This window comes from Natator depressus, chromosome 20 (assembly GCF_965152275.1).
Source record: "Natator depressus isolate rNatDep1 chromosome 20, rNatDep2.hap1, whole genome shotgun sequence".
Classification (NCBI taxonomy): domain Eukaryota; kingdom Metazoa; phylum Chordata; order Testudines; family Cheloniidae; genus Natator; species Natator depressus.
This window is the reverse complement of record NC_134253.1, coordinates 21,733,985-21,790,140: the sequence shown is the minus strand read 5'-3', so window position 1 is coordinate 21,790,140 and position 56,156 is coordinate 21,733,985. Positions and strand designations below refer to the sequence as shown.

Sequence of the window (56,156 nt, the reverse complement as noted above, 5' to 3'; positions counted from 1 at the left end):
ACAGGCTCCTGTGTCCCATTCCAGCCCCCCCGCCAGACGGGCGCCCCCTAGAGGAGAAAGGCTCTGTGCTCTATTCCCCACCCCTCTGAGCCAGCCTTGCTTAGCTGCGCCCCCTCTGGATGGACCCAGGGTTACTTCGCCCGGACCCTGAGCCCCTGGTTGTCAGGGTTGGGGGGAGGGCATGGAAGCGCCCCATGACCTCCCCCATCCCCTAAAGGGGCGACCAAGCCTCCACCAATGCCGCTCTGCAGCACCACCAAAGCCAGCTGCAAGCGGGGACATGGGCCAGCTCCCCCGTGCGGGAAGTGGGGTGATGGGGGGCAGCGACTGCGGCGGGATGGAGTCGGCTGCTGGGAGGTAGGGCAGGTTTGGGGGAGGGGGCAGGAAGGGGATAGGGAAGAGTTTGCTGTGGGTCGGGGGGAGGGGACCTGGGGGGGATGAATGCTGGTGGGGGGTGGAGAGGGGGATGGGTGAGCGGTGAGGACTGTTCCTGGGGGTCAGAAAGGCAGGGGTGAGGGGCTGGGCTGGACGGCGGAGTGCCGGGAAACACGCAGGACTCGGAACTCGCCGGCTCCACCTTAAGCGGCCGGGGGAAGGGAGGTTGCGGGCAGCGGCGCCTCCTTAAGCCGCGCGAGGGGCTGCGGGTCCCGGGCGGCGGCGCGTGCGGCGGGGAGGGAGGGGCTCGCGCTGCCTGCCCGGGACCAGCCCGCGCGCCACCGACTCCAGCTGCAGCCGCGGCAGCGCCCGGGGAGCCCGGCCGGGGGATAGCGCCCGGGGAAGGAGGAGCGACTCCGCGCGGGCAGGGGGCGGCGCGCCGAGCCGGTGCAGCCGGGAGCGCCAGCGGCGCCGGGACCGTGCAGCCGCCCGCAGAAGGCCCGCCGAAGGAGCCGGTGCAGCGGGCGCAGCCCCCGGGGGAGGGGAGGCAGAGAAGCGGTAGCGGCCCCGGCCGGGCGAACCAGGAGGCGGCGGCATGGCCGGGCCCCCGCCGCCCCCGCCGGGGCAGGAGGCGCCCCGCTACCAGGAGTGGATCCTGGACACCATCGACTCGCTGCGCTCCCGTAAGGCGCGGCCGGACCTGGAGCGCATCTGCCGCATGGTGCGGCGGAGACACGGGCCGGAGCCCGAGCGCACCCGGGCCGAGCTGGAGAAGCTCATCCAGCAGCGGGCGGTGCTGCGAGTCAGCTACAAAGGCAGCATCTCCTACCGCAACGCCGCCCGCGTCCAGCCGCCCCGCCGGGGGGCCCCGGCGCCGGCCCCGGCCCAGCGCCCCGGGGGCGCCTCCCGCCCGCACCGCGCCTCCCCGCCCGGAGCGTCCCCCGCCGCGCCCCGCTCCACGCGGGCACCGGCTCCCGCCGCGCCCCGCTCCCACCGGGCAGCGCCCCGCGCCGAGCCGCCGCCGCCTCCTCGTAGGACCGGCCGGGAGCGGCCGCCGCCCCCTGCGCCCCCGGCCCCAGAAGAGGAGGCCCCGGAGCGCAGCTCCCCAGTCAGCCTGCGGGAGATCGTGCGCTACCTGGGCGGGGATGGGAGCGCGGCCGGGGGCGGCCGGGTGACCCGCGGCCGAGTCCAGGGGCTGCTGGAGGAGGAAGTGGCCCGCGGGAGGCTGGAAAGGACCCGCTTCGGCAGCATTGCTCTGGCCCGGGCGGAAAGGGGGCCCCAGGGACGCGCCCCCCACGTCAGGGCGCACCGGAGCAAGGTGAGCGCGGGGGAGGACCTGGGGCAGGTGGCAGGAGTGTCGGGGTGGGGGTGAGCGGCGCCCTGGCGCCCGGAGGGACGGGCTGGAGTGGGAGGGTGAGCGGTGACCCGGGGAAAGGAGCAGTGGCGGGGGTTGGGAAGGCTTGGGGCAGGCGGCACGTGAGTACCAGGGTGGGGCGAGGGGGTGCGGTGCCCCGGCCCCGGAGGGGGAGGGGCAGTGCCTGGGGGCGGGGGGAGTGAGCCGTGCCCTGGTGGGGGAGGGGCAATGTCTGGGAAGGGCGGGGCTGTGTCTGGGGGGGAGTGAGCGGTGCTCCGGCCCCTGTGGGGGGAGGGGCAGTGAGCAAGGGGCAGTGCCCTGGGCCACAGGGGAGGTTCAGTTCAGAAAAGGGTTGGCTTAGGGGGTGCTTGGGATAGGACCTGAGCTGGCTGCACAAGAAGGTGATGGCTGGGGGGGGGGTCAGCATCTGGGAGGGGGGATACATAGGAAGGGGCTGCACATGGAGTAAAGGGATCGGGGCTGCTTGGGGCAGGGCTGCCAGGGAGTTAGGGGTCAGGCAGTGATCTGGTGCTTGTTTCCAGGGAAGGTGCTAGTGGCCAGGCCCTGGGGCTGCCTCTTTCGCTCCTGTACAGGCATATGCCCAGAGAGTCACAGGATATGCAAGGTGTCAAGAGGCAGGACTGCCTGGGGTGCCATGGGGCATCTGGGGTGGGAGGGAGGGACCATGGGCAGTGCCAGTCAAAGGGGCTTAGAATGAAAGCGGCCATGGGAATCGAGTTGGGTGAGGTCCAGGATTGTTCCAGTTTAGGGTGCGAGTGCTGCCGTAGTTTCTGATCCGCTGAGGCCTCCTGTCCTGGCAAGGTCCTGGGCGATGATGCCTGCCCTGGCTGTGATGCGTTGGTCTGGACAGTCTGTGTGATGGATGGGTCTGTTCAAACAGCGCTACGCTCACAGCAAAGCATCCAGGAACAACCAACCTGCAAGCAGCTTCCCGGCAACCGTTCGTGGGCGCTGGGCCCCAGCCCTGCCAGACAGCCCCCTGGCAACCAGTGCTGGGCCCAGCACAACCTTATGATAAGAACAGCTTTCCTGGGCCAGCCCAATGGTCCCTCTAGCTCAGTAACCTGTCTTGCAACAGTGACTGTGACCAGAGGGAACGAACAGGACAGGGCAATTAGTGAGTGATCCATCCCTTGTCATCCAGTCCCAACTTCTGGCAGTCAGAGGCTTAGGGACACCCAGAGCATGGGGCTGCCTCCCTGACCATCTTGGCTAATAGCCATTGCTGGATCTATCCCCTATAAACGTATCTCATTCTTTTCTGAGCCCAGTTCCACTTTTGGCCACCACAACACTCCCTGGCCATGAGTTCCACAGGCTGGCTGTGTGTTGTGTGAAGAAGAACTTCTTTGGGTTTGTTTTAAACCTGCTGCCTGTTAACTTCATTGGGCGACCTCTGGTTCTTGTGTTATGTGAAAGGGTCAATAATACTTCTGAATTCACTTTCTCCACACCACTCCTGATTGTATAGACCTCTATCATATCCCCCTGAATGGTCCCAGGTGTTTTAATCTGTCATACAGAAGCTGTTTCATCCCCCTAATCATTTTTGTTGCTTTTCTCCAATGCTAATGTATTTTTTTTGAGATGGGGCAACCAAAACTGCATGCCGTATTCAAGGTGTGGGTGCACCATGGATTCATATAGTGGCATTGTGATATTTCCTCTTTTACTGTCTTTCCCTTTGCTAATGGTTCCTAACATGCTGTTAATTTTTTGATGGCCCTGCACACTGAGTGGAAGTTTTCAGAGAACTATTCACGATGACTCCCAAGATCTTTCTTGAGTGGTAACAGCTAAGTTAGACCCCATCATTTTGTACATATAGTTGGAATTATGTTTTGCAATGTGCGTTACTTTGCATTTATCAACATTGAATTTCATCTGCCATTTTGTTGCCCAATCACCCAGTTTCGTGGGATCCCTTTGTAACTCTTCGCAGTCCGCTTTGGACTAAACTACCATGAGTAATTTTGTATCCTCTGCAAACTTTGCCACCTCACTGTTTGCCCCCTTTTTCAGATAATTTCGGAATATGTTGAACAGAATGGGTCCCAGTACAGATCCCTGGGGGACCCCGCTATTTACCACTTTCCATGGTGAAAACTGATCATCTGATCCTATTCTTTGCTTCCCATCTTTTAACAATCCAGGACCCCTGGTGCAGGCCTGCTGGGCAACCCTACAATCTCTGCCTGTGTTTTGGGGGTGGCTGTGTTCTCTTTACAAAGTGCCCAGCACAGTTCTAACTGGGACCTTTGGGCACTACCATAATATAACTATAATGAGAGCACTCCGCACGGGCCTGGCTGGCAGCCCGGCAATAACAAACCAGGCATCTCCGGCATGGCTTCCTCAGGTAGGCAGTCTGTAGAGGGGAGGCCTCTGACGAAGGGAGAGCCAGCTCTTGCTGAAGAACTTGGACTTTCGCTCTGTTTTTGCTGCGGTGGTTGTAAAAGAACAAAGGGGGGGTATATTTTCTATTTCTATTTTTTTTTAAACCATTTTTGTTCCTTTTAAAAGCAGAAGGGTGCGGGGGTGTAATTATCTTCTAAATCCTAATGAGCTATTTTAACAGGCTCTGTTAAAACTAAATTGGGAGCTCCTGGTTTTGCTTCAGACATTTTTTTTGTTTGAGTTGGATTAGTGCCTAGATGCCCCAGCTGAGATGGGCGGGGGCCCCTTCGGGCTGGGTGCGGCAGGGGCTCCCATCTGAGATTAGGGACCCACCATTGTGCAGAGTGTTGCACAGGCATGTGGCAAGAGAGAGAGTGTTCCTGCCCCAGAGAATTTATAATCTAGACAGACAAAGGAAGGATTATCCCTGTTTTACAGCTGGGGAAACTGAGGCAGAGAGCAGGGCAGTGACTTGCCCAAGGCCGCCCGACAGGCCAGTTTCAGAGTTGGGAATAGAGCCCAGGTCTCCTGACTCCTAGGCTGGTGCCACATACATTGGACCATGCTGCCTCTGACCCATCTCAACATGAGCTTTGGGCGTAAAGTTAAGGTGACCAGATGTCCCGTTTTTAAAGGGACAGTCCCGTTTTTTGGGACTTTTTCTTATATGGGCGCCTACTACCCCCCACCCCGTCCCAATTTTTCACAGTTGCTATCTGGTCACCCTTTGTTTACAACAAACTCTTCCCCAGTCCAGTGCTGCCACAGTCAAAGTGGTCCTGGTACTTCTAGGAATGGGTCCAGCTGGACGTGCGCCCGGTAGTCTGCTCCGGCAAAGGGGTCTCCGTGGCAGCTGGCGCTCTCCAGGAGGAAGTCTCTTCTGATGAGGTAGTTTGGTAGCCCAGCAGCTTCCTGTTTGAGGGTCGATTTTTATGCTGTGACCAACTCGCTGTGGTTAGATGCTGAGCCCTGTGCCCTAAGAGTCACCTAAGACTAGAGCAGGCAGGGTGCTGGAGAAGGGAGTATGGGGACTGGAATAGTGGGGGTGGAGGGCTGCGGGTTGGGATCAAGGGGCACCACCAGAGCTGGGGTGGGGACCCAGATTTGGACTAGCAGGGGGCTCCAGGCAGGATTGAGGGGCATTGGCAGAGCTGATGTGGGCGTGGAGCCCAGGGCTGGGTTAGCAGGGGGTCCCGAGTCAGGGAGAGTGGCTAGATGGGGCCCAATGGTGGGTAAAACCAGGAGCCCCAGCCTTGCCCAGAAGATGCCTTGTGCAGGGCACAGGGGAGCAGCTTTCTGGGGTCTCTAACTCTGGATTCTTGGTGCCCGCAGAAGGCCGGGGAGGAGCCATCGGAGGAGAAGGGGGAGGAGGAAGAGGAGGATGACGAGGCCTCCACCATGTCGGAGGGCTCCGAGGCTCCAGACTACGAGGGGGCGGGCGCCGGGGCTGGGTTGGAGAGTGACGGCAAAGCAGCCCCCGCCGAGCAGAGCCAGATGAACGGGGACTGTAAGGACAGCAGGCGTGGTGGGAAGGACTGTCCCGCGGGGGGTGGCCACACCAGGGACTTGCACCCCCCGGAGGAGCACTCCCCGGACAAGGGCTCCGAGCGCCCCCACCGTGAAGGCAGCGAGAGGTGTCATGCCAAGGCCTGCTCCCCTGGGGAGAGCGCCTGCCAGCAGTTCGGGATGGGCAAGAAGGAAGGGGGCTCCTACGGGCAGCCAGACAGAGCAGGTATCGGAGTGGGGAGACTCCAGGGGCTGAAATTTCTCTTAGGGAAAGGGGGAAAGGGGAAACCAAGGGTCTATGGGCGGAGGGGGGGAAGGGTGAGGCTGGTGAGGTGCAGTGGCTGAGATCACCTGTGAAATGAGTTTGGCAGGTCTCAGCCTTGGGGATGTTGTGAAATTCCGCTGTGCTGGCTGTGTCTGCGTTTGGGGAACAGCTCTGGAACTGGAATATCCAGGGGGCTGCAAGACAGGATTGAGGAGCATTGGAAGAGCTGTGGGAAGGGGGAGCCCAGGGCCGGGATAGCAGAGGCTTGCGGGTCAGCATCGAGGAGCATCAGCAGAACTTTAGGGGCGGGAGGAAAACCAGGACAATGGGACAAGATTGAGGGGTATCAGTCGGGCTGGAGGACATCAGGGGAGCCAGGGGCTGCGGGGGGCTGGTTTCCTCATGTTCCACGGGGAGGTGAAAGCCCTGTCTGTGATTGTGCCGGGCCTGACATCTCTCTCTCGTTCTCTCCTGCTTGCAGTCTCTCCAGCCGTTGCGGGCGCGGATCCCCCTGTGCCCTTGTCCCCCGGGCGGCCGGGCATCCAGGCAGCGGACGGGACACCGTTCAGCTGCGTGTAAGTCCTGCGCTCGTTGACTTCTTGCCTGCCCGTCCCCCTTGCTGCCACCAGGAGGATCTCCCTCTGCCCAGCGCCAGGGCTGGTATTTAGTCTGTGAGCCCCGTGTGAGCAAGTCAGGCTCTAAAATGTCCCCCATCCCCATGGTTATCAACCCACTCTCCCCCCCCCTCACCCCCAGCGGCTGGGTCCTTAAATCTCCACATGTGACATGTTTCCCTGCTGCTTCCCCCAGCGACTCCCGGCTGCACCAGTGCCCCAACCCAGTGGGAGCCTCCAGGGCCTGCCACCCCCATGGCATGGGCGAAGCCCTCCATGCTCTGGCAGCTCCCCCATTCCCTTCCTGCCTCCATTAACCCTTGGCTGCCTGGAGACCCCTGTTGCAGAGAGGGACTGGCTCCCAGCCCCCTCCCCTCGAGATGTCAGGGGACTCCCCCCAGTGTGGGAGGGGATGGGGCAGGAGAGTTCAGACCTGGTGATGAAGGCAGGGTGGGGGCTGTGTCTGCCTGGGAGATGAGGGTTGTGGCCAGGACCCTGATGGCTCTGTTCCCCTTTCCCCCACCCAGCTCGGTGAAGAAGGAGAAGCCCTCGGACCCCGTGGAGTGGACAGTGATGGACGTGGTGGATTATTTCACAGAGGCTGGATTTGCAGAGCAGGCGTTGGCCTTTCAGGAGCAGGTCAGTGCAGGGCTGATGGATCCCTCCTGAAAGTGTGGGGGGGAGGGGCTTGAGGCCCCACCCCCTCTGTGGCCCCACCCCTTCCCCTGAGGACCTGCCCCCCAGCCAAGCCTGGAGGTGGCAGGCCCTGAGAGCAGCCCCCGGCCCATGTCCCAGGGCAGGTGGAGGGTCCGCAGCTCCCCACAGCTGCTCGTGCGGCTTTTACCCTGACCTGGCTCTGGCTACAGTCCTGGCCTGGGGGTGGGGCCTCGGGGGCTGAAGAGCTGCAGCTGGGCCTTGGTAACAGCTCCCTGGGCACAGACCCTCCATTTGCCCTGGGTGGGGGGCTTAAGGGGTGGGGACACGGGTCGGGTGCTGCTCTCGGGGGGGGCCCCCCCCACTCCAGGCAGGTGGAGGGTCTGCAGTTCCCCACAGTTGCCCGGGCTCGCTGGGCTCCAGCTTCTGGCCTGGTCGGGGGGGGGCCGGGCCTGTGGTGAAAAGTGGATGGGCCTTGGCCCCTCCCATTCTGGCGCCCCTGGGTCAGTGCTCAGGGGTGGGGGCAGCTGCCAGCTCGGAGGCAGGGAGCATTGTGTGGAGAGAACCAGTCCCCTAGAGGAGAAAGGCCCCGTGTCCTGTTCCCCAGCCCTGTTAACCCTTCCTCTGTCGTCCCTTGCAGGAGATCGACGGGAAGTCCCTGCTGCTCATGCAGCGCACAGACGTCCTGACCGGGCTGTCCATCCGCCTGGGCCCCGCGCTGAAGATCTACGAGTACCACATCAAGGTGCTGCAGCAGAGCCACTTCGAGGAGGACGAGGTGGATTCCTTCCTGGGCTGAGCAGGGAGACGGGGGGGTCGCAGCTGGGGCCAAGCGGGACTGTGCCAGCAGCTGCCGCCTCCTGCCGGTCCCCTCCCAGCCTGCTGCACCCCTTCCCCGGGTGTCTCGGGAATCAGCCCTCCCAGCATCCCTCTATCTCCATGGAAACGGATGATGGGGGGGTGTCCATCAGCCTGGGGGCTTTTGGTGCAGGGGGGAAGAGAGCCAGGAAAGGACCCTGGCATCCTAGCTGCATCCTCCCTCCTCTCGTGATTAACCCCCAAGTGGCTGGGGAGGGGTAGAAAACCTGCAGTGGGGAGGGAGTGAAGGCGTAGGATTCGGAGGAGGGGTTTACAGGGGTGTTTTTTGGGGGGAGGGGGGAATCCGTGCCCAGCACTGCCCCCCCCCCGCTCCTCCATTGTGTGTTTATTCCCTTGGTTAGTCTCACATCGTAGCATCGTTGGCCATTTCAAGCTGGGGGCAGGTGGGAGAGGTGGATTTTTTCGCTCATTTCATGCCCAGGAGATGTCTGAGGACTTTGGTGGGGGCCTCTTTTAGCTCTCCTCCCCCCCCCCCCCCGACTCAGGACATGGCACTCTGGTTTGATCTCCCCTCACCCCCAACATCTGGTCTCCCTGCTGTCCGGATGGGGTGGGGCAGGGATTTTTTGGGGGTGGGTGGGGCACTGGGGGGTGCCCTGCATCAGGGGAAGGTTTTAACAGGGGATCCTTTTTATTCTCTGGTTGGGCAGGGGGGTAAAATTGTTTTTTTTGTTTTTTTTTGGTTTGTTTTTTTACATATCAATGGATGCTACCCAGAGTCAGTCGCTTTTTAATATCGCACCCTCCCCTCCCCCTCACCTTCCTTTTTTTAAAATAAAAAAATATATCTTAAAAACAAGAGAAACACCAATCGGTTAATATTTCTGGACCCTTTCAGGATGGAAGCGGGAGGGCAGAGCTTAGGACAGCCGAGAGATGAGTTGTGTCTAAAGAGAGGTGCTTTGGGGCGGGGGCTGGGAGTCAGGACTTCTGGGTGCTGTGCCTGGCTCTGGAATGAGAATATGGGCTAGTGGTTGGTTTGTGTGGGGGTCAGGGCTCCTGGGTTCTGTCCCCAGTTGTGGGAGGGGAGTGGAATCTAGTGAGATTATTCCCACTTTAGAGAGGGGATGATCAGTGTTAGATCAGTGGCAGAACTGGGGTTAGAACCCAGGAATCCTGACTTGAATGACTAGACCTCACTTACCCCAGAGGAGGCCGGTTCCTGTGCTTTGGCACCTCCCTCTTCCCCCCCCCCCCCCCTTTGGGGAAGCTGGTTGTTAAGGAAGGAATGCTGGCTTCCTGTTAGCCCAGTACCCAGAGGATGGAGGTGTTTCCTCTTGTGCTGACCCCGTCCCAGGTAAGAGCTTGGGGGCAAAGGGTTTGAATCTCAACTCACCTGGCTTTGCTTGTGGGGGGCAGAGGAAGTGGGCTGGGAAACCCCTTGGGGCCAGGGCCCTTTCTCTCTTCATACCCCTGAGGGCTATTTTGACTTCCCCAACCAGTGCCTGATTGTTGGAGGGGCTCTCTCCTCTTCTTGCTGGGGGCTCAGTAGGGGGCACTCTCCCTTGGCAGTCAGTGTTGGCCCCATTGTCACACCAGGGGGTGCCTTGTTGCAGGGAGCAGGGCGGGAGCTCAACAGGGGGTGCTGCTCCATCCAGTCAGTGCTAGCCCCAATAGACAAAGGCAGGATCATTCCTCCCATTGTATAGGTGGGGAAACTGAGGCCCAGTGCGTTACAGTGACTGTCCCAAGGTCCCAGGTGGAATCTAGCAGAGCTGGGAATTGAACCCTGCTCTCCACAGGCCCCCTTTCATGTCTGATTCCTCTGGGCTCTCCCTCACCCAAAGGGCAGGCGGAGCAGGGCAGAGTTGATCCCTGTGGCTGTGGGAAGAGGGGCCATGGAGCAATGGTGGCTGCTGGGCACAGCAGCCTCTGGCTGCTGAGCTGGGGCTGTCCCCCGGTGGAGGTGGTGGCCAGGTGATTCTCTCTCCCCGGTGAAGAGTGGGGAAGGTTGTGCCTCTTCAGCTGCCCCCCATAGCAACTGCCTGCTGGTGGGAACATAAAAATCACCAGCCAGGGCATGTGCCCCCCTGCTCCACCAAGCCCCGTATCCCTGTGGTGGGAGCGCCCACCAGCTACTGCCGAGAAAGGTGGAAGGACCTGGTGGATCTCATTCTGGGCGCTGGGGGAGAGTGGTTGAAATGAGGCATAATATCTCTGCCAAAGGAGAATTACAATTCTTTAAACATCCAAGTCAGAGCTTGTTGACCCTGGTTCCATGGAGGAGGAGGAGGACAGGACTAGTGGGAGGGGACTTAAAAGAGCAAGAAAGCAAAACTCTGCAGCAGAAGGGATCTAGGCCCAGATCCTCACAGGTGCCTAGCTCCCCTTGATAGCAATGACTTCCTGTTGATTTCAAAGGGAGCTAGCTGCCTAAATCCCTCTGGCCATCCAATTTATCCAGCAATATCCGCTAGGAAACAATAATCCTTAGCTCTCCCCTAGCACCCTTTACAATATCCCTACTTTATAGCTGGGGACACTGAGGCACAGAGCAAGGATGGGACCCCGCAGAGTCCCAGGACAGCATCAGGACAGGTCACCCTGTAGAGGTGGGACTAGAATCCAGGTCTGATGCCCTGTCTAGCGCTTTGTCCCTGGGAAAAGACTTGGAGATCTTTAGCTGCTTTGGCAAGACTTGTGCTGCCCCCCCCCCTTTTTTTTTAAGTGCCCATCTTAAGATGCTTCTGGGGCCTTACTCAGTGAGGGGATGCTCATACTTTCTGAAACCAGACCCTCCCCTCCCCCCATCCCCCTCTGCTGCCTCTTTAAGGCCCTGTTGATTAAATCCCCATGCCAGCTGTGGGCCACCCAAACCGCCTGTGCAACAAGAAAGAGATGGGAGATCATCTCTGCTCTTGGGGGTGGGGGGAAATGGAAGAGCCAGTGCAGGTTTGGGAAGCATCAAAGGTTGAAAATTTTATGACAGTTTTGAAGGACTTTGCTTAGGGCCACCCTCCCTCTGTCTCCTCCCTAAAGTCTAGGGTGGGGTTGTGGCTGTATTGTATTCACTGTAACCAAGGAGGGTTAGGAGATTCTTTGATTGGGAATTAAGGGGTCATCCCCAACCTACAGAGCAGCAGCAGCCCTGCTCTAGTGCAATTCTACAAACCCAGGGGCTTCCCATTCAGCAGAGTGGGACTCCAGGGACGCAGGGGGTTAGAGCAGGAGTCTAAGGCTATGGGGCGGGAGGTCAGGTTGCTGCAGCTCAGCTGCCAGGGGGTGTGGCCCTGGGTGAGTTGCAGCAGCCCAGCTAGTGCAGGTGTATTTAGCTTCTAAGCTAGTTTGAGAGAAAGCTTAGCATCAGTGTGGACAGTTCTCTGAAAACATCAGCTCACTGCAGCAGTGGTCAGAAAGGTTGTTAGGACCTAGTAGGACAAGGACAGAAAATCCCACAAGCCTATGCTATAAACCCATGGGCATCCCCCCAGCCCCTTGAGCACTGTGTGTGGTTCTAGCTGCCCCATCTCAAAAAGGATCTAGGGAACCCGGAAAAGGTTCACAGAAGGGCAACAAGGATGATCAGGGGTTGGGAATGGCTTCTGCCCAAGGAGAGACTAAAGCAATTTGGGCTTAGATGGGTAAGGAGGGGGTATGATAGAGGTCTAAAATCATGACTGGCAGAAGTGTGTTACTTCCCCTTTTCCACAATACAAAAGTGTGGGGGGAGGGGTCAGCTGATGAGATTAATAAGAAGCAGGTTTAATACAAAGACAAGGAATGTAAAATAATGGTCTCAGAAAGAGTTCTTGGGCAAGGGATCAAAGAAAGCCAACATCGTGGGATGTATTAGCAGGTGTGCTGTAAACAAAACACAAGAATTCTTCTGTGCTGATTAGGCCTCAACTGGAGTCGTGTGTCCAGTTCTGGGCACCACCTTTCAGGAAAGATGTGGACAAATTGAAGAAAGTCCAGAGAACAGCAACAAAAATGATTAAAGGTCTAGAAAACGTGACCTATGTGGGAAGATTGAAAACACTGGGTTTGTTTAGTCTGGAGAAGAGAAGACTGAGGGGGGTGGGAACATAATAGTTTATGTACATAAAAGGTTGTAACAAAGAGGCGGGTGAAGAATTGTTCTTAACCGCTGAGGATAGGACAAGAAACAATGGGCTTAAATTGCAGTGAGGGTGGTTTAGGTTGGACAGTAGGAAGATCTTCCTAACTGTCAGGGTGGTTAAGTCCCAGAATAAATTGCCATGGGGAGTTGTGGAATCTCCATCATTGAAGGATTTTAAGAAGCAGTTCGACAGTCAGGGATAGTAGAGTTATTACTTAGTCCTGCTTTGGATGCAGAGGACTAGACTAGACGCCCAACTGAGGTCTGTTCCAGTTCTGTGAAGTCTTTTTTCCACACAATTAACCTGTGGAACTTATTGCCAGGGTGATAGCCCAAAGTATAACTGAGTTAAAGAAGAACTAGATTAGTTCATGGAGAACAGGGCCAGCACTGGCTCTTGGCCAGGGATGTAACCCTCTGCTTGCATGGATGTTAAACCTCTGACTGCCAGCAGCCAAAGCCAATGTCAAATCACCTTTGCCCTGCTCTGTACACGCTCCCTGAGGCTCAGTCTCCAGCAGTGGCTAATCCCAGGCTAGTGGGCAAGATGGACCATTGGGCTGACAGCTGCAGCTTAAGACCCTCATGTGTCAGTAAAGTGGGAAACAATAGCACTTTGCAGAGGTTGTGATACATGCTTGGATACCATCAGGCCAGGGGCAATGTCAGTTCACTAGGGCATAGGACCACCACACTGAGGCAATGGGACTGTGTATTGGCCTAGACCAGTGATGCTGTCCTGCGAAAACAGCAAGGGGCTGGTGCTTGAAAGGCCAGAGGACTAAGAGTGATCACAAGAAGCATTTTCCATATGCCCAGCCTGAGCCTCGGGCCTTCCCTCCCTCAAGACAGCACTTGGACAAAGAGGATTATTTGATGGAGACTAAGAGCCAGTTATTACTAAAGGCTGCTGCTTGTTTGCAAAGTCTCAACTTCCTGTGGTTGAGTTCAGGCCCAACCTTTCAGTAACATGCTGTAAGATGGTTCCCAAGGAGGTGGATTATCCCATCACTGCACCTTCCTTAGGCACCTGTGAGTAGGAGGCAGTTCTCAGGTCAAGCATGGCTCCTGTTTTCACCTCAATCATGTAAAATCATCTACCATAGCTACTACTAGCCTCTGGTGAAGACAGTGACCTGGCTGGACCCTGCTACCTTCTCAGAGAAGCTGCAATGGTGCATACAGCCCATGCATCCTCCCCCCCTGCTCAGAGCACAGGTTCAAGAGCTCTGGAAGCAGAGAGAGCCTGCAAGTCAGGACACTGCCTTCTCATGCAAGCTTCAGCCAGTCTTTTTCCCCTCTCTGTGCCTCAGTTTTTCCTCCCACCCTTCTTACGGTGTAAGCTTTGAGATGGGGCTGGGTGCTGCACATTTAGGCCATCCCCATGGGGCTCCCTTTCAATTGGGGCCTGTTGGGGTTATTGGACTTGGTGAACCAAGGTTTAAAACTCAGATATTGCCAACCGGTGGCACAGAGATCCCCTTTTCCACTCTCCCTCCCACTCCATCCTAGGTCACGAAGGAAGAGCCCAACACCAGAGCATTTAATTCATCTTTATTAAAAACCTAAAGAGTCTCTTAAAAAAAAAAAAGCCACAGCTGTTGTTTAAATGAGTTTCCTGTTCACAGTTTGTCATGTTAAAATGAAACCAGCAGGACACACACTTCATCAAAAAGGCCACTTGCTCCACTACAGTTAGGTTCCCTACAGTTCACGACAACACCGTTACACACATTAGCAGGCTGTGGCTCTAGGGGCGGTAGGCTGAAGAACCACGTCCCTCTCTGCAAGACGCAGCCTAACCACACGGACGCCCATTGACTGGGAATGGCTGAAGAGCTGGGCTCTTCTTCGCCCAGTGCTTTCCCCTTTGAGATCCAGGTGTTGGAGAACACAGGCCTATCCCTTGAAGATGGCCAAGTCCAGCTGGCTGAGGGGCAGGAGGCTGCATAGAGTTGCATGGCTGGCTTGACATCTGGCTCCTCTAAACTTCACTAGTGAGCCATGGCAAGAAGCCTGCTGTCACCTCTCCATGGGCGGAAGTCAGCCAGCAGCCTTGGGGTTCCTCCAGCGAGGAGCTTCCCCGTGGAACTTTATGGAAGATCATCAGAGTTTGGTGCCATCCATGGCTTACCTGAGGACCTTGGTGGGCATGGAGAAGAGACCCTTGCTGTGCTGAAGAGCACCAGAGAGGTCCCCGCCACAGCATCCAGCCCAGCGCCTCCCCTGGAGCCGAGCAGCACAGTAGAGGGAAGCGGGGCTGAGCTGTTGTGGTGGAGATGGCACCATGGGGCCTTCCTCTCTGCCACCAGTAGTCAGGAGGCTGGACCTAGGCAGAGGCTTCTTGTAAGCCAGCGTGCCCATAGACACAAGGGGCGAGCAGCTAGGGACTGCTAGGGTGCAGGGCTGCCACAAAACACACCCCCTTGCCAGAGGCTTGGCTCCTGCAGGAGAGAAATTCCCAGCCCCCGCTCCAAGCCTCTCCACCCCACTCTGCCCATGACCCTCCCCAACCTCCTGCACCCAGCCCCAACCTGAGGATCCAAGCCTTCAATCCACCCCCCACCCATCCATCACCAGGGCTCTTTCGCTACTGGAGTTTTGGCTGGGCAGCGGCAGTCAACAGAGAGAGCAGATCTGTGCATAAAGGCTATACACACAGCAGCAAAAAGCAAAAACAACAACTCCACACCCCCACAATGCAACAGCAGGAACGTCAGCCAACGCCTCTGCTCTCTTCCAATGCAGCAAGCAAATCATGTCAGAAACTACCCCCATGCATGCAGCACAGCCCCCCTGCCCCGGTCCATGAGCCCAGCTCCAAGAGCATGGTGGTGGGGGGGGGGGGGGGGAGAGAATTAGAGAACATTCATTGAAGAGTTAGGTCCAGCTTTAAGGCCATGTCATTCTTCCTCCCCCCATCCTGCCACAGGCTAGACAGATCATGGACCCAACTGACCCACCACAACTCTTCGATGTCTTCGAGGGGGAAGAGCCCCTGGACAAGGAAAGCTCCACCCCCGCCATGGCTTTGATTCTTCCAGCTACACCATGGGTGGTTGGCACTGTTCTCCTGAAGGAATGAGGCCTCTTCTAGCGGCGGGTGGGAAGGAGGTGAAGAGATGGGCTTGACTGTTTGAGAACTGCCAACCCCTCTTCCAGCCTCTGCCAAAGAACCTGTAGATTTTAGATCCCTTATGGAGGCCACCAGGGCTAACGAACTAAAAGGGTCTCTTAAGGGACCAGACTCAGGAGGTATGTGGCGGGCAGGGGCTCTTATGGGCTCACCCCACCTTAGGAAGGGGCTTGCAAAAGAGAGTTTTGCCCATCCTGCTGTTAACCCTTCACCTGCAGGCTCTGGGAGCTCCATGGAGCTGGGGAAGAGGGGACAAGATCAGAATTCAGACATTTGAAACCGAAGTCAAGGACTCGGGGGAAGCAGCTACGTCTCATCCCAGTGCAAGTTCTTCCAGTGGCCGCCTCCGCCTGGTTACTTGGGAAGCCACTTGCTCCACTGTGGGCCAAGAGGTAGAAGGAAAGTTCTGCATGGCTGGATCAGAGGCACTGGCCAACCCACCATGCATGATCCCCCGGAAAAGCCAAGGGAAGGAGAAGAGCAGGTCACAGCAGGGATTTAAGCCACAACAGGAAGAGTCTTAAACTAGAGGAGGTGTGGGGAAGAGGGGGTGAAGCCGGTGTGGGTGGGGGAAGTCAGTGGAAGGTCTCCACCTCCACCACCGTCCAGTCGCCCTGGGGAGACGAGACGTCCTCGGGGGAGAAGCTGGTGACTGAGGTGATGCTGGCCCGAGACTCATCCAATGGTGACAGCAGGTCTGTCCACTTGCCGAGCTCCACCTCACTCATGACAGGGGCCCCTCTGCCCCCCACTGGCATCTCCCCAGTGGTGGAGAAGAGCAGAGTCCGGCTGATCAGCTGCTGCATGACAGTTGCTTGGAGGCTTCCCAGGTGCAGGGGGGCCTTGTCACGGGGGGCAGCGGGCAGGAGCTGGCAGCTCCCATCCTCCTCCTCCTCTTCCGGCACCTGCCCAGGGGTCTCTGCGCCTCCTTCCACCTCGTAGATGGTGGAGAGGATTTCAGGGGGGCAGGGCCCCCAGGAGAAGGGCCCCAGGCCAGCCCCACTCTCACCTACAACAGGGCACAGGAGCACGGGTTGGAGAGAACAGCCCATGGGGAGGGGTGTCAAGACGGACGAAGGAAAGACAGGGGGCACCAACAGGACAGACTGGCACAGGCACACACAGACAGGCAGGAAGGAGAGTCCAGGCAACATCCAGGGTTAGCCCATTCGATACCACCCCACCCAGGCAAGATGCCCAAAGCGGCTTCAACTAGGAACTGGCTCCTACTTCCCCGCCTATGGCCAGATCTTCGGGATGCCTCCATGGCAGCGATACCCAGGCTGCCAGCAGCTGCCCAGGAGGGAGACAAGGTCTTGGGGGCAGTATCCTAAGCAGAGCAGCTAAGGAGAAGGCTAGTGGCACCGTCACTGCTTCCCCCCGAGATGGTCTTTGCTTGGTGGATTTACTGCTGCTGCAGTGAGTTGGCTGATGGATGCAACATTAACTGCATGTCTGGGTCCTGTACTGCAGCTAGGGACCCGGGGTTTAGCACCAAGGAGGACAGAGTCTGGCGGGAGATGCCTAGATTAGGTCCATCTCCTACCAGCCATGAAGCTTCCATTTAAGCACAATGCGCTGGGACCAACCTAGGCACAGCATCCTTTGGCTGTTAAAGTTATCTAGTGTCTCCATGACAACCGCATCACTGAAGCTGGAGCATCTGGAGCTGCCCATAGAACTAGGCCTCGGGTCATGGCAGGGGCCTGGTTTTTCGGCTAGATCTGTCCAAGGGAAGGTACTACAGCATCAGGTGCTCTAGTTCTCAAAACTATGGTCTGTGGACCCAGGAAAGTTCCCTTGGACCAAAACATCCAGGAGATGAGGGCTGATGGGGTCTAGAAGAGTCTGCCCACCACATGGTGGTCCAGGGAAGGCTTGAGACGCTCTCAGCCCCATGAAGAACTTCCATGTGATGGCCAAACTATCTCCTGGAGAACTCGTGGCAACAGAAGGACTATGGCTAAGGCCAGACGTTCTAGTCTACTACTAGGCTACAAACCAAGCAGTTAGACATCAGCCATGATAGATGGCTGCTTCCTAGCCCCCACCCCAAACCTACTTGGCCCTGCTTGCTGCTGCCAATCACACCCCCCACCCCCGCTCCCTCTAATCTCCCCTCCCCAGCCCAAGCTAAGGTAAGAGTCCTGCACAAAAATACAAAGAACAGGCCAGGAGGTCAGATCCAGATAAGTGACTCTTTATTCAACGTACTGAAAGGCTAAAAAGTTTGGCCCCCAATCCTCCACCCAAAAAGGGAAGAACATTAAAACACAGATGTCTTCCCCCTAGGTGCCCATGATCCTGGGGGGAAAGCCTGATCTAGACACAGAATAATGTAGGCTATGAATGAGGGACTGTACAGCAATGTCAGACCCTTCTGGCTAGGTGGGAGATAAACACTGGGAGAGGAAGAGGGGGGACACTGATGGGGCAGGGGGGAGATTCCCTTCAGCAGGGGGCACTATTGCACATGACTGAGTTAAGCTTTAAGGTACCGCGGCGATGGCACTTGGACACACATGGCAGGCTCCTCTATACGTTACCTGCCGCCGGTCCACGGGGAGCAGTGCCATAGGGCTGGGAGGCCGGTTCCTCCTCGTCCGCCAGGCCCATCTGCAGGGGGCGTTCCAGCCGGCAGCCCCAGTCCCTGGGGAGGGAGATTTTGCTGTGCTCTTCTGTCTCGGGGAGGCTGGCCGGCTCGGCGCCCTTGGGGATCTGGTCTCTGGTGTTCTCGGTTGAGTGCTCTTCGCTCTCCAGGGAGGAGAGGCCGGGGCTCTTCCCGCAGCTATCAGTGGAGGGGAGGTGGAAGGCAGCATCGAAGGAGGTGGCCGAGTTGGTGGAGGCCGGCGTCCCAGTGCCAGCATCACCCGAGCCCAGCTCCTCTGACTCCTCCAGGGACGGCTTGCGGGGCGGGGAGGCTGCCCGGCACACCAGGGGCTTGCCCATGACAGGGAAATCAGGCTCCTTCAGGAGGTCTCCATCCAGCTCGCCCTCCTCCTCAGAGGACACTGTGGGCAGGTCACCTAGGAGCTCGTCTGCTGGGAGGGTCTCTGCCTCATCGTCCCCCTTGTCCATGTGGATCCCCAGGTCCTGCTCCCCCGGCAGGTCCTCCAGGGGGCTGCGGGGGAAGGTCTGTTCTAGCTTCTCGTCCGACTTGGACTCCACACCAGAGCTGCTGTCGTAATCCCGCAGCTCCTCCGGGGTGCTGGTCTCACTGCTGCTCTTGCCGGCCAGGTCGGGGCCGCTCAGCGTGCTGGACTTGGAGGAGCGGCTCTTGGACGGCCCCTCCGACTCAGCGCTACTGGACGACAGCTGCCCTGGGTGCGGGGGGCGTTGGGCTGGCTCCTGGGGCAGCTCCAGGCTCTTCAGGGGCAGGCTGTGAGGCTTGTGCATGGTCACCTCAGGGCCCAGCGGTGACCCCTGTTGGGCATGTGGCTCTGGGTCCTCCAGCACATCAGCCCCACCCTTCAGTAAGGGCTCCCCTTCTGCAGACCCCACCTTGGCAACATCTCCAGGAGAACCTAGGTGGGCGTATCCCAGCTCAGCTTCCTCAGGACTTCTCAAGGTGACTCCGGCCAGCTCAGCAGGGAGAGATCCCCCAGCACCAGAGAGGGACATGCTGGGAGGAGAAGCAAGGCTGGGTTGGTCTTCAGAGCCCTTGCTGTCCTCAGGGAGCTGTTCTGTGGGGGGAGCAGCCGCCTCCCCTGGCTCATGCCCTGCACAGACAGGCTCTCTGCTGAGCCCCTCTATCCCCTGGAAAGCAGCCACTGCCTCTGTACTAGTCATTCCTTCAGCATCCAGATCCTCCATCTTTCCAGAGCTCCTGCGAGCACCCTGTGTTCCTCTCTCCAGGGGAAGAGCATCCTGGGTCTCCTGTCCATGCCCTGGCAGGGTCAGAGAGAGACTCCCGTTCCGCTCCTCTCTCAGCTCCACGGCTCCTGGCTCTGCCGCATCTTCCGGGAGAGACCCTCCTGGCCAACCCGAGGCAGCGAGTCCGTCTCGTGCATTGACCACTCTGCCTCTGGCTGGGCCGGCGTGTCTTTCTCCCGCTCCCCCCCTCGCAGAGGCTCTGCCGGGTGCTTCGGTGACATGGATGGAGATTGCCATCCCTCTGTGCTACCCCGAGGGATCTCTTCACTGAGGGGCAGCATCTGGGAGGCCCCGGCTGGGCAGGAGGAATCCAGCTGGGCTGGGGCCAGGCAGGTCATGTCCTGAACCGCTCTTCCTTTGCCTTCCAACCACAAGTCCAGGTGCTCAGCAGGCATCAGGGCCTCCTGGCAGGGCAATGGTTCCCCCTCGGCTGCTAGGCCAGTCTTACAGGGGTCTAGAAGCATAGCTGGGGTGTCCACCAGGCTCTGCTCTGCCTGGGGCGTGAGCATCTCATCAGGGAGCTCTGTACCCGCTGGCTTTGGCCCCCAGGTGCCTGCTGTGGGCAGCATCTCCCTGGGAGGAGAGCCAACCCCTCGTGGTGGGGAGAGACCAGTCAGCTGCTGGTCTCCAGGACAGCTCTCTTGGTGGGACAGAGGCTCAGCTGCCACCAGCTCTGGGCCAGATGAGCCTCCTCCTTCCTGGGGTGCTCCACCTCCAACCACCCCTTCCAGGTCGCTGATGGGTGTTTGCTCCGCTCCCAGCACCTCCAGCCTATAGCTCTCGGGAGCATCCTTGTCTGCAGGGACCGGCTTGAGCAGGACCGGGCCCACCTCTGGCGTTAATCCTTGATCATCCAGAGGCCTCACGCCGCCCTCGGGGGCTGCCCTTTCCATGCCAGGCAGGGCATCAGGAGAGGCCACAAGGACATTGGCAGCAGCTTCCTTGGCCTCTCCCTGCCCTGGGGAAAGCAGCTTTTTCCTGGGCACAAGCACTGGCTCCAGGTTGTAGCTAGCCTCTTTCTTAGGGGGCTTCTTGCCAGGGCTCCCAGCAATCAGCCTCTTTGGGGTGGAGGCCACTGCTCTCTGTGGGGTAGCAGGACGGCTGCCCCCTGCCTTGGGAGAGGTCTTCGGCCCCGGGGGCCCTGGCTTCTCCAGGCCCTTGGGAGCAGCAGGGACTGGGTGGCTCTTGGCCTTGGGCTCCACCGGGAGCTTGGCTTTGGCAGTTTTGACCGGGCCAGCAATCTTGTCAAGGGCAGGGTTTGAGCCAGCCAGCCGGGCCCTGGAGATGGGGGCAGCTCTGACGAGGTCTGTAAGGGACAAGAAAGAAGCCAGGTCTCAGTGCCAGGCTGCAGATTTATAGCCAATTGGAAGTGCCTTCTGGGGTAACAGACCAGGCTAATAGAGGGCACTGTGAGCTGCTGCAGCACCCTGGGAAAGCCACTGGATCCCACTAAAGTGGCCCAAGTACCTCCTCACTCCATGGGGCAAGGATAGAGCAGGCTTTAAGCCACCTTGGTGGTGGTCCTAATGATGGCCCTGCCCACAGAGTCACTGGGAGCAGCCACGGGGCTGCTCCAACTCACGCGCTACTTTAGGAAATGAGAGAACATCCATAGTGCAGTGCACTCCAGCTGCATCCCTAATGCCCAGGCCTGGGAGCTGAGCCCTGGGATCGGCTCCATGCTGGCTGGGGTCCCCATGCCCCCCAGCATGGTGGGTTGGGGAGAGACTCTCAGAGGAGCTGAGCCCTGAGCAGCAAGTAGAAGCACTGGGGCAACAAAGTGGGGGGGGTTGGGGGGTGGAGATCATTCCTTGGACATCCCACCACTGGGCGAGCGAGCGGCAGCAGCCCGCTGCCCTTTGCTGTGGCGGAAGGGCCACCCCCACTCCTGCCCAGGGTCAGGGGCTGCCCGGCAGCCCAAGCAGGCAACAGCCTACGAATACACCTCGCCCTTTGCCCCAGGCACCCTTCCCAAGGGATCCAAGCAGACACTGGATCTCAGACGCCCCGGCTGCCCGCGCGGTGGAGTCACCGTAGCTTGCTGGTGTCAGATCTAAGCCGCCCACCAATGCTTAGTCGCGAGGCGCGTGTACCTTTCTTTGCGGAGGCGGCCGTGTTCTTCTGCTGCTGTGGTACTGCTGAGGCCTGGCCACCAGGTGGCGCCATCTGCTTAGGTTTGGCCGTGGCTGGTTTGTTACTGGTCAGGGCTCTGGTGTACTCCGTCCCTGGAGCAGAGGGTCTGAAACCAGAACAGAGAGGGGTGAAGGGAGAGAGAAGCCAGCAGGTGTTTGTCTCATGCAGTCAATAGAGATGGGTCCATGTCACACCCTGAATACCTGGATGTTCTCTACACTTCTCCCATGCAGAGCTCAAAGCCCTGTTCTCCCCACTCTACATATGGGGAAACTGAGGCACAGGGCAGGGCAGTGACTTGCCCAAGGTTCCCCAGCAGGCCAATGGCAGAGCTAGGAATAGAACCCAGGTCGCCTAAGAGCCAGTCCTGTGCCCTGTCCACCAGAGGGACCAAGTGGTACAGCCCAGGGGATGCCAGAGCAAGCTCCCCCAGTGCATGCACTGCTGCGCCACAAAGGGACTGCCTAGTACCAGTCTGCAGTGGTCTGAGACGGATGTTCCCAACCCTAGTCACTGTAGCATCTGCGCACCTCACCATCTTTACTGCTGTTACTCCAATGTACCCAGGAGGGGAAACTGAGGCAAGGTGGACAAAGTGGTTTGCTCGATCTCACACAGGGAGGCTGTGGTGGTGCTGGGAACTGAACCCAGTGTCTCAAGTCCCCAGCTTTTTAGTGGGACCCAGCGGCTTTCCCAGGGTGCTGCAGCAGCTCACAGCGCCCTCTATTGGCCTGGCCTGTTATCCCAGAGTTCTAGTCATTGGGCCAGCCTTTCCTTTCTGCACCGAGAGGCACTTGGCCACCTACCAAACAAATCCAAGCCATCCAGGGCCCTTTGCCAGCCCAGCAGCTTAGGGGATCTGAATGGAGGCCACGTTCTTGCAAGTAGAGGCTCACCCTCTGGAGAGCTCTGACTGGTGCCCCTCCAACACCCCCTTTGTCTCCCAGCTGCAAGCCCCCTCAGCAGGCAGGACGCATTGCTGTTGCAGCGCCTCTGAACCCAAGTGCTGAATTCATCAGTCTCGGGGTTACAGTAAAACCCCTTCCGAATCACAGCCGATTAGCCCCACCATATCCACACTGAAGGGCAGCTTGCCGGGCCTCCCCAGTGAGCCAGAGCCCTGGCCTCCCCCCAGTGCTGGGATCAGGGTTTTGAGAGAGAAAACGGGAAGAACATTTGAAGTCCCATTCAAAGCAGAGGTTCCCGCTAACCTCCGGGGCGGTGCTGAGAGCCCTCTAACCCCACTAGCACACTGGGGGACGAAACTGACTAGCCGCTCAAGTGAAACTGACAAGCTTGACTTATCTCAGGAGAGTGGAATTGAACAGCCAGCTCTAAGGGCAATGGATGAGGGAGACTCACCTCAGTCACATCTCCGCTTTAATCCCAGCGTAAGTGCCCCCCCTGTGGTCCTTTGCGCCAAAGCAAGAGGGCTGCCAAACTAGAACAGCATCTGGTGTGCATGGCAGTCCAGAGCCTCTTGTTGAGTGTCTCACGGCACTTCCCCCTGCCCTGACCCCCATCCCTAGCCCCACAAAGTTGTGACACCCCCTCATCAACCTCTCTCTGGGGCTGACCAAGATGCCCCTGAATCAGCCCGGGAGGAAGCTGGACAGGGAGGTGCACTGCAACTGTGGGGCCTATTTCCAGCCCCACTGGTACCCTGTCTCCAGGCAGAGTTCCTCTGAGCAGCGGGTGCTGGCCAGGGTTCTCTGCTCAGAATCCCTGTCAGGTGCCCTCATTTTGACACACACACCCCCCTCCCCCACATCCTTGTTTTCACATGTGTTGTCCCAAGTCCTCGGCTGATGGGGTAGGGTGTTAGTTTTGGGTGGGCCTAGCCCCCACCCTTCCCAGAATTCAAACAGGCCAGTCCACATGGGAGCCGGGAACTGGGCACAGTGTTGGCTCAAGCTTTCCCCATTACCTTGAGGCGTTCAGTGAAGGTGTGCTGGTGAGAGCTGGATTTGCCTTTTAGCTATACTTTTTTTTTTTTTTTTTAAGCCATCTAATTGAAGACAAAAGTCCACTTCCCCCAGAAGAACAGGGCTGGAAGGGAGCTCAAGAAGTCATCAAGTCCAGCCCCCCAACACTGGGGCAGGACCAAGTACACCTAGACCATCCCTGACAGCTGTTTGTCCAACCTGTTCTTAAAACCCTCCAGTGACGGGGATTCTACAAACCTCTTTTGGAAGCCTGTTCCAGATCTTTAATCTAATTGTTCAGCGTAGTTAAGTTTTTCCTAATATCTAATCTAAATCTCCCTTGCTGCAGCTTAAGCCCATTACTTCTCATCCTACCTTCAGTGGACATGGAGAACAATTGATCCCAGGCCTCTCTCTAACAGCCCTTCATGTATTTGAAGACCATTGTCTGGTTCCTCCCCCCCAGTTTTCTTTTCTCAGACTAAACATGTCCAGGTTTTTCGCTTTTCTGCACAGGTCAGGTTTTCTAACCCTTTGATCATTTGTGTTGCTCTTCTCTGGACTCTAATTTGTCTACATCTTCCGTAAAGTGCGACGCCCAGAACTGGACACAGGATTCCAGCTGAGGCCTCCCCAGTGCCGAGCAGAGCTGGACAGCTACATACAATGCTCCTGTTAGTACACACCAGAATGGCATTAGCCTTTTTTGCAACACTGTTGACTTGTCCTCTATGCGCCCCGGATCCTTTACAGCAGGATGACCACCTAGCCAGTTATTCTCCATTTTGCAGATGGGCATTTGATTTTTCCTTCCTAAATAAAGTACTTTGCATGTGCCTTTACTGAATTTCATCTTGCTGAATTCAGACCAATCCCCCAATTTGTCACAGTCATTTCGGACTCTAATCCTCTCCCCCAAAGTGCCTGCAACCCCCCGCTTGGTGTCATGTGCACATTTATAAACTTACCCTCCGCTCCATGATCCAAATCATTAATGAAAATACTGACTAGTACCAGACCCAAGACTAACCCCTGCAGGACACCACAGCACTGGAACTACTCTGAGTACGACCAGTTGCGCACCCACCTTTCCCTAGTTCGCTTATGAGAGAGGATCATATGGGACTGTGACAAAAGCCTCACTAAAAATCAAGACACATCATGTCTATGGCTTTCCTGCCACCCACTAGGCCAGAATGGGTGAATGGACTTTAAGTGAGGGTGATGAACCATTGGTACAGTTTCCCAAGGGGCGTGGTGGTTTCTCCATCACTGGATGTCTTTAAGAATAATCAAGCCTGGATGGTTTTGTTTGTTTTTGTTTTTAAGGCCACTCCTTAGTTCAGCCACAGCTCCCGAGTCATGGGACTCCAGTGTTGTGCAGGACATGAGCCCAGGGGTCTCCTCTAGCCTTCCAGGAAGAATAGCAGTAGCTATTTCTTGTCATCTCTTTGGTTTGTTACATAACAGGAAAAAAGCCACCGTTGGGTCCCAGATAAGCCTGTTTCCCAACTATGCACAAAACAGGCCAGGCCTAATCACCTACGGCCTGCTGCTCGGACAGGTTCTGACAGCTCTCAAAACACGGGGGCCAGCAGTCCAAAGGGGATGCTGCCTTGTTCCCATACACTCCAACAAACATAGGCCAGACAAGCCACCTTGGGCTTTGTGCATCAGGCAGGTTCACATCTGTCTGAGCCAACGCATCTCTTGTAGAAAGACATCCAGGCTCAATTTAGAGGGATGGAGAATCCCCCACAGCATTCTCAGGGCTAAAAATTCACACTATTTCTAATCTGAATTTGGCCGGCTTCAACTTCATTGATCTCATTTGGACTTCGGCTGCTAGATTAAAGAGCCGTCTACCACCAGAAGTCTCCTCCCCCCTTTGGGATATATCTGTCTCATGATATGCAGAACCACAGTCCATCTGCAACAGGAAGCATTTACTGAACCACAGAAGCCTCACCTTAACTCGTGTCCCACTTCTGTCTCTGTTGTTTACCAGGGACCACTCCCTGACTGGAATGCTATGCAGCTCAGGGACATCTAGTGGCTGAACAACATACTGCCAGTGAACATCCCACCACACACTAATGAGAGAGAAAATTTGGAAAGGTTTCTAACACGGAGTCTGTTTCCGTCTCATCTCAGGCTCTCCCAAGTGCTGCCTCTGATCTGGGATGGTTTTCCTCTGGAAGTTCCCCTAGATCAGTGACTCCTGCTACCAGCCCTTCTCATGCTGTTATTCGCGTGATTGCGTCTGATCACATTAGATCAGGTAGCACACACACCCTGCACGTGGCTCATGGCATTTGCCTCTGCCTGCTGCTCCAGGTGGGCTGGGGGTCCCAAGGGCAGGGCCTTGCCTGATCAGGAGCCATCCCACATGGAAATCTCATCCAGACCCCATCAGATGCCAGCCTTCCTAGCACCACCATGTGCCCCCTTGCTGGGTATCCTAGGGCAGGCTTTTTACCCAGCCCCTCCCACATCTGTCCCCATAGTATCAAGAGCAGCCAGCAGGCAACTTCATACCATACCTGGAAGGGTTGGCAGATTCCGGTTTCTCAGGCTTCACTGAGGCCGACTTTGGGACTAGAAACAGGGAGAGAGAGAGAGAGACAGACACAGCTTCAGGGCTCGGAGATCTGAGGTTACTGATGAGGCCGCTGTTCCAATATCAATGGACGGGGGGGGGGGTTCACGGAGAGCACAGGCTGCGTTCCAGTTCCACAGGGGTGGACGCGGGTGCAGAGAGCACAGGCTGACAGCTCTGGAGTTTAGCCCTGAAGTCTAGTGTAAGAAGCTGGAGGGGCTGCCCACAGCTCTGGGCAGGTAGGTTAGTGCCAGGGCAACAGGACTCCTGGGTTCTATTCCCAGCGCTGGGATCCAAGAAGTCAGGGCACACAGGAGGGGGCAGCGCCAGGTTCCTCATCAGTGCAGTTGTGCCACCCTCCGTGGAACGGGATTTAGCTTTGGCCCCTCTGGCAGAGGGGCCGAACCCCATGGCAGTGGGAGGACGGGCACCTGGCCCGCTAGGAACGGGGACTATGATCTGCCACACTCGCTGCAAACAGGGGCCTCTCAACCACCCTGGCTATCACTAGTGCAGGGGAAACCAGGGGTTCTATCCCACTCCCCCAAGCCAGGTCACGGTGTGTGGGGGAGGGTGTGAGACTAAGGGGACCCTCCACCGCTAAGCGCTTTACCTATCATGCCATAGCATGGCATTGCCCTGCCCCTGCAGTGGGACAGGATGCCACAACCTGGCTCCCTTATCAGCAACACCAACCCCTGACCCCAGTCTGTCAGAGCCCTGCCAGCCGTTTTATTTGGGGGGTTCTGATCACAGCCCAGCACGCCCCTCCCCCCTTTACTATAGAGCCATAGTGAGAGCCCCCCTTCCAGCCTTCCTCCCCTCAACCTCCTTATAGCCTTCTATCAGCCCACAGGGGACCTTCTGCACTGAGCCCTCCCCAGATCAGGGCTGAACCGCCCTGGCGTAGGACAAGGGGCTGAGGAACAGGCCCTAAGGCACCTGTAGAGCCCAAGGATCCCAGCCTGGTGCCACCCACTAGGGTTGCCAATTTGGGTTGGATGTATTCCTGGAGGTTTCATCACATGACAATCTTTAATTACGGGAGACTCCAGGGCAATCCTGGAGGGTTGGCAACCCTACCACCTGCCCAGATGGGCCTGGTGTTGGCAGGAAGGCGAGGAACATACCCAAGGCCACAGTTGAGACCGGCGTCTTCCTCACGGCCTTCAGCTGCCCGGCCTTGCCCGGCCCAGCCTTCTCTGGAGGCTTTGCCCCACTCTCGCCCGCTGGCTTCCTGGCCACCGCTTTGGCCGGAGTGGGCTTGGCAGCGGCAGCACCAGCTTTGGGTGCTGATGCTGCTGCCGGTGGCTTCCTCTGCGAGGCTTCGGCCCTCGGGGGCACCCCATTGCTGAGCGGCTTGGAGCTGCCACCCGGGGCTGCGGGGGGATGGGCGTGGGTGGTCGCAGGCCGCCTAGCTCCAGAGACGGGGACTGATCTCACAGCATTCTTGGCAGGCTTGGGTTTTGCTGCAGGCTGGCCAGCTGCTGCCGCCCCTTTCCCAGCAGTTGCCGTGCCATTGGTCTGGGGTGGGGGGGGCCCATTGGCAGTAGCTTTGCCATCCATCTTGTCCCACCCAGGTGCTGGGCAGGCCGTCTGCCCCCTCCAAGGTGATGGAGAACAGCCAAATCCTCCTCTGCCTCTGAGCTAGGACTGAAAGAGACAGACGTTAATCGGAGAGGGACCAGTTCTGCCCCACTCTGCAGCACCTCCAAGTAAAGCTTTGCCTCCCCCACCTCCAGGCAGAGCAGGGCCCGGGAGGGAAATCTCTACTAGCCAGGGGCAGAGCTGAAAGATCAGCCCCCCTGTAGCACACCAGGTTAGAAGCCCTGACCTCCCCAGACCTGATGGGAAAGGCCCATCCCCACGCTTTGTCCATTGATCCTATCTTCCCTGGCCACCTCTGGCTAGTAGCCTCTGAAGCATTCCAAACACCAGGAAGAGGGGGCTCTCCTCCACCAGGCCCCTTAACAGTGGGGTGTCTTATCCCCTCCCCCAATCTTAGAGGGACTTCCCCCTACCTCCCCCCCCCCACCCCACGAATAGCTCCAGCCCTGGCATCCTCCTCCTGCTCAGCCTTGCCAACGGGCACAAAACAGTCAGTGCTGGTCACTTTCATGAGTGCCCATAGACAGAGCAGCCATGAAACTGACTAGAGCCCATACAGGTCCCCATGGTTAGGTAGAACCATGAGCAACAGAAGCAGCACAGAGCTGCCTGCAGGTTCAGGAAGGCAGTGCTGCATTGGGAAAGACTTACAGGCTTAAGCACGAGTTTAACTTAAAAACACAAAGTTAAATTCCGCAGCAGTGGATGTCAACTGCCTGCCCCTCCACACAGGAAGGGTTCCCACTCTTTTGGAGCTCGGGACTCAGACTTTAAGGTCAGAAGGGACCATTATGATCATCTAGTCTGACCTCCTGCACAACGCAGGGCACAGAATCTCACCCACCCAATCCTGCAATAAACCTCTCACCTATGTCTGAGCTATTGAAGTCCTCAAATTGTGGTTTAAAGACTTCAAGGTGCAGAGAATCCTCCAGCAAGTGACCCGTGCCCCACGCTGCAGAGGAAGGCAAAAAACCTCCAGGGCCTCTGCCAATTCCTTCCCGACCCCAAATATGGTGATCAGCTAAACCCTGAGCGTGTGGGCAAGACTCACCAGCCAGATACCCAGGAAAGAATTCTCTGTAACAACTCAGATCCCACCCCTTCTAACATCCCATCACAGGTCATTGGGCCTATTTACCACTAATAGTCAAAGATAACTTGATTTTGGCAATTAATTGATCCCATCATACCATCTCCTCCATAAACTTATCGAGCTTAATCTTGAAGCCAGCTAGGTCTTTTGCCCCCACTGCTTCCCTTGGAAGGCTGTTCCAGAACTTCACTCCTCTGATGGTTAGAAACCTTCGTCTAATTAAGTCTAAACTTCCTGATGTCCAGTTTATATCCATTTGTTCTTGTGTCCACATTGGTACTGAGCTTAAATTCCTCTCCCTCCCTGGTATGTATTCCTCTGATATATTTATAGAGAACAATCATATCTCCCCTCAACCTTCTTTTGGTTAGGCTAAAGAAGCCCAGCTCTTTGAGTCTCCTTTCATAAGGCAGGTTTTCCATTCCTCGGATGATCCTAGTAGCCCTTCTCTGTACCTATTCTAGTTTGAATTCATCCTTCTTTTTTGCCTTCCTCTGTAGCATGGGGCACAGGTCACTTGCTGGAGGATTCTCTGCACCTTGAAGTCTTTAAACCACGATTTGAGGACTTCAATAGCTCAGACATAAGTTAGGGGTTTGTTACAGGAGTTGGTGGGAGAGATTCCGTGGTCTGCGTTGTGCAGGAGGTCAGACTAGATGATCATAATGGTCCCTTCTGACCTTAAAGTCTATGATTCTAACACATGGGAGACCAGAACTGCACACAATATTCCAGGTGAGGTCTCACCAGTGCCTTGTATAACGGTACTAAAACCTCCTTATCTCTACTGGAAATACCTCTCCTGATGCATCCCAAGATCGCATTAGCTTTTTTCATGGCCATATCACATTGGCGACTCAGTCATCCTGTGATCAACCAATACTCCAAGGTCCTTCTCCTCCTCCATTACTTCCAATTGATGCGTCCCCCGCTTATAACTAAAATTCTTGTTATTAATCTCTAAATGCATAACTTTGCACTTTTCACTATTACATTTCATCCTATTACTATTACTCCAGTTTACAAGGTCATCCAGATCTTCCTGTAGGATATCCCGGTCCCTCTCTGTGTTGGCAATATCTCCCAGCTGTGTGTCATCCGCAAACTTTATTAGCACATTCCTGCTTTTTGTGCCAAGGTCAGTAATAAAAAGATTAAATCAGATTGGTCCCAAAACCGATCCCTGAGGAACTCCACTATTAACCTCCCTCCAGCCTGACAGTTCACCTGAGACGCGGAGCATTTTACAGACTGAATGAAATTTAGCCTCATACTCCATTCCCTGCAAAACAGGCCAGCTTCATCCCTATTTCACAGCTGGGGAAACCAAGGCACTGCCAGGGTGGAGATTTGCCCTGCACCACACAGCCAGTCCATAGCTATCTGGGAATACGCCTTAGTCCAACCTGCTTGGATTGAGAGATTTTTCCCAGATGGACTCAAGTCCCTAAATCCCCTTGGATTTAAAGGGAACCCAAATCCCCGGGGATGCAACTCTGATAGCATTGGACCCTGAAGCTCACAGGGAAATCCACAAGCCCTTGTGCTTACCATCTATTCTTTATCTCCCCGGAAAACGCTGGAGCTATTAATTCTACTAAGTGGCTGGAATACAGTAGAGCAAAAGCAGTTACATAATAGAAAAATCTTTATTGTTCAGGCAGGGAACCCGTTTCCTATTTGCACCTGGGCTGCTCAGTTCTCACCAGTGTTTCGTGGACGCTCAGCCAGCTGGTCTTCACAGAGCGCGCTTACACACACACACCCCCCCCTCCACGATCACAGCTTTCAGCCAGGAGCTCAGATTCACATTCAAGAGGACATAACCACCCAGGAGATGAGCGGTGCTGGCCCCCGTCCAGTCACGAGCAAACTAAGCTGTCACAGCCGGGGCTTCTTAATCATCGGGGTGGGGGTGGGGGGGGGGCAAAAATGGCGAGATCTGGTTTGAAAAGGCCTGGAGAATAGAGTATTTCATGCCCTGACTCCCAGGTGATTTCCTGCTGTGTCTAAACTGGCGTTTAAAAGGTGCGATGCTGGCCCCAAATATGCCAATATCAGACCTAATCAGTGTTGCCAAGCCCGAGTGTGCAGAAATCAGATGATCAGCTTAAGAATTCACGCATGTGAGGGATCTGGGTCTTCTGGTTGGAGCCTGTAGAGCTAGGATTGCCAACTTTCTAAATTGCACAAAACTGAACACCCCTGCCCCACCCCTTCTCCCACAGCCCTGCCCCTTCCCCCATAGCCCCACCCATACTCACTCCACCCCCCACTCCCCATCGCTCACTCTCCCGCACCCTCACTGGGCTGGGGCAGGGGGTGCAGGCTGCCAGATGGGGCCAGGGATGAGGGGCTTGGGGGTGCAGGAGGGGGTTCTGATCTGGGGCAGGAGGGTGGGGTGCAGGCCAGGGTTTGGGGTGCAGGCTTCAGCTGGGCAGTGCTCAAGAGGCTCCCGGTTGGCGGTAGAGCGGGGCTAAGGCAGGCTCCCTGACCTGACTCCATGTGGCTCCCAGAAGTGGCTGGCGTGTCCAGCTCCTAGGCGCCAGAGCCAGGGGGCTCTGCATACTGCTCACACCCTCAGGTGCCACCCCAACACCTCCCGTTGCCCACGGTTCCTGGCCAATGGGAATTGCGGAGCCAGCGCTGGCGAGCAGGAGCAGCACAAGGAGCTTCCCTGATGTCCCTGCAGCCCCTAGGCAGAGGGGCAATGCCGGCTACTTCCGGGAGCCGCGTGGTGTCAGGACAGGGAGCCTGCCTTAGCCCCACTGTGCCACTGACTGGACTTTTAATGGTCTGGCCAGCAATGCTGACCAGAGACGCCAGGGCGTTCTGGTCAAAAACCACATGCTTGGCAACCTTATGCAGCCCTCATGACAGAGAAGAGCTTAGAAGCATGACTGCTAGAAACTGGCTACACATGAGAGCTGATATTTGCACCCGAGGCCACTAGCTGAGGTTTTAAACAACGCCAGTTGTCACAAAGCCTTGCAATCAAATTGCAAGTGTTGGCAACCCTGTTATCCAGAGAAGGTCTTGATGAGTCAGGGGGTGGGTCTCAATCGCGTTAACACAAAAGTTCACTTAATATTGAAAAGCCAAGTCAAGACACTGGCTAGCGTGTTTGGAGGTATGTTGGCGGCTTAGGCCAGGACACAACCTGCTTACAGCCTAGCCTGCAACACCTCACCTCACCAGCACAAAAGCTGCCCCTGGACAGGTTAGCTCAGCAGGAGACGGATACATTTCAATGGAGCATGTTCACAGGGCACCACTTGGACCAGTGTGTTTGGTTCAGCAAGGCGAGTGGTACACCATGGATAGACAGTCCAGCATTCTCCACTGCCCCGCAGGCTCCTCGAGTTAACGTAATGTGATTCCAAGCCACAGCTCTCTGCCCAGCATGGCCTGGCCCAGAGGAATGCCACGCTGAGGGTGGGGGGCGTTTACCTCAATTAATTCTGTTCTTACCCTACTTCATGCACCGAGGACCTCAGGCCAAGAATTTTTATGATCTGGGTGCCCAGACTGGCTAATCAGTTTCAAGGCAAGCAGCCAACAATTTGCAGGGCATGCAGAGATCACAACACACACACAAACCCCACTGAAATTCCTGGGAACTGCAGCTGGCCACCGGAATTCATTCTGGCCAAGAATTTGGCGAGCTTCAAAAGAGGGAGCAGATATTTAAATGGGCGAGAAGATCCAGAGTTCATTACTGCCAACACATTATGGAAGGATGTTGAACCTCCTGCTTTGGGACTTAACACAATTCAACTAGTAGGGATCAGCGGGGGTCGGGGGAGGGGAGGTAAGATTACCCCCACACCTGCCGCTGTAGGACTCACTTCTTATACGTTCCTCTGAGGCAGCTGGAGGCCAGATATTGGACACTATAAACCTCCAACTGTCTAATCACACAAACCCAACACCCTTGTCCCGCCCTGCACCCTCCATCGCTCGCTCTCCCCCACCCTCACTCAGTTTCACAAGACTGGAGCATGGGGTTGGGGTGCGGGCTCTGGGCTGGGGCTAAGGGGTTCAAGCTTGGGGGAGATTAGGTGCTGGAGGGTGCTCAGTGTTGGGGGAGGGGATTGGGGTGCAGGAGAAGGTGTGGGGCTGGGGCATGTGAAGTTTTGGGGTGCTGGCTCTGGGAGGTGGCTCAGGGATGGGGTGCAGGAGAGGGTTTGGGCTCCAGCCAGGCGGTGCTTACCTCAGTGGGTGGCGCAGCGTGGCTAAGGCAGGCTCCCTACCTGCCCTGGCCCTACGCCGCTCCCAGAACAACCAGCATGTCCCTGGCTGGAACCACAGCAAATGGGAGCTGCGAGGACGGAGCCCGCCTTAGCCCCACTGCTTTGCACCCAGAGCCAGAGTTAAGCAGGACAAAGGCTTCACATGCTGCCCCCTCTGTGTACCACTCCTGGAAGCGGCCAGTAAGTCCATGTGGCCCCTGGGAGGGGGGCTCCACACACTGCCCCTGCCTACAGGCATCACCCCCACAGCTCCCATTGGCTGTAATTTCTGGCCAATGGGAGTTGTGGAGTCGGTGCTCAGGGTGCAGTCAGCGTGGAGACCCCTGGACCCACCGCAGGGGCTGCAGGGACATGCCGGCTGCTTCCGGGAGCCGCACGGGGCCAGGGCAGGCAGGGAGCCTGCCTTAGCCCTGCTGGACTTTTAGCACCTAAAAAAAAAAAAAAAATCTCCCCGTTTGGCTTCAGTAGCCTCTGGGAGATAGAGCCCGATTCTAGGAGACACCCAGCCAAACCGGGAGGGTTGGCAACCCTAGATCTCCAATCTGAGCAAGTCCAGCAAGCCCTTCATGTCCCTAGCATCAGTGAAGAGGATCCAGCCAGTTCTACCAATGGGGCCCCAAATCCATATTTAGTAAGTCACTTCACTTTAGCTCTCCAGGTGTGAACACTTAAGTTGTGTTTGCTGCAAAGAGAAGGCGTGTGTTTTTACAGTGTGCCGAACTCTGTGCAAGACTGGAACGGAGACCATGCCCTGTAGATGTCGCTAGGCAGGGTCAGTCAGAGCGGGGGTGGGGGGAGGGGGTGAATTTTCCCCAGGAGACACGTTGGAAAATGAAGATTCATCCAACCTGAAGTGTCGCAGGAATGGATCAGGTTTGATGAAACTTTGGTTGGGAAGATTTCTCAGGCCCAGGATGGACTCTTCCCAACACAGTCCAGTGGGTAGGGCGCTCTTCTGGGACGTGGGAGACCTGCTCTGCCTGATTCAGAGCAGAGGCCTGACACTGGGTCTCCCATATCCCACAGTGGGGAAGAAAGCTACCAGACCCTCCCCTGGGATAGTGCTTGGGGTGTGCTATAGACCGCCGGGATCCGATCTGGATATGGATAGAGACCTCTTTAATGTTTTTAAAGAAGTAAATACTAATGGGAATTGTGTGATCATGGGAGACTAACTTCCAAGATGTAGACTGGAGGACAAGTGCTAGTAGTAATAAATAGGGCTCAGATTTTCCTGGATGTGATAGCTGATGGATTCCTTCACCAAGTAGTTGCTGAACCAACAAGAGTGGATGCCATTTTAGATTTGGTTTTGGTGAGTAGTGAGGACCTCATAGAAGAGATGGTTGTAGGGGACAACCTTGGCTCAAGTGATCATGAGGTAATTCAGTTCAAACTGAACAGAAGGATTAACAAAAATGAATCTGTGACCAGGGTTTTTAATTTCAAAAAGACTAACTTTCAAAAATTAAGGAAATTAGTTAGGGAAGTGGATTGGACTGAAAAACTTGTGGATCTAAAGGTGGAGGAGGCCTGGAATTACTTCAAGTCAAAGCTGCAGAAGCCATCGGAAGCCTGCATCCCAAGAAAGGGGAAAAATTCATAGGCAGGAGTTGTAGACCCAGCTGGATGAGCAAGCGTCTCAGAGAGGTGATTAAGAAAAAGCAGAAAGCCTACAGGGAGTGGAAGATGGGAGGGATCAGCAAGGAAAGCTACCTTACTGAGGTCAGCACACGTAGGGATAAAAGTGAGAAAGGCCAAAAGCCATGTACAGTTGGACCTTGCAAAGGGAATTAAAACCAATAGCAAAAGGTTCTATAGCCATATACATCAGAAGAAAACAAAGAAAGAAGAAGTGGGACCGCTAAACACTGAGGATGGAGTGGAGGTTAAAGATAATCTAGGCATGGGCCAATATCTAAATACTTTGCCTCAGTCTTTAACGAGGCTATTGAGGAGCTTAGGGATAATGGTAGGATGGCAAATGGGAATGAGGATATGGAGGTAGATATTACCACATCCGAGGTAGAAGCCAAACTCAAACAGTTTAATGGGGCTAAATTGGGGGGGGCCTGGATAATCTTCCTCCAAGCATATTAAAGGAGCTGGCACATGAAATTGCAAGCCCATTAGCAAGAATTTTTAATCAATCTGTAAACTCAGGGGTTGTACCATATGACTGGAGAATTGCTAACAGTTCCCATTTTTAAGAAAAGTAAAAAAAGTGATCTGGGTAACTACAGACCTGTTAGTTTGACATGTGTAGTATGCAAGGTCTTGGAAAAAATTTTGAAGGAGAAAATAGTTAAGGACATTGAGGTCAATGGTAATTGGGACAAAATACAACATAGCTTTACAAAAGGTAGATCGTGTCAAAGCAACCTGATCTCCTTTGAGAAGGCAACAGATTTTTTAGACAAAGGAAACACAGTGGATCTAATTTACCTCAATTTCAATAAGGCGTTTGATACGGTTCCACATGGAGAATTATTAGCTAAATTGGAAAAGATGGGGATCAATATGAAAATTGAAAGGTGGATAGGGAAGTGGTTAAAGGGGAGACTACAACAGGTCACACTGAAAGGTGAACTGTCAGGCTCGAAGGAGGTTACCAGTGGAGTTCCTCAAGGATCAGTTTGGGGGCCAATCTTTTTATTACTGACCTTGGCACAAAAAGCAGGAATGTGCTATGACACGAAGCTGGGAGGTATTGCCAATACAGAGAGGGACCGGGATATCCTACAGGAAGATCTGGATGACCTTGTAAACTGGAGTAATAGTAATAGGATGAAATTTAATAGTGAAAAGAGCAAGGTCATGCATTTAGGGATTAACAACAAGAATTTCTGTTATAAACTGGGGATGCATCAATTAGAACTAACGGAGGAGGAGAAGGACCTTGGAGTATTGGTTGATCACAGGATGACTATGAGCTGCCAATGTGATATGGCCGTGAAAAAAGTGAATGTGGTCTTGGGATGCATCAGCTGAGGTATTTCCAGTAGCGATAAGGAGGTTTTAGTACCATTATACAAGGCACTGGTGAGACCTCACCTGGAATACTGTGTGCAGTTCTGGTCTCCCATGTTTAAGAAGGATGAATTCAAACTGGAACAGGTACAGAGAAGGGATACTGGGATGATCCGTGGAATGGAAAACCTGTCTTATGAAAGGAGACTCAAAGAGCTTGGCTTCTTTAGCCTAACCAAAAGAAGGATGAGGGGAGATATGATTGCTCTCTATAAATCTATCAGCGGGATAAATATCAGGGAGGGAGAGGAATTATTTAAGCTCAGTACCAATGTGGACACAAGAACAAATGGATATAAACTGGCCATCAGGAAGTTTAGACTTGAAGTTAGACGAAGGTTTCTAACCATCAGAGGAGTGAAGTTCTGGAATAGTCTTCCAAGGGGAGCAGTGGAGGCAAAAGACATATCTGGCTTCAAGACTAAGCTCGATAAATTTATGGAGGAGACATATATATGATATGATGGGATAGCCTAATTTTGGAAATTAATTGATCTTCGACTATTAGTGGTAGATATGCCCAATGGCCTGTGATGGGATGTTAGATGGGGTGGGATCTGAGTTACTACAGAGAATTCTTTCCTGGGTATCTGGCTGGTGAGTCTTGCCCACATGTTCAGGGTTTAGCGGATTGCCATATTTGGGGTTGGGAAGGATTTTTCCTCCAGGGCAGATTGGCAAAGGCCACGGGGGGTTTTCACCTTCCTCTGCATCGTGGGGCATGGGTTACTTGCTGGAGGATTCTCTGCACCTTGAAGTCTTTAAACCATGATTTGAGGACTTCAATAACTCAGACTAAGTTAGGGGGTTGTTATAAGAGTTGGTGGGTGAAATTCTGTGGCCTACGTTGTGCAGGTCAGACTAGATCATCATAATGGTCCCTTCCGACCTTAAAAATCTATGATTCTTCCCTGTTTTCAGGAAAGTTCTGATGTGGAATAAAAACAAAGCTGAAATCCTCCTGTGTTCCCAAACTATGGAATTCTTATTTGCCAGCCCTAAAGTTAAATCTCTCGATGCGAGGAGGTAAGGAATTACTTCTTCCTTGTCTCCTAGGATTTCACATAAAATTAACAGCACCTTTTCCCTCCTGCGCCCCCCCAGTGAAGATTAATCTTGAGCCTTCAGCCTCAGATCATTGAGTTGTGGGTGGAGGGAAGGAGGTGGCCTGGTCACTATCACCAGATCTAGATTCAATTAAAGGGTTTTTTTTGTTTTTTGTTTTTTAAAGCCGTCTTCTCAGATTCACATTTCTCCCAGTTGGAGTGTGACATTCCCTCATGGTGCGAGGTCTCACGCTACCAGCACTAAAGCAGAAATTCCAAGGCTAAGTATTCTAGGATGACAAATTTCCTAACTCACAATGTTGTATCCAACTCGTGGGACTTCTCTGTTAGATGTTGTCCTGACAAATAAAGAGGAACTGATGACAGAACTAAAAGTTACATGGTAGCTTAGATACAAGTGATCATGATTCCATTGCATTCATAACGTGCAGGCAGAATAAAGTCCAGACCAGTGATATGTACACACACGGTGTTTTAAGAGGGCCATTTCACAAAGTTGAAACCAATTTGAGCCAAATCAGCTGGGAAGAAGAATTTAATCAGAAAAATATGAATCATAATTGGGAATTTTAAACACTATTAGATTCCCCCAAAAGCCACAGTAGAAGGCGGCCACATTGATTAGGGGGAAAAAAAAAACAAAAACAAACCTGGTTTAGAAGGCACATATAAAATGGAAAAAAAGAGGGAAGTTGATAATGACTATAAATCAGAAGTCAGGAATTGTAGAAAACTGGTAAGGGAAGGAAAGGGACGCAAGGATAAATCTATGGTTAACAGAGTTAAGGACAATGAGGTTTTTTGTTTGTTTGTTTTTTAAAGTATATTAGGAACAAAAAGAATCCTAAACAACCGTATTGGTCCATTGCTAGATGCAAATGGTAATAAATAATAATAATGCAGAAAAGGCTGAAGTGTCTAATAAATATTTCTGTTGTATTTCCCCAGGTAGAAATGATGTAGTCATCACATAGGATAACACTCTTTCCATTCCACTAGTATCTCTCAGGAGGATGTTAGATAGCAGCTACTGAAGTCAGACATTTTTTAAATCAACAGACCTGAATAATTTACATCCAAGAATTTTGAAAGAGCTGGCTGAGGAGTTCACTGGACTGTGAACACCGATTTTCAATAAGCCTCAGAGCACTGGAAAGTTCCAGAAGAAAGCTGATGTTGTGCCAATATTCAAAAAGGGTAAACGGGATCACCTGAGTAATTATAGGCGTGTCAGTCTGACATCGATCCCAGGCAAGATAATGGAGCAGCCAATAGGGGACTCTATTAATAAAGAACTAAACGAGGGTAATGTAATTAGTGCCAAGCAACATGGGTTTATGGGAAATGAATCCTGTCGAACTAAGTTGATCTCTTTTGTTGATGAGATAGCAGAATGGTTGATGAAAGCAGTAGTGTTGGTGGAATATGTATGGCATTCTGATCAATCCACTGAATGTGTGCCACATCAATTTCATAATATTCTTGTTTTAAAAAAGGTGGCTAACGGGTTGTCTCAAAAGGTAGCTGAGAATGGGAAATGAGCATCAAACAGGTGCGTTTCCGGGGGGGCTGCAGGAACAGGGTCTCGGCCCTACGCTAGTTAACATTTTCATCAATGAGCTGCGGGGAGGGGGAAGGCATCACTGATGACTCTCAGATTGGAGGAGTGGTCAAGTGAGGAAGAGGACAGGTCACGGATACAGATCGCTTGGTAAATTGCGTCCAAACAAACAATCTGGGTTTTAATCTGGCTAGAGGTAAACAGACATCTAGGGCCATCCTTACAGGGTGGGGGGGACTCTATCCTGGGGAGCAGTGACTCTGAAAATGACTTGGGGGTGGCTCATCAGCTGAACGCAACCCCAAAAGGGCTAATGAGATCCTGGGATGCATGAACAGGGAAATCTCAAGTAGAAACAGAGAGGTTATTTTACCTGGTTCACGGAGAGCGTTTTCCCTCCCCCGTCCTTAGGGAGGTGTTGGAAGGATTTTAGTCCACAGAGGCCCCATAAGACACAGCGCGCTTGTTGGGAGCTAAAACTGCGGTGAGCTTGTAAGCACAAGAAAGAGCCCCGAGTGGGATCTGAAGGCGTACTCCCCAACCAGAGCCCCTGTGGGAGTGAGCGAGTGCTCTCTGGTGAGCTTATTAGCATGCATGTAGGTTCTTGTATTGGCTTAAACCCATTTTCTCCAACACCTGTCAGGGATGGTCTGAGTTTACTGGGCCCTGCCTCAGGGCAGAGCACTGGACTTCGCTTTGAGTCCCTTCCTGCCCAGCATTTCTGATGCTTTTACCTTCAGAAAACAATGTGCTTGCTTCAAAATAGCTGAGTGGTGGCTTAACTGGGGCAATTACGCGGTTAACTGGGAAGAGAAAGACACAACAGGCTGTTTAGGACACCTGTCTTTTGTGGAGGACGTTACAATAGAGTCGGGTTGCTGGGCAGCCCAGCAATAGGCCAGTCCGAAGGGATGGGGTGAGTATGTCCACCCAGGACAGGTCAGGAGCCCTTGTTTGGCCCCTAGAGGGGGAAATACAGGTGCAATTGCCCTGAATTGCGGCATGCGGCATCCAGTGCTGTGTGCACAATGCACGAAGGGTATTGACAAATTAGAGAGGGGTGGAGAAGGGCTAGAAGAAGGATTAAAGGATCAGACAACATGGCTCAGGCTCAAGGGGCTCAATCACTGTATCTGCTTAGTCTGGCAAAGAGAAGCGGGGAGGGTGACCTGACGACAGTCTAAGTGCCCACACAGGGAACAAATGACAACGGGCTGTTCCATCTAGCAGCGAAAGGTCTTACCCGATCCAATTCGGGCTGGAAATAAAGCCCAAGATTCTGAACAGGGAGGGGAATTAACCCCTGGAACAATTTACCAGGCTCATGGTGGAATCTCCAGCACGGACCATTTTTAAGTCAAGTTTGGATGTTTTTCTGAACGCTCTGCTCTAGGCAGGGCCGGCCCTAGGGGCATGCAGCGCCCAGGACGTAGGTGCCAAGCTTCTAATCTGCTCCCCCTGGCTACGACCCCCCACCCCTTCCCCACGGCCCCACCCCTGCCCCGCCTCTTCCCTGCCCAGTTCCACCCCCTGCCCCAAACACACAGCACCCTCGATCCTCTCCCCTCCCCCCCAGCACCTTCTGATGCCACGAAACATCTGATCCACAGCAGATGTGAGAGGGAGGGGGAGGAGTTGATTGGTGGGGGCCTGCCGGCGGGCAGGAGAGAGGTTCTGGTAGGGGGATTCCTCCTCACACACCCCGCCCCCGGCCGCTCGCCTCCCTGTTCGCCCCCTCACCTTGCTTGCTCACCACCCGCCTCACCTCCCCATGCAATGCACAGGACGATCACCCCGATTCACTGTACCCAAGCGATGGCTCTGGCTCTAGGCATGGTTTGGGGGCAGTTCTCCGGCCTGTGGCATATAGGAGGTCAGACTAGACAATCCCAGCGATCCCTTTGGGCCTTGGAATTAGGATTTTTACAGGCAAAGTTTACCCCCCTCCCCTCGAGCTGTCGACGAGTCAGCACAAGGGTGGTGGCGGCAGGGGAAAGTAGGAGTGGCCTGCAGGGGAGAAGAGAGTTCTTAGCTTCTTTTGTCAACTGCAAGAAACTCCGATATATTCTAACCTCCAGGAAGCAGCTCTCCCCACCTACTCTGGAGATGCCTCAGCAGGCCAAAACCAGGTGGCGTTTTTAATTATTGCAGATACACACTGCTGGCTCTTGCTCTAATCTGCTGCCCACTGAAAAGAGCTCGGCCTGCTCTAGCCAGTTTTTGTACTGATATAACTGAGGCTGGGTGATTTTTAACATTTATATCCAGTACAACCCCTAGTGTTGACAGTTATACTGGTATAAAGGTGTCAGCACTGCCTAGTGGCTACAGCACTGCACTGGGACCCGAGTCCTGGGTTCTATTCCCCAATTGGCAACCTCAGCCAAGTCACTTGTGTTCCTCAGTTTCCCCACCTGTAAAATGGGTCTAGTGACACGGACCCCCAAAGCACTTTACAAAGGAGACCTACTGATGAAAGACGTTAGGGATTATTGTTCCAACATGGTTTACTCGCCTTCCTGTACAGGTATAACTGTATCAGTAGAAGCACCTCTAAACAGATATAACTGCATCCATCCTAGGGCTTTGTCTAAGCACAAGATGTGTAGTTAAAGCAATGCAATCCCTAATCTCTAGGTAGCTCTGGGATTTATTTTACTACCGTAGCTGAGCGTCTCAATCTGGAAGGTATTTACCCTTACATTAAAGGGTTATTATCCCCATAGTACTAGTGGGGAAACTGAGGCACTGAAGGGCTCCCCCAAGGTGACACAGGAAGGCTGTGGCAGATCTGGCATGTCAGGCCAGGTCTTCTGAGTCCCAGGCTAGTGCTCTAACCATTGCACTGTGCATCCTCTCTGCTACAGGGCTCAGCAGTCCCAGTCTATGTAGCTGTGTCACACACGGTGACAGATCAGAGCCAAGAGCCCATTCTGCCAGCACAGGGACCTCAAAGTCAGCCTGAATGAGCATGTGGTGGGTCCACACACCCCCATCCAGGAGAGGGTCTCTGTCTTTGTGTCAGAGGAAGGAGCAGAGTCTGGGAAGGGCTCCAGGCCAGTGCTGGTCAGAGGCACAATTATGTCACTAATTAAACATTACATAAACCCCACCCCCAAGCCACAGAGCAGCCTCACATGCCCCCTGTGCTGGCTCAGTAGCCTGATGCCAAGGGCCACCCAGAGAGGCTGTTCCTAGTGAGAGCAAAGTCTTCCTGTCCCCTCCCCCCAGCCATGCCTTACCCTGCCCTGGAGGAGACCCCACCATCCTATGGAACTAGGGGGTTGGAGCCATGGCTCATGCAGAAGCTAAACACAGGGCTATGTGCAACACTGCCCTCTACTGGCTACAATGGGGACTGGTTGATTGTGTGCCACAGGCCCTGCACTGCTGATGGAGATCTCCTTCAGCCCAAGTGGGCTGGGCTGGGCTTTAGGAGCAGGAGGGGGAGGAGTTCTCGCCCTGCTGATGCCATGAAGTTGCGAGTAGCCACGATGCAGTGGGGAGGGAGAGCTCATGAACCACAAGCTGCGCGCGCATGCGCGCACACACACACACACACACACACACACAGAAAGAGGCACATTCACAGCACCGCAGGAAGAGCCGCAGGGGCTGGGTGGAAAGAGGGAAGAGGAGATTCCTTGGGAGTAGCTCACGACGCGGCCTGAATGTTGCTACAGACAGACCCGTGCACAGATCTAGCAGCCTTGCCCTCCCACCATGCCCAGAGATCTCTGCTCGTGCAGAGGGGAGAACAGATGTGTGCTACTGCCCCAGTGCTCCCCCCCCAGCAGAGATCTAGTCACCCTGCCAATCCCTACCCCCAAATCCAGTTAAAGGCTCCAACAGCACTTCTGGTGGTTTAAGGACACAGAGGGATTTAACAGCAAAATTCCTTCCCAGAGCATGCTGGGAAGGATGAGACAACAAGTTGGGTGGCAGCACCATCTCTGCACAGCTGGCCTGAGAGTCTGCCCCAGACTGCGCACCACTTGGGTCACAGCAGTCTCTGCCGGTCATATGAGCCACTGAGGAACCTACATGGGTCTGATGGATCCCATTTGCTCACCACTGCCCTGTGCTAGCTGGAAGCAAAGTTGTTCTGCTGTGTGTCATAGGCCCTATACTGCTAAGGGAGATTCCCCATGCTTGGAACAACCAGCAGTGGTGGTGCTTGTGGGGTGGGAGGAAAAATCAGAGTGGAGCCCCTATTTGGGGAGTTGCAAGTACTTAGTGGAGGGAATCCAAGACTCAACCCCACACACACACTCCAAATGGGGTGCAGTGCCCCATAGTGCCTGGAGAGCTGCCTCCAGGGAGAAGGCAGAAGGCATTTGCACCCACCCCCTCCTCCTATGGCCAGTAGCTGCCCCGTTCTGGTGACCAATAGCCCCAGAGGCATCAATTCTGCTGTCCCCTCCAGGCTGGCATGAAGCGCTACTCCCAGCCACAGAACTGCAGACCCTAGCACCTGGGGTCATGGGTGCAACCCAGTGGTATATTATGGACAAATACAGAGGCCTAGTGCCTGCCCCAGCCACTCCTGCAAAGCCAGGAGGAGAACCAGCCCACAGGCTCCTGCTATAGAGCCAGAGCAGCTCTCCTATGGCTGGTAGCAGTAGCAGGTCCCTTTTCCTCTGGGCTCAGCCTCCAACCTGTAGGGCCTTTTCAGCCCTAGATCTCAAAGCCCTGGCAGAGATGAGCCCTGTGTAACCACAGCTGGGGAAATGGAGGCACAGAAAGACGAAGCAACTTGGCCCAAGGCCCTACAGCAGGAGCAGTGGTCAAACCCCATTCAGAACCCCAGAGTCCTGGGAGTTCAGAACTCCCAGCCCTGCCCCCTTCCCCCATGCTCTAACCAATAGACCCCACTCCCCTCCCAGAGCTGGGCGTAGAACCAAGGAGTCCCAGCTTCCAGGCCTGTTCCTCTTCCCACTGGCCTATGCTGGCCCCACTCTGAAAACAGAAAAGAAGTACTTGTGGCACCTTAGAGACTAACCAATTTATTTGAGCATGAGCTTTCGTGAGCTACAGCTCACTTCATCGGATGCATACTGTGGAAAGTACAGAAGATCTTTTTATCATACACATTTTAAGGAGAGTGATCACTTTAGATAAGCTATTACCAGCAGGAGAGTGGGGTGGGGGGAGAGAAAACCTTTTGTAGTGGTAAACACCCATTTTTTCATGGTTTGTGTGTATAAAAAGATCTTTTGTACTTTCCACAGTATGCATCCGATGAAGTGAGCTGTAGCTCACGAAAGCTTATGCTCAAATAAATTGGTTAGTCGCTAAGGTGCCACAAGTCCTCCTTTTCTTTTTGCGAATACAGACTAACACGGCTGTTACTCTGAACTCTGAAAACAGATCTGGCTCCACTGCGGCCTGGCTGGGAGCAAGTCAATAGACACCAGCCGCTGCTAGCCCAGCCTGCTCCTCCCTGCAACTCAGTGCTGGGAGGCACCATATGGCTAACAATGGGGCCCCTTAACCAGCTCGGTGGCTTTATTAACTGTCTGAGTCTAGAGGAAGTTAATCAGACCCGGAGGCCTGTGAGGAGGGGGTTGCACCAGCTGGACAGTCCCCCCCCCCCCCCCCCAGATCCCAGCCCACCAGTCACTCCCTCCCCAGCTGGGCCCAGAGGGCAGAAGGCCCACTGCTTTCCCCATGGACAGGAGGCTAAGCGGCAATAAGCCACACTGAGATCCAGGCAAGGTTTGATTGGAGGGGGCAGATTCTCGGCCACCGGCCCACACTGAGGTCTGGGCCAGCTCCCTGGGGCTCTTTGCTGAGTGCTAAGCCTGCCACAGCCGCTCCTTTCCGAGCCACCATGGCAGGAGGACTCCCGCCTAGCAAAGGGCCAGAAGCAAAAGCTACATTTAGCCGGGGGGGCATCCGTTTGTTTCGTCAGTTTCAGGAGTCTGGAGATTTGCTTTGTAAAGCAGGCCCCCCCAGGCCCGTTTAAAACAGGGAGACACAAGCATCCCGCGGGTCACGTTCAGGCCTACTGCCCCTGCTCCAAGCTCGAAACACACCATCAGCCAGAGTTCACGGAGGATAGTTCCCGCAAGCGGAGATGGCAGCTTCCCTGCCCATGGGTCTAGCCAGCTTCCTTAGCATGTCCAAGCCCTGGCTCACAGCTCTGAGCCCCAGCCATTCTGCTCCTTGAGCTCCCCCCACCCCACTCCTCAAGATGGCAGCTGCCCTCTTTGTTTATTTCCCGCTCCCTGGGGTTGAAAGATGCCGGGAGGTTGCTAGTGATTAACTCCTCATTAGATGCAGCAATCAGCATCTTTAAGGCTCTGCGGAAGGGCTAGAGGCAGCTCAGACACACAGCACTCTGCCATGCCAGCCAGGGGCAGGCCAAAAGCCTGATCGGATTTCAGGGAAAGCTAAGCAGTGTCGGCTAGCTGTGCCCCCATTTCTTCACCCCACCTCTAAAGCCGCAGATCCCCTTCAGATCCGGAGCTTGTGAGGCAGCACCAAGCTAGAGAAAGGACAGGGCCATGGCTGAGGAACTGGGATTCAGGAGATCAGGGTTCAAATCCCAGCTCTGCCACAGACTGCCTGGGTGACCTTGGGCAAGTCACGGCAGCTCTGTGCCTCAGTTTCCCCACCTTTAAGCCAGGGTGGATAATACTTTTCATCCTATTTGGATAATGAACTTTTGGGGGCAGGGACCCTCTCTCATTGTGTCTGTGCAGGGCCTGGCACAGCAGGGCCCTGATCTCTGCTGGGGTGCTATATAATTAGCATTGATCTCCCCTCTGAACAGCCCCAGCTGGTAGGGCTGGAATCAGATTCATAGATTAGATTATCACAATAGTTCCTTCTGGCTTTAATCTGGCCTCCTGTATAGCACAGGTCAGAGAACTGCCCCACAATCATTCATAGAGCCAGTCTTGATTCAACACCGTGAGTGATGGAGAATCCCACCACAACCCATGGTAAATTGTTCCAATGGCTAATTAATTACCCTGACAGTTAAAAAACATACACTCAATTTCCAGTCTAAATTGGTCTTGCTTCAGCTGCAAGTCATTGGATCATGTTAGGCCTTTGCCTGCTAGATTGAAGAGCCCAGTATCAAATGTTTGTTCCCCACGTAGGTACTTCTAGACTAATCACTTCACCCTTCAACAGCGGCCAACCCAGGGCAGAACCATGCCCCTGGGGTCAGAACGGATCTGCATCTATGTAGATAGATGGGAGAGCAGAAAGTGTTAAACACTCTTCTTCCCCAAGAGGAATTCCCAGTCCTGCCTCTTCCAAGATGGAGAATTCTTCCCCTCCCAGGTCTAAATGCCACCAGGCCAACTTCAGACACAGATCAGAACTTCACCGTTTGCAGGGAGTTTGGCGCAGACCCCATTGACACCAGCACACTCCATGCCTGTGACACTATATCAGCAGCATTGCCTAGAGCACCAATATCCAGAGGCCATGGGTTCTATTCCTTGCTCTGCCACTGGCCTGCTGGATGACCTTGGGCACGTGTGAAAGTCTGTACCCCTCTTTTATAGAACTATGATAGATCTCGTAAAGAGTAGGCCCTGTGCGGTATCATTTGAAAACTCAATTTGCTGATCATTATTGTCCTGGTGAAGTGTGTGGCAACTTTGTATGCAAAGTTGTAAGATTCTGCTTAGTGTATGATGTTACTAAGCCATATTCCAAATCTGAAGACCACTCACAAACAGTTCCCCAGAGAAAAAAAGGCCAGCCAATGCCTCAGCAAGGTGTCAACTAAATCAAATGGACCCACCACCTGGCTAAGTGGCCATTCTTTGACAGGAAAAAGGATGTGAGCGAAAAATCTACACCTTGACAAAGGAACACTGGGGGGCGGGGGGGGAGGGGGAGATTGTGTGGACAGGACTCCCCCCTGACTTGGAAAGGATTCTCAAAGAAGAGACAAACGTATAAGAAGGGAGAGCAAACACCCCAAATTCTCTCTCCTCCTTCATCTCTACCCACGGCCTCAACACCACCTGAAGAACAAGGAAAACAGCATTGGACTGTGGGAGGGATCCTGTCTGAAAGAGACTGAGTTCGTAAAACAGTTGGGAATATGCAGTGAGAGAACAAGCTAAGAGAATTCTAAGCAAAGTCTAAGTTAGGCATTGGTTGTGTTTTGCTTTCATTTTCTTGTAACCAATTCTGACTTTCATGCCTCATTACTTGTAATCACTTAAACTCGTTCTCTAGTTAATACATTTGCTTCATTGTTTTATCTAAACGAGTGTGTTTGGATTGGAGTGTTTGGGAAACTCCATTTGGGAATAACAGGATTTGCACATAATCACCTTTTATTGACAACACAACCAACTTTATATGAGCTTGTGTTGTCCAGGAGGGTTCTGGGCAGTGCAAGATGCACATTTCTGGGGGAAGCCTGGGACTGGGAGTTTGCTGGTGTTGCCCTGCAGCATAATTCAAGAGTGGCTGGCTGGAGCTCACATGCAGTATAACTGGAAGCAATGCACATGCAAGAGGCTGTGAGAGAGCATACCAGGAGTGGTTGCTCTCTCAGTGAAGCAGTGTAAAAGGCACCCCAGGCTGGAGAACTGAGGGGACACAGCTGTCCATCAGTCCAGATTGTACCCTGGTGATGTCACAGCATGCCCCTTCGTGCCTCAGTTTCCCCATCTGTAGAGTTCGGCTAATGAGACTGACCTTTTCAAAGCCCTTCGAGATCTACTGATAACAAGCACTATAAAAGCAGACTTAATTTTAGTAGTGCTAATGCTCTACTGTGACTTCCTGGTTCTATAGGGGGTCCTTTGAAAGGATGCTCAGGGCGTTCCTGGCGTGCTCTGACTTCAGCAAGTGAAAGCCAGCAAAGATGAGTGCAGAGTACTACACCTAGAGAGGCCAAATCAAAAGCACAGCTACAAACTGGGGAAGAAGAGGCTGGCAGCAGTCCTGCCGACGAGGCCCTGGGGGTTAGAGCGGATCACAAATTGGACACAAGCCAACAATGATGTGGCTGTGAAGAAGCCGGATATTCTGGGGTTCATCCACAGAAACTTTGCATATAGCAAACAGGAGGTAGCTGTCCCCCTCTACTCAGCACTGGTGAGGCCTCACCTGGAGTACTGTGTCCAGCTTTGGGTGTCCCGCTTTAAGAAAGACGTGGACAAACTGGAGACAGTCCAGAGGAGAGCGGTGGGGCAGCGGGGAGAGGGGAAGTGTTATAAAAGCTTTAGCAAACCTAAGCTGTATGAGGAAAGGTTGAAAGAACTGGACATGTCTAGTCTAAAGAAGAGATGGTTGAGAGAGGGGAGAACTCATAACAGTATTCAAATACATTAAGGGCTGTTATAAAGAGGACAGTGATCAATTATTCTCCACGTCTACTGAGGGAAGGGCAAGAAGGAACCAGCTTAATAAGCAGCAAGGGAGAGATGTAGCTTAGATATTGGGAAAAACTATCCTCACAACTAGGAAGTGAAGTACTGGAACAGGGGACCAAGGGGAGGCTCTGTACTCCCCATCACTGGAGGGTTTTAAGAACAGGTTGAACGAACACAAATCAAGGATGGTCTAGGTTTACTTGGTCCTGCCTCAGCACAGGGGGCTAGACTAGATAGCAGAGGTCCCTTCCATCCCTCCATTTCTACGAACTAGAAAAACGTGTGTGCGCATCACTGCCCATTAGTGGATAGATTCAGAACCATGTGTCCTAAGCCCTATGCTACAGACCACTGAAGGGTGATTCGCCTCTAGCTCAGCAGCCAGCAGTCTCAAAACAGGTGGTTCTGGGTTCTGTTCGTGAAACCCCAAGCGGCGCTTTCACAAACGGACCTAGGACACAGCTTGGCTCGAGCACGTAGCTCCACTTCTGTCCAAAAGCAGTTTAGGCTGGTCGGCACAGCAGAATGATACATAAAGCAACCGCCGAGATGCAGCCAGCTCTGGGGCATAGCGCAGCTGCGGCTGCTTATAACACCATGCTGTTTCACACAGGAAGCGAAGACTATTGCATCTGCAGGTGGAGAAAGGCGAGGAAGGGGCAGACTGGGGAGGCAGAATGGAAACTGCTCAAGTTGGAGCATGGCCAGGACATCGCAGGATCTTTAAATGGGTCAGGATCTCAGCTGAATGAGTCAGTGTTTTTCTGGCAGAGACTTTCCAAGCAGGTCAGAATCCTGCTGTTACTAACATGCTGCCAGTCTAGCTCCTACACAGGGGGATGGGAATTGGTGCTTTCAGAAACTTGCTTCAGCAAGATCTTCCCTGGGAGCTTGAGCTAAGCCCCCTCCCCCAGTCTGTTCGCTGTATCCACCTGCAGTCTCTGATTATAAGCTCTTTGGGGCAGAGACCTTCGTCATTCTATGTACAGCACCTAGCACAATGCAGCCCTGGTCCCCGTAGCACCTTCGGACACCGTAATGGTAGCTTGCGAGCTACCTCACAACACACAGGAGTCCTGCTGCCCAGCTCGATCCACTACACCCCGCCAACTACAGTTTATGAAGTTAAGCATAGGACTCTTCATTCACAATATATCCCCCCCACCCAAATACCCCAATTGTAACCACCTCTTCCGGATCCTGGATCTCCCCCCACAGCCAGTGACCCCAGACCTCACTCAAGCCTCGCAGTAAGCAGACACCACTCCCCTCCCCTCCCCACTCCGTCCCAGTCCCCCAGAAGAGAGATCTGCAGCCAACATGCCTCAGCCCCTCTGGGCAGGGAGAAGGGGCTGCCCCCTCCCAGCTGAAGCATTGGCAGACACCAGCCCTTCCACCCAGCGGTTTGGATCCAACATCAGCCCGGAGTGGGTTGGGTTGGGGGAAAGGAACCCAGCTCCATACAGCTGCCTGCATTCCCATTGAAACACCCCACTTTGGGCACACAGACCTGCTATTGGACTGGCCCCGTGCAAACACAGATGATCTGGAGTGAGCCGCCTCATCCAGCTCACACCTCAGGCAGCCCTGGGCACTGCCCACTCCAGGCCTCACTGGGGTGCCAGGGCTCCACACCCCCTTTGTCCTCACGTACAGCAGCTGTGAGACCTTTGCACAGGGCTTCTGCCCTGCTCCCCACAGCACCTCCTGCTGGGAAAGGCTGGGGCAGCAGGACCTCCCCCCCCCCCCCAAGCTAGATTTAGAGAGGATTAAACAAGATCTGTGTATTTCTTCCCTTTCCGAAGCAGAGTCCAGGCTTAGCGCCTGCTTCCACACTTGGACAAAAGGAGGCATGGCCCCTTTAAGAGCTTTCTCTATCCCAGCCCTTGTTTGCATAAGAATGGCCCCAGCTAGGGGGGGAGACGCAGGAGAGAGAGAGAAAATCCATTGAGAAGGGGAAACAACCAAAAGAAAACATCCCTGGATCAGAGCTGAGCCAGGCAGCTGCTGCCAGACAGGCGCTGCTCCTCCCCATGCACCGATCCATCCCCCACACAGTGCCATGAAGCCTAGTCATAGAGCCAGCCCCACATATCCATCCGCTCAGGCTGATGCCCCAAAAGGCCCCCCCCGCCCCCGGCTATTGCTACAAGCTGACTAGTGTTCCCTGCAGCAGTGACCTCTGCTGGCTGGAATCTGAACTGCATAGCCAGGTGTCATGGCCTATACTGCTAACAACTGGTGAGGATTCCCCATTAGCAAAATACCTGCTGTTTAAGAATGGGAGGGTCACAGTTCTACCCTCCCACAGATGCCATTGAGTCACAAGCACAGCACAGGGGAAGGCCTAGGAGTCACTCCACGGATTCCTGGCTTGTGCTTTGTCCTGGGAGAACAGCAGTAGTAGCGCTCTGCCCCCCCTCCACCACCACCCCCCCCACTCCCGTAATAGAACCCAGGAATCCTGGCTCTCCAGCCTCACCCTGATCTAATCCACTAGACCCTGCTCCCTGCCCAGAGAACCCAAGAATCCTGCTGCCCCCAGCTTCAAGCCACTAAGCTCTACTCACCTCCCAGAGGACCCAGGAATCCTGGTGCCCCCCAGCTTCAAGCCACTAGATCCCCCACCCTGCTACTCCCAGCTCTGGGAGAATCTCGGAAATGCTGGCATGGGTCAATATTCCCCTACTGATCCTCAGCAGCATCTCACAGATCCTCCTGGGAGCTTTGACTAGGCAAATACCCTGCCAGATTGTTTTGTTTATCCAAATAACTGCAGTGACGAAGTCGAGCTGCCTCTCCCCCACTTGGCTTTGTGTGCTGGATACACAACTGAACTCCCTGGGAACAGCCCCTTGCCCAGGCACCTGGCTTGCCGGGGAAAGATGCTCAATCAATGATCGCTGAGAAGCCATCACGGCTGCAGTTAGCAGGGCGGGGGATCAACCCCTGAACAGCCTACCTACTCTCACTGCAAGTTTTTACATCAGGATCAGTTGTTTTCCTAGGTCTGCTCCAGCCCCCTCAAAGGCCAGGGAAGGCCTGTGGCCTGGGTTACAGAGGCCGGACTAGAAGATCCCCAGGGTCCCTGGGGCCTTTATGGGTATGTTTACACTGCATTCTGGAGCCTGCAGGACTGAGCCTGCCAGCCCATGTCCAACTCTGCCCAGCAGGGCTCGTGCCAGTGCTCTAAAGACAAGGGTGTAGACTGGGTGGGTCCAAACTGGGGATCATGAGCCGCACATAGCTCTTTTACAGTTAAAGTGCGGCTTGCAGAGGCCGCCCCCATTCTCAGCCTACCAGACTGTATGGGGGGAGCTCGGGCTTCTGTCCTGCGGCAGGGTGGTGCGACTTGGGGCTTCTGCCCTACGGGGGGAGTGGGTCTAAGGGCTTTAGCAGGTTGTCCCTGTTCAAGAGCCGCAAGACTTCTGAAGATTATTGTACCCGGCTCGGAGCATCAGCGTTTGGCCACTCCTGATACAGACTGGGCTTTGAAATTGCAGCTTGGGCTCTGAAGGCTGGGGCGGGGGCTTCTCAGCTGAACTCATGGCAGGAGACACCCACCCACCCAAGAGCAGGGCTCTGTTCTGTCTGTGGTGAGCCCCCTCGCAGAACATGCTCAAACTCCTGGCGCTTTCTGTCAGTGGATCTAGTTACCTAGGGAGGTGGTAGAATCTCCTTCCTTAGAAGTTTAAGGTCAGGCTTGACAAAGCCCTGGCTGGGATGATTTAATTGGGGATTGGTCCTGCTTTGAGCAGGGGGTTGGACTAGATGACCTCCTGAGGTCCCTTCCAACCCTGATATTCTATGATTCTATTCTATGATCTCCGAGCACCTCCCAAAGCAGGTTAGTGTCATTCACCCCCTTTTTGCAGGTTGGCAACTGAGGCACAAAGGGGGAGAGATTTGCCCAGGGCGAGCCAGTGGCAAAGCCAGGGATAGAACCCAGGCTGCAGCAGCTGCCTTCTCCTGCAACACTGGTTTCCAGTTGAGGGGGGAGCGGTTTTAGGCCACATGAGTCTCTAGTGAGGCTGACTGACCCAGAGGTTTTCAAAGGCTTGCCAGCCTGCACTACCTAGCACCACCACTGGGGGTCACCCTAAATCCTGGCCTGAGCATGCATGGGAGCAGCTGACTGGGCAAGTGGAGCAGAGGGAGAGGATTGGTGACCACCTCACCTGGGTGGCTGGGACAGAGACTCAAAAGCCAGCCAGGCAGGTTCTAGAGCCAGCCAAGAGTGCCTCCCAGCTCTGCTCCCATACGTGGCCGTTTCTGAGCAGCATCGGGCATGCTGATTCTGACACATCAGGAGAACCAAGAGAGACTCAGATCCAGCCCAGCACACGGTGGAGTTTAGGGGGCCAGGCACTTCTCCCCAACACACTGGGACATGGCATCTCGGCCACTCCAGAGAGTGGCAAGGCAGTAGGGTGGCCAGACAGCAAGTGTGAAAAATCGGGACAGTGAGTGGGAGTAATAGGCACCTATATAAGACAAAGCCCCAAATATCAGGACTGTTCCTATGAAATCAGGACATCTGGCCACCCTATAGGGCAGCATTGGGTACAGCCATTGTGCCATGCTGGGGGAAGCCTCAGATCCAGCAGGGACTTCGATAGGGGGCAGGTGCAGTAGACACACCCTAGAGAGATGCAGTAGAGACGAGTCCTGCCAGCACCTGGAAGGAGCTCAGCAATTTCTCCTCTAGATCACAGCTCCCCTTTCAGGGAAAACCTCACCCCACTGCAATGAAAGGGTCAGTGCCCACCCCATTCATCTCCACCTCTGGCAGGATGGTTTGGAAGGGGAGCCCAGATGCACCCCAAGGTGTGGCCCACTCCAGATAAGAGACATCACAGGATGAAGTTGTTCCTATTATGGTTGGGTGGGGGAGGGGATCATTCCCACCCCACCAACAATCCTAGTTCTAGACCTGGCAAATAGCTGGAAACCACAACACTGAAGAGCATCAAGTGCCTTAAGAGGCCAGGGGATGGCACGGAGGCAGAGCACGGGGTTCGGTGCCCCTCCCTCCCCCCACCTGCATCCAGCTATGTGTTGGCAATAGAACCCAGACATTCTGCCACTCCATCCCCAGAGGTGGCTGCATCTCAAGACTGGACCATGCTGGGAAATATTTAGTTTCTGGCCCTATGCAACTGGTAAACCCCCTCTCCCCACCAAGGACAAGGGGGGAAAGCATGGTAATGTGTCAGCCTATGGTATTCTAGGCAACTCCCCCACCCAATGACGGCATGGAAGGTGGGGGAGGAGAAGAGATGCTAGCCTTGGAGACCCCGTGTACCCACAGGTTGGATAGAAGTTGAACAATGGTGGGATAAGCTTCCACGCACACCCCTACAAGAGCTGAATCTTGATCTGGACTGACCCCTAACCCTGGGGGAAAGGGTGTGTGTGCGCGTGTGTGTGCTGTCTGCTGTCCCTTCCCCCCACCCCACCCCACCCACACTGCTGCCACCAGCTAGATCCCACCTAATCCCCAGCCCGTCCCGCAGGTTCCAGAATGCCAGACTGTCCAGAGGCGAGTGGCCCAGGGCCAGACATTCCTGCATTTATTGTGGGCTCCCAAAGCCCCCTCCCCCTCAGGGGCAGAATGTGCCCGACAGATCAGGATATACCAGTCGGGCAGGGGCTGGAGACTCCAGATCCTCTTGCTCCCCAGGTGCCTCTGCTCAGAGACACAGGCCTTGCCCAAGAGGCCTTCACATCAGGAGCCCTACAAGATGACAGCTTCCCTGGCATCAAGGGACACTGTGTGGGGTGGAGTGGGGAGGAAGAGATATCTCAAAACAGGACCTTCCTCAGTCTCTCTCAGCAGTGGGGTTGAAATTAAATAATCCCATTCCAACCTGGCAGCTACTCCCTTAAACCAATCAATAAACTAATTATTCATGGATCAGCCATTTAGTTTATAAACTGGATTTAATCCACAGACAGAATCCAGGGTGGAGCGTCTTTTACTCATCCCAGCAGAGAGATACCAAGACCCTTGTGCATTCACAGAACAAGGTGAGTTAGGCAATTCCCCTCCTTGCAAAGAGGAGCGTTTGTCCCAAATGCAATGACCAGACACTGGAGACCACAGCATGGGGGTGAATCCCCTTCTGTACTTAAGACAGTGGTTGGTCATGATCTTGTCAATTTCTGACGAGGATTCACTGCCTCTCTAATTTAATCCAGCTACCTACAGCCCTGGCCAACCCACACAGTGATTTTAAGACCAGAAGGGGTTACTGGAGCATCTATGCAAGCCTCCTGTCTAACCAGGCCAGAGACTGCCACTCACTTACCCCTTGCATAATGACAGCTTTCAGAGTGACAGCCGTGTTAGTCTGTATTCGCAAAAAGAAAAGGAGTACTTGTGGCACCTTAGAGACTAACCAATTTATTTGAGCATGAGCTTTCGTGAGCTACAGCTCACTTCATTGGGTGCATCACCATCAGAGCTGTAGCTCACGAAAGCTCATGCTCAAATAAATTGGTTAGTCTCTAAGGTGCCACAAGTCCTCCTTTTCTTTTCACTTACCCCTGTATTCAGCCCAGTGAATGCACAATTTTAACCAAGGGCTCTGCTACGTGAGGTAGGTTAAAGATGGTGATCCTCAGGTGTTAGTTTAAACCAGTTTAGTTAAAGAGTGTTCCCATGGGCCTTCACCAGGTGATTTGTTTCAGTCACTCGGGACTGTGTAACCAGGCAGTTGTTTGTGTGTGACTTTTTAAAGTCATCTCATATCAGCATAACCCCTAGTGCAGCTGCAGTTTTAAATTCACTGATGCTGGTCTGGCTTATTCCCTCTCCCCTGTACAGCTGTTGTGTAGACATACCCTGCATCACTGCCAACCCTCGTAGAGCATCTGATTTAGATTTAGCTTAAGCCTGTTGCTTTGGTCTCTCCTTGGGACACTTCTGCTGGTGGGAGCTGTGGTCATACGAGGAGGGTCAGCCCCAGATGGCTCTCCCAAGCCCCTTTCCCAGCCATGGTTCCACACCCATCTGCCAGGGCTGGCGGCGAGGAGTTTAAAATTCACCCCTTGAATGAAAGCTCATGCACTTTTCTCCTGGAAAGAGCCCCAGGAGGGGCTAAACCAGATCCACTTTGGGTGCAGCTTTACGCCTGGCTCAGAACTGCCAGGCCCATCCCCTCAGCCTTCACACCCTTAAACAGCCACAGGCCGAGTGCGCTTCCCCCCCATTGCATTAGCGAACCAGACACATTGGGCCTCCATTACAAACCCCATTCCCACCCCCAGGCCTCTCTGATGGGCAGAGTAGCAGCCCCAAGGCGACCTAGGAAACCCCCGGATATCAGTCAGCTGTCGGGAACCCATGGGGTACGACTCCCTGAGCCATCCGTGGTACTCACCAGGGAGGGTAAAACACACAGGACCCCACTGCCAAAGGGGCTCGGAGCAGTGGGTGACACTTAGAGCCCTTTCGCCCCACCTTAGGGCGCCACCCACCCCCGGCCAGCTCCAGCCAGACACAGCGTGGGGGGAGAAGCGAGGTGGGTCAAATCGCCCCGGCTAACAAAGGCGCTGGCTCCCCCCCCAAGCCCAGCTGGGAGATTTGCACCTGCTGGGCGATTAACAGTCACACCCGGCTACATCAAAACAAACCTCCCCCGCAGCTCCGCTCCAGCCGGGAACCCGGCGGGGGGGGCGGGGGGCAGAGAGAGCCCAGGACTGACCGGGGGGGCCCGCAGGGAAAGGGCCACCTGGCTGTTACCTGCTGCGATCCGCGGGGAAACGCCTCTCGCCACCTGCTGCAGCCCCCGTCCAAACCCGGCTTTGTCTGGCGGCGGCTGCTCCCGGCCCGGGCGTGCGGTGCCGAGTCGCGCCCCAGCCCCACTGGGTGAGGAGGGGACCAGGCGGGGAGGACACACGCCCCCCCCGCTGAATTAGCTCCTTAGCCAATGGCAGGGCAGGCTGGGGTTTAAAGCGGTGATGTCACCCGCTCCGCACCCCCAGGGGCTGGTCAATTATCTTCGCCAGCCGGCGGGTGCTGCCGCTTTGTGCCCCTGCGCCAGGCAGCTGGTTACTGGATCGATGGGCCGGGGGGAGGGGAGCGGGCGTGTAACCCTTTCACTGCCAGGGCTTCCTGGGGGAGCAAGGGGCTCTCTATCCTGTCCCCACACCTCTCTCTGTCTGCCTGTCTATCCCCCCCCCACCTCTCTCTGTCTGCCTGTCTATCCCCCCCACACCTCTCTCGGTCTGCCTGTCTATCCCCCCCACACACACCTTTCTCTGTCTGCCTGTCTATCCCCCTGCCCCCCCCCACCTCTCTCTGTCTGCCTGTCTATCCCCCCCACACCTCTCTCGGTCTGCCTGTCTATCCCCCCCACACACACCTTTCTCTGTCTGCCTGTCTAT

General features: G+C 54.6%; 2 protein-coding genes across 2 annotated transcripts; one reads left to right on the top strand and one right to left on the bottom strand.

Annotated features, from left to right (window-relative positions):
* The first annotated feature begins 963 nt into the window (after positions 1 to 963).
* SAMD1 (sterile alpha motif domain containing 1) lies at positions 964 to 8,481 on the top strand. Its single transcript, XM_074934919.1, has 5 exons — positions 964 to 1,693; positions 5,480 to 5,879; positions 6,400 to 6,493; positions 7,060 to 7,171; positions 7,827 to 8,481. The coding sequence occupies exons 1-5, from the start codon at positions 971 to 973 to the stop codon at positions 7,983 to 7,985; spliced, it is 1,488 nt and encodes a 495-aa protein (XP_074791020.1). The 5' UTR covers positions 964 to 970; the 3' UTR covers positions 7,986 to 8,481.
* A 6,223-nt stretch (positions 8,482 to 14,704) lies between these two features.
* On the bottom strand, positions 14,705 to 55,751 carry PRR36 (proline rich 36). Its single transcript, XM_074934944.1, is given in 7 exon segments — positions 14,705 to 16,270; positions 17,808 to 19,229; positions 19,232 to 20,440; positions 21,228 to 21,373; positions 25,736 to 25,790; positions 26,922 to 27,444; positions 55,513 to 55,751. Coding segments are annotated over 6 exon segments (3,702 nt in total). The 5' UTR covers positions 27,358 to 27,444; positions 55,513 to 55,751; the 3' UTR covers positions 14,705 to 15,836.
* Between the last annotated feature and the right edge of the window lie 405 nt (positions 55,752 to 56,156).

What these genes read in the sequence shown, in the direction of transcription:
- SAMD1 (XM_074934919.1), top strand. Translation starts at nt 971, where the DNA reads ATGGCCGGGCCCCCGCCGCCCCCGCCGGGGCAGGAGGCGCCCCGCTAC. An exon ending in CGGGCAGCCAGACAGAGCAG is followed by an intron (nt 5,880 to 6,399) that starts GTATCGGAGTGG and finishes TCCTGCTTGCAG; the next exon opens with TCTCTCCAGCCGTTGCGGGC. An exon ending in GGGACACCGTTCAGCTGCGT is followed by an intron (nt 6,494 to 7,059) that starts GTAAGTCCTGCG and finishes TCCCCCACCCAG; the next exon opens with CTCGGTGAAGAAGGAGAAGC.